Source organism: Vulpes lagopus, chromosome 11, assembly GCF_018345385.1.
Source record: "Vulpes lagopus strain Blue_001 chromosome 11, ASM1834538v1, whole genome shotgun sequence".
NCBI classification, from domain to species: domain Eukaryota; kingdom Metazoa; phylum Chordata; class Mammalia; order Carnivora; family Canidae; genus Vulpes; species Vulpes lagopus.
In genome coordinates, this window is record NC_054834.1 from 67,125,127 (window position 1) to 67,195,905 (window position 70,779).

At 46.9% G+C, this 70,779-nt stretch overlaps 2 protein-coding genes across 3 annotated transcripts in view; both read right to left on the bottom strand.

Annotated features, from left to right (window-relative positions):
* Positions 1 to 210: 210 nt before the first annotated feature.
* Positions 211 to 34,792, bottom strand: CRY2 (cryptochrome circadian regulator 2). Of its 2 annotated transcripts, XM_041722115.1 has the most exons (12): positions 34,542 to 34,792; positions 25,724 to 25,832; positions 23,385 to 23,527; positions 21,593 to 21,777; positions 20,780 to 20,868; positions 15,129 to 15,269; positions 13,773 to 14,084; positions 13,381 to 13,532; positions 13,054 to 13,256; positions 12,640 to 12,732; positions 11,390 to 11,531; positions 211 to 2,506 (listed from the first exon to the last, which is right to left on the bottom strand). In XM_041722115.1, exons 1-11 carry the CDS (start codon positions 34,754 to 34,756, stop codon positions 11,392 to 11,394), a joined length of 1,782 nt encoding a protein of 593 aa, XP_041578049.1. In that variant the 5' UTR covers positions 34,757 to 34,792; the 3' UTR covers positions 211 to 2,506; positions 11,390 to 11,391. The 2 variants fall into 2 exon arrangements, with proteins under 2 accessions (XP_041578049.1, XP_041578050.1); XM_041722116.1 differs by lacking the exons at positions 25,724 to 25,832; positions 34,542 to 34,792 and adding an exon at positions 21,953 to 22,064.
* A 29,189-nt stretch (positions 34,793 to 63,981) lies between these two features.
* Positions 63,982 to 70,779, bottom strand: part of SLC35C1 (solute carrier family 35 member C1) — an 8,012-nt gene continuing 1,214 nt past the window's right edge. The window contains exons 2-3 of the mRNA XM_041723213.1: positions 69,871 to 70,397; positions 63,982 to 66,268 (exon numbers count right to left, since the gene is read on the bottom strand). Coding sequence (XP_041579147.1) covers positions 65,709 to 66,268; positions 69,871 to 70,397 — 1,087 coding nt within the window. The 3' untranslated portion in view covers positions 63,982 to 65,708. The remainder of the gene's footprint in view (positions 66,269 to 69,870; positions 70,398 to 70,779) is intronic.

Consider the following 70,779-nt stretch of genomic DNA (forward strand, 5'->3'; position numbering starts at 1 on the left):
AGTGCTCTGTACCATTCTGGCTGACTGACTCCCCAACTCTGGCCAAGCTCTGGAGCTGCCACTAGTCTGCTCTGGTTGCTCCTAGGGGTCTCCTGCTTCCTCCATCTCTACCCATCCCTCTCCTCCCTGCCAACTCTGAGGAGGGGTGAGAAGCTCGGCCTTACTGACCCCTGGTTCCCAGACCTCCCACAAGATTGATGACAACACAGCTTTGCTCAGACAGGATCAGATGTTTATGAAACAAGTGAATATTCACAAACTGTGGGAGAAACACACCTTCCCAGTAATAAGAAAATCTCTGTATAAAGTGCATTTTGCCTGCGACCATCTCTTCCCCATGCTGGCCCTTGGATCAGGATTTGGGTCAATGCTCTATGGCAGCCCCGAGGACACCTGGGCCAGAAGAGGGGAGGCATGAAGCAATCGTGGAGCTCTGGGCCACGGGATGCACTGTCCTCTTGCCCTGCCCCATCCCAGAGTAGACCCCTCCATTCCACTGGGAATGGGCCAGCTTGCCAGGGATGGTGAAGTAGGGGGAGGTGGTCCTGCCAACTTGTACCTCAAGGAAGAGGGCCATCATCTAATAGGCAGGAAAAGGGAATCATCCTGGTATTTGAAGGTGCTGCTAAACAAATACTGACTCTGGCCCCAAGCCTTCTGGCATTCGCAATTCCTCAAAATAGCCCTTCCAGACTCATTCTACTCCCCTTCTGGCAACAGCCCCCAATTTTCTTTCCTCCTGGCTGGAGCTAAGGGAACAGAGAAGACCCCAACCATCCCACTGCTCTGAGTATATACCATCACCTGTGTCCTGCTTCCCCCACAATATTGTGGGACATTTTTAGTGAGGGTGACATACATACAACAGTTGGACTCTAAAGGCAGCTCTCTGGCTGAGAAAACCTGAGGACATCTCAGGAAGAAGCCTGTCAATGTGCTGGACAGCTGTAGGAGACAGAGGCCTGACCCCAGGGTTCTGGTCTGAGGACAGAGGAGGACAATGAAGGACAGGGCAGGGGCCAAGGGAGTTAACAGCTATGAGGCTGGGAAAGGTCACAGGGGAGGTAGAGAGGAAAAGGCCCAGAGGCCAGCTTAGTGTTACATGTGAGGACAAAAATCCAAAGAGGAATTAGCCTCTCAGTTACGCACACATCTGTACACACACACACACACACACACACACACACACACACTCTTTGTGGCTCAAGTGCAGGCCACAGGGTGGAAGGAAGACTTGCTCTAGCTGACCATACAGTCCTTTTCATTATGTGTTTCTCAACACAGGCGTTCAACAGTGGGAGGACTGAGGTGGGAGGCCAGGCCACTCCTGGAATGCAAGGCCTTGGCTTCTCTGGGTCAAACCTCCCACCTGCTGCTTCTGGAAGGGTTGGCGGGCTGGGTGAGATCTCTACTTAGACATTTCCCTACTGTCCCTGGCAGTTCCCACCCAAGTCTGTCTGCCAGGGTCCTGGTATCCAGCTATTGAGAGAGCTGACACAGCAGCTTGGATGCTGACCAGTCCCAGGCAGGCCCCAGAAGCCTATAGACCACAGGACAGAATGGCTTTCCTGGCTGAGTGTCAGCTGACCTCAGTGGCAGCACTATGGTGTGGCCAGGGGAGCCAGGGGGCTTTCTACCACCAGGAACCTGGCTTCTTCCCAGTGGAGGCACTGAGTCTCCACAGTTTGCACTGAGGCTGGCTCTCAGCTTCTGATGAAGGAACAGTAAAAGCTGGGATTCAGTTCCTAACTTTAGGTTTTCAGTCCCAGAAAGGTGGATGCACTTTTTAGGCTAGCGTCTACAGTACTGTGTATATGGCACACTAGTCAGGTATCGGGGTGTACCTCCCTATGATGGTGGTAAGTTTTCAGATCTTTTTATAGCCTCATGTTCAGTCCCAGATGCCTGAGGAGGGGTCTGGAGGACCCAGTGGCAGGAGATTTTAAAATGAGAAAGAAGCCAGACCTGGTGACTGTGTCTGGACAGCATGTGTCTCCTCCAGCCTACCCAGCCTCCAGGGTCTAAAGCAGGACCTCAGCAGGGCTCCAGCCGCTAGAATCCCACGCTCTGGACAAGAGCCAGCCCTCCTGCTCCTCAGTCTGATGCGATGAGAGAGGGAAGGAGGGGGGCTCAGGGTCAGAGTAGGGTGGAGCAGATGCCAGAAACCCAGCGAGGGCCTACTACTCTTCTATTCAGACAAGGCAGCTAGTCACAGGGACAGGTTTGGCTGAAAGTCACTGCCATGACCTCTAGCCTGGTGTCTGGAGGCTGAGGTGAGCTGCTACATGTGTCCCTCCAGCCCAAACAGTGTTCAGAATCACAAGAGTGTAAACAGATGCATGCACACGCAAACAGGCACACCACTTCTTCCTCCCCACACGCGTACACACATGCACACATGTTCGCTCAGTCTCTGTCGATGACCAGCTTTTCTGCAGGCTGCACTCTGCTGCCATGGTGGCTGTTCGGGCTCCCAGGCTTTGCTCACGGAGCTATAGTGCTGCAGCTGAAAGAGAAAAACAAGTGCAAACAGAAGCGTTCAGAAGGCTGCTTGGTTGCCGAGGGACACAAACTCCTTTGGCTGCTTCCCTGGGGACACTCAGGCTGAAAACTAGGAAGAGCCTCATGTAAACTGCACCAGCCACAGCACCTGGGGAGCCAGCGGGGGCCTGAACACAGTCCCTCTGAGGCAGTGACACAGGACAGGCTGTCCCCTGCACACCTTCTGAGCCTCCTGGCACCAGGCCTCAGGGCAGGAGAGGAGGGAGAGGAGGCCATACAGACTCATCTGGGGCCCTGGGTGATACTCCCTGATAGGACAAGGGCAGTTTTCAAATCAAGGCATAGTGGCTGCTTCCAGAGACACTCAGAAAACAAATGAAAGAAGCCAGCTGGGACGTGAAGATGAAGGCAATGACTGAGTTTAGAATCAGCAGGTGAGCAAATGTCCACATACAGAAAAAAGAACCCTGGCACTGTGTGAGAAGATGTGGGGGGGAGAGCAGTCACGGAGACACAAGGAGAAGTCATTTTAAATATTTATAACATCCTGAATTTGGGGCAGAGGGAAGAAATGGCTCGTGTCTGATAACAAAGGACAGGGTAAGCCAGTCATAATGCTGGGTTGCCTGTTTATAAAGGTCTAGTGTCTCTGAGAGTGTACAGACATGTGGAGTTTCAATTAAGGTTTGTGCAGTTTAAATTATGGTGAGGCAGGTAATAATAAGGCTCAGTATACTTTGTGGGTCAGGCACTATACAGTTGTGTTATGGCTGACTTGTGTCCCTCCCTCGCCAAATTTGTATGTTGAAGGCCACATAATGTGACTGGATCTGGAGAAAGGGTTTTTAATGAGATAATTAAGTTAAAATGAGGTGATTAGGGTAGGCCCCAATCCCATATGACTGGTAGCCTTATAAGAAGAGATTATGACACAGGCACACACAGAAGATCATGTGGGAATATAGGAAGAAGGCAGCCATCTATAAGCCAAGAAGGCCTCAGAGGAGACCAACCTGCCAGCACCTTGATCTCAGATGTTGAACTCCCAGAATTGTGAGAGCATAAATTCCTGTTGCTGAAATTCCCCCAGTGTGTGACACCTTGTTATGGCTGCCCTAGCAAACTAATACAGCTTGTGATTCTGTTAATCTTGAAGATAAGGCCTCTATTTTTACAGATGAGAAAACAGGAGGTAGAGAGGATAAGTTGCGCAGGATGACAGCATCAAAAGTGGCAGAGCCAAGTCAGGAAACCCAGGTCTGAAACCAACACCCATATTTTTACCATTAAGTAATCTATCATAGCATTGCTCATCAAGACTTACAGAATAGAAACGGAAACTCAACGTGGTGGCACGAAGACCAAAACACATCTGAGCAACATAAATGGAGGGAAAATGCTCTGAAGAGTCAAAGACACCGGAGTCACAGATTCAGACAGTGTTCTGACACATGCAACCCTTTAAAGACAAATGTGAAATCTGAAGATTTTATCCAGATTATACTAAGTTATCTAGAAGCTAGGTAAAATAAGGAGCAAATGTAAGAGCGGGTACCGGAATGGGTCAGTACAGTCTTGTTCTTTAAAATACCTATTATTTTCAGTAATTGTTTCCTTTAGGCTTGTACCATAATAACTTAGCCATGCTTTTCCTATAAATAAATATTTTAGTTTCTTTTCTTTTCTTTCTTTCTTTTTTTTAAGATTTATTTGAGAGAGAGAGCACAAGCTGAGGGGTTGGGGCAGAGGGAGAGGTAGAAGTAGACTCCCCGCTAAGCAGGGAGTCTGATGTGGGGCTTGTTCCCAGGACCCTAAGATTACAACCTAAGCTGAAGGCAGATGCTAATCTACTGGGCCACCTGGGCGCCCCAATGTATTAGTTTTTAATACATTCTATACACACACACACACACACACACACACACACGTTATTTGAAACATGCTGTGATATATATTTTACCCACAGGTCTCTCTCTGGCCCCTTTTAAGCCAGAGCTGACTTTTCTTCTGAAACTGAAAATTTCAGTATTGGAGAGCATCCCATAACAGGTCCCCTTACCGAATACCTGTATTTATCATGTTTTCTCCACCTTTAGGGATGAGGGAAGATAAAGAACACATAAAAATTCTTTAGAACACAGAGTATTACTCTGGGGTTCTTGAACTCTTTCGTTCAAGGATAGGTTGAAGGGGGCAATCCATGAGGACCTTGAAGTTTTTACATTTTTCTGTATGTGTGAATAGCTACAACTTCCTGGGGAGGGCTCCACCCTTTATCAGACTCTCCAAAGCATTGGCAACCCCAACAAAGTCTGAGAACCAATACCTAGATATGGCTGGAAAAAATGTATTATGAAATGAATTTCACTTGTTGGAGAAAGGGTTTTTAATGAGGTAATTAAGTTAAAATGAGGTGATTAGGGTAGGCCCCAATCCCATATGCCTTATAAGAAGAGGTTACTAGGTTCCTAGGAATTTAAAATTTTACTTGTGGCATGCATTGTACATCTCACAGGACTGAGGTAGAATTCAAAGCAATGAAACCTTTATACCTGGGGAGAGAGAAAGCTGCCTCTTTTCTAGATTCTCTGATCAAATTCCTGGCAGCCTAATTGTATAAGCAAATTGTTTATTTGTAACCAGTGCTCTTCATAGCTTTTGGCAAACTTGCCTCTAAGTGCTTCTGATTGTTGCTTATAGAGCTAGGGCTTAGCAACAGAAAGTGAGTGGCTCAGAGGATACCGGGTATGCGTTAATGGACGAAAGATTTCCAGGTTCCCTCTCCATCTTGACTCTACAAGGGAAGAGACACACGCTTACTTCATTGGGCCACGGCACTCCACAGTGGCTGTCCAGGGGCTAGGGGGCCTTTATGAAAGAGTGGACGGGTGCTCTGCCTTCACTCCTGAGATCATGGGAATAATGGATCCGTGTACTTGCTAACAACATTGGCTTGCTTTGGGTTCAAAATGCCCTTTTCAGGGACAAGCTTATTTCAGATACTTAGACTGTCTTTTGCTACAAAGATTCAAAATCCTTTTCTTCTCTCTCTTTTCTTTTCTCTCTCTCTTTTTTTTTTTTTTAAGCTGCTCATCTTCATTATGTTTTCTCGGGGGATGGCCTAAGACTTTCCAGGTCACCATATGTAAAGAAAACACTATTTTTCAATCAGGTGACTTTGTGAGCATCTTTAAAAGAATTTCAAAGATGATTTTCTAAAATGCTTTGCCTGTCAACTTTCTTTAGTGATTCGTTTTTTTTTAATTTTTTTTTATTTTTTAATTTTTTTTAATTTATTTATGATAGTCACAGAGAGAGAGAGAGAGAGAGAGAGAGAGAGAGAGAGGCAGAGACACAGGCAGAGGGAGAAACAGGCTCCATGCACCGGGAGCCTGACGTGGGATTCGATCCCGGGTCTCCAGGATCGCGCCCTGGGCCAAAGGCAGGCACCAAACCACTGCGCCACCCAGGGATCCCTTTAGTGATTCTTTTACACCCCACAGTGAAAATGACCCATTATACAATCTGTCAATGGCATTCACTGAATTCAAATTAGGCTATAATAAATCTCATGTACTTTAAAGTATGATAATCAAGAGGCTATGTTCTTTAACGTGTAACAGTTTCTTTTTCCATCTGGCACACACTGGTAATGAGTGGGTATCCCAGTCTACTACAAGAACCTAAGATGTACCCTGTTGCCTCCACCTCTAAAATCCCAGCAATGTATTTGTCAGCTCCTCAATTATTCTACGTTACAATTAAACGTTTTCCAAAGGAAAACAACAACAAAAAGAACCAATGCCTAAACTTAGAGTAGTGTAAGCAGTCAGGTGGCTCTAGGGCTAATACTTCAGACCCATGTTGACTTGGGCATGATTGTGCTATGGGGCAGGCTCAGGAAGGGAGCTGGCAGTGTGTGGGCCACAGATTTGCCCCAGTGACCCAAGTCCATTATGGCAGGTTCAAAGACACAAACATAGAGAACCATGGTTTGGAAGAACCATCTTGTTCTTGTCCACAAAGTTAGTCAGAGGTCCAGTCAACTAGTTCCTAAAGCTGCTAGATCAGCAGATGACTAGATAGTTCCTGTGCTCTTGTTCTTAAGCCAGAGCATAAGTCTTCAGATAAAAAGGGGCTGGGGAGATCAAATTATACCCCACAGAAGTGATGACAGCAGCACTAAAAGAAATAGGAGGAATGGCTTGCAGGAGGCACCAAGGAAAAAATCAACTCCTAAAACATGCACTGCAAAATCAGTCTCTCAGTTGTCCGACTCTTCCAACCTGTCGCTGAACACAAGAACCACAGAGGCAGCTGCTGGAGCACAGAGTGAGTTGACGACTACCTCCTTCAGCGCACCTAGTGTTAGGGTCACCCCTGGGGGTACCTGTGTATTGGATGCTAACAAGAAATCCCCATCTGTGAGTCCACCATTCCCCTGAACCTACCCAGGAGGGTGTATGGATGAAGTATATGCGTGAGCTCCGTCAGCAGAGGATATCTCAATGGCTCAAGGTTGCTAGAAACTTCGTTTGGAGCCCATAACCAAGTCTTAGTGCCCAGGAGCTTGAAAGGGATGGAGGGCTTGCTACCAGCTCCCAGGTTAGGAATGGGGAAGTACAGAGGTACAGCTGGGCTAGGCTGGGTACAAAGCTGGGCTCTCAGCTCCGTCTCATTCCTCGTGTCAATGGAACCCTTTCCCTTCCTGCACTACACAAATCCTACAGCAACAGGAAGAGGATGTCAGTCAGCCAAATGCATCCAAATTCTCATTTCCAGGGTGAGAAGTACAGAGAGGAGACAACTCAGCAGGCAAAGGCTCCCAGGCAGAGTGCAGAAGGACCGCAGCATGCTCACTGGTCGGAGCAGAAAGCCGGAACACCACACTGCATCCACTTCCACTGTGAGGTGTTTGAGATTGCCCACTGCCTATCACACACGTTTCATGCAAGGAGAGATATACAACTGAAGAAGTGCCAAAATAATGATGAGGAGATTCCAGGCATCTGGTTTTCTGCAGTGAAGCCCCAGGGCTAACCCCGCTCTGGTGAACTGTGGGCAGGGGAGGGGAGGAGAGGGGCCATACATGGCCAGAAGCCTTTTGTATTCAATGGGGCTTCTCAACAGATCCCTATGTACCAGCCCAGCGACAGGCAAGTGGATCACGTGAGCTGGTTCCCCATGGTAAAATGATTGGACCAATAAGAAAAATCTGTACACAATTGGAGGCTAATAGAATCCTGAGCAGTCAGCAGCTTTGGGGATTATGGGGAAGCCTCTGAAATGATAGCTATTTGGGGGCTGGCTTATTTTTCAGTTTAGTGAACATTGTACAATAAAACCAGATGCAGAACAGACATGGGTGTGGGTTTTAGGTGAGCATGAAACCTACTGGTATCAGGGCGTGTTTTACACTGTAAGTCACTGCTCTACAAACTGCCACAAGTCTGAGACATTGGAATAACAGAATCACAAAACTATAGAGCTCAGGGCGTAAGGGGGCCTCCAAAGGTACAGGATGGAGCCTTTGGGCTGGTAAAGAATGATTAGTCACACCTTACACATACAAAATCTCAGAAAGGCTAAGTATCCTGTTCCAAGGCACACATCTAAAACTGACCACGGGAAGAGGGGAAAAGGGACAAGTCTGCTTCTCAGTAGAATACTGTGTCAACTTAGGCCACATGATCACAGCGCTGTGGTCCATTTAGCCCAGAGTGCTGCTTCTAACGTAACAACAACACAATCCAAGATGCCTAGAGAAGTGTATGCAAGATGATAACATGACTTCATCTCTGTGGTGCATTTAGCTTGTTCAAAAGCTTTGTGTATACGGTTTTACATTTTCTTCCCTAATGTGTATGCTCAATGGGCAGGGCAGGTGACAAGATGCTAATATTGCTATTTTACTGAAGGAGATGCTGAACGTTGTGAGGGCCAGGCACTACCACCAGACTACAGTAAAAGACAAGTATACTCTCTTCTCTCAGGGTTTCCAAACAATGCCTTCTTCCCCAGTCTGTCTTGTCCTCTGGCCTCCTGGCCTTCACCTCTGAGCAAGTAGCCATGGTGAAGGGCATAGTAAACCCAGAGCCCTTAAGATCCCAAGAGGGCAAGACCAGAGACAGGCTGACTTCTTCACCCTTGTAAGGTTTTCACTTGGGGTCATGGCTATCACCTCTCAGCTGACTCCCCCACACCACCACTTCCTCTGCAGGGCCCCAGCCCAATGCTTCCAAAAATGCCAGTTTGTTTATTTCACTCTCCTGTTCCAAAATGCTTCTTGGCGTCCAGAGTACACCAAGGATTCACCTGCCTGACATTCAAGACTCTTCATGATCCAACTCAACAGCAGCCTTCTGTTCTTCTAAAATTATTATGATAACAGTATCTGTAATAATAATACTGGATATTCATGAACTTATGAGCCAGGCATTGGGCTAATTGCCTTGCATATTACCTAGACACTGTTAATGGTCTACCAGCATCCAACACTTCCTAGCTACCGAGACCTATAATTTGTTCAGGGACTCAATGGCCTGACACAATGAATCATGACTAGTCTAAGTCAGTGATTCTCAAAGTACAGTCCCAGAAAGGCAGAATCATCAGCTGCTGGGAACTTCTTAGAAATGCAAATTCTCAGGACCCACCCCAGGACTGAATCAGAAGCTCTGGGGGTGGGGCCCAGCAAGCTGTGGTTTAACAAATCCTCTAGGGGATTCTACTGCTCACTGAAGTTGGAAAACCAATGGTCTCAACCAATCCTAAGCCAGGATTGGATCCTGGATCCCCACTTCCCATGGCTGGGGGTGGCTTTGTGATTTGGTGTGGGCTCATGAGACCAATGTGAAAAGCTGGGAGAGGGGTATTCTGGGAAAGCTTCTATTTTCTTGATAAAAAGGAAGAGATGCATCCCCTGACAATTTTCTTAATATAAAACTGCAACCTCCCCAATGCCCCAACCTTTACTTTCTATCTTCTTACCAACTTAATTTTTATTTCATACCACTCAGAGCCTCTTGACTCTATTTGTTTATTGTCTGTCTCCCCCAAAGATGCACTCAAGAGGGAAGGGCCTTTGTCAATCTTGTTCAGCACCTCCCAATATTCCAGTGAGCACAACAGTATCCAGCAAACTGTGGCCCAAAACTTGGCGTGTGTTTACTGATAAAGGAGTAATGATGGCTGAGTCTGTGGCAGCCACTTTGACACCATGAAGCAAGAGAGTCTCAGAAAAACTGGCTCTGACATTGCTGAGTCACCAGGCAATGCCCACCCCAGCGCCTCTTGGTAGGTAAGAAAAATAAATCCCTATTTGCTTGAGCCACAGCAGTCAGCTTCCTACTTCTAACAGCTGCACATATTCCTACCTGACAGATGGATTTAATAATAATTTAGTCTTTGCAATAACCAAATTTAGGGGTGAGGAAATGAAGTCCTATACCCGTTAAATAATTTGTACAAGACCATGTAATCCTGAAGCTATTTTTCTTGTCCAAGATGCCCTCCTTGTGGCCTAAATCCAACTCACCTTTCAGCCCCCAGTATAAACGTCTGTGTCACATTCCCTGATCACCCCAGCCCACCAACAGCTGGCTTATGATAAGCATGGGCAGCCTAAATCATCAGTGTAGGATTTACAAATTATTTCTTTTTCTAAGAAGACTGTTAAATGCTTGTGGATGGGCACCACAACACATCTTATATGCTTATGCTCCCCTCCCTCACACACCTGGTGACAACACTTTCATGATGAATTGGATGCCATTAGCTTACTGAGCAACCTTGACCCAGACGTTTAACCTCTCTATTCTTTGATCTTCTCAACTGAAAGTCAAATTATCAGCCTGGCAAACTCCAGATTTGTAAGACAGAATGAACTTTGCTTAGTATCAAAGAACTAAGAGATAACTAAGAGCATAGTATCTAAGGCTTCCAGTGCTTCTAGAATAAGCTAGCCCAAATCTATCAGCAACATTTATGACAATGAGCCTAGTAGGGTAAAGGGCACGAGTATCAAACACTTGCTGTCTCACCCAGTACTGGGCACAGACACTCAAACCAGACGGCCCCGCCTGGCCCCGAAATGGAAGGATTGGGATAAAATCAACTGGCTCCACAGAGGAAAAGAAAATCACTCTCCAGTCTAATGACACAGACATGACACATAAAGAACACCTGAGATAATGACTTAAAGAGAAGAGTAATTTATATTTCCCTAAGAAAGCCATGAAAATCCCTTCCTGCTCTGTGGAAGGAACCACTTTTTATTTTTGTTTCTTTAATGATATTCAAGGGACTTCCAAGAAAGCTGAGTGCTGACAGGGAAGTGCAGAGCCAAGGCCACAAGGAAGGTGAGAATGGAGGAGCAGCTTTAAGAGGCACAGATGACAGGCAGCCAGATTCTACTGGTCCTCAGTGGGGGCTGGGGCTAGCGGCCAGCACACATCCCTGTGCTTTCTTCTGAAGGACAGTGCTGCCCTCCGCTGGCCTGCCTATGGGATATGGCCTGTCCGCAGCGGCAGAGGGTCCTGGAGCCTCCTCATACCTGGCCATGGGGTCATTTCTCCCACAGCTTCACCTCTGGGGCTCTGCTTTATTTTTGTTGGATTTGACTCATTTTGACAAGTAGAAAGAGCCAAAAAAAATTTTTTTTCCCTAGTTGGTAAAGAAAAAAAGGCTTGACTTTTAAATTTCCTTTTAAAATTCAAAAGGTATAGAGATCAGAATAGAAGAAATTTAGAGTTGAAATCCTAAAAAGAATCATGCGATCCCCACCAGGTTTTTATCTAGTTTGTGGAGTTTTAACCTTTGGCTCCAAACCCACTCCCACCTCTCTCAACTTTCTCCCTAAAGATGAATCTAAGTTGCTGTCACTCACTCTCAGACATCCCTGCACGGCAGCTCTGGGGTGGGCAACTCTGCCACCCTGGCCCGTTTGCTGAGTTCTTCACCCGGTGGCTCCTCGGCTGCTTCCAACTTGCGTTTCGGGGATGCTGGGCCACTGGGTAGTGGTCTTGGGCCTGTAGGGAACAGGTCAAAGTATCACACAGACTGTGCAGAAAGCCAAGATGACCCAAAACTGGGCAGTGGCAGCTCTTTAAGGGGTCAGGGAGCCTGCATTAAAGCCATGCAGCACACGCTCCTTAGGCTTGCCCCTCAGCCTTCCTTGCAGCAGTGACTTTGCCTGGAAATGTCTAAGGAGAGCACGACCAGGCCTGCTAGCAGCCCCAAACTCTGGGAGCTCCAGGCCAGAGACTAATTTGATGTGTCTGCTGCTCTTGCTCTGAAGGTCAGGCATTCCCTCCGTGATGCTGGATCAGCCTCCTGAAGCAGGAATAAGCAGCACCCTCCTCTGTGGAGCCAGTCTGGCTGGGCAAGCTAGAAAAACTCCTGGGGTTCTTGCCGGTCTCATCTTACTGCTATTCATCCCATTGCTGAAGGGAGGAGGTCAAGAATTTGGCACCACCACCAGGCTGTGCTGCCTCCTTGCCCTTGCTCCTGTTCACACTGTCCCCTCCACATAGCAGGAAGAGTGAGCTTTTAAAAACACAGACCAGCTCCCACACCTCCCGCCGGTGCCTTCTCAGTGCGCTGGGGACAGAATCCCACTCCCCACCGAGGGTGCGGAGCCTCAGAGGCTACTCCTGCCACAGCTCATCCCCATCTCATTCTAGCTCCTCCCTCAGGATATGCCAGCCACACTGGCTTCCCCTTCTCTGCTCCTTGCGTGAGCTGCACTCACTCATTCTATCTCTGGATCTTTTCTTGCTATTCCCTTTGCCTGGAAGGCTCTTCGGCCAGTTCTCAGAAAGCTGCGTTGTGCTTGTGACTTGGGTCCCTGCCAAGAGGGGCATTCCCTGACTGCTCCAATCTAAAGTATGGGAAGGAATCCCTCTTCCCCAGCCCCTCTCAAATGAGGTCATTCACCTTTATTATCCCCAAAAGCACTTGTTAACTGAAATAATCTTGCACAGTCCCTATTTGAGTCTCCCAAGTGGAACATAAGCTCTAAGTAAGGGGCACAAACTCATTTTGGCCTTTGTCTTCAGCCCTCAATGACTCAAGTGGCAGTAGTTCTGCAGCATCCTCTGGATGGACACAGGCCACAGGAGACCAGCTGCTACTCACCTGCACTGCTCATGCTCCCAGTCTGGCTTGAGCTGGGCTCTGCCACGGGGTTGCTGAGGTCTTCCACGCAGGAAGGGACAGATGCCAGCAGACCTGGGAGAGAGGCAAGGGAGCAACCAGGATGTAATCTCACAGGACTGCAGAGGGCCACAGGGCAGTTAAAGACAAGCCAAAATGACAGGGGCCATAGGGTGCTGGGCCATGACACTGAAGCTTTATCTCTTCCCACTAGCCACAATTAAGAGAGGCGTGATCCAGCCTAGCATGTAGTGCCGTGCCCTGGGAAATCAAGTCAACTTAACAGCTTAGAAGAGAACACTTGGCCTCTCTTTACAAATATCTGAAAATTCCCTCTGAGCCCACAGACGCTGTCCTTCCTGCTAGAGGATGGCGGTGGGAGTAGTGGCTCCTTACAGAGTCCCCGGTAACGGGAGAGCTGCTGGTAAATCTGCTTCATTCGCTCAATGTTGAGCCTGCTCGTCTCAGCATGGTTGACAATGGGCCGGGGGTAGTCCACACCAATGATGCACTTGGCTGCCTTCTGAATGGACTCTGGAGCATTCCAGGGCTCATAGATGTATCGAGAGGGGAATCCTTTCAATATAGGCAGGTATCGCCTGAAACACACACATCGGACAGCCAGTCAGCACACTGTGACTCTCCTTTAAAGGGCCAAGCGTACCTTATCTTAGAAGCAGGCTACAGCAGCCAGGAGCCAGAGAGCCTGGACTGCATCCTTACCTGATATAGTCTCCACTGGGGTCTGTGCGGCGGCCAAACCCCACAGGGCAGTAGCAGTGGAAGAACTGCTGGAAGAAAGCACTGCAGGACAGCCACATCCAGCTGCCCGCATTCACGCTGAAATCCGCATCCAGGAGCAGCTCATCAAATACCTAGATGGGGAGGGGGTGGGACAGTCAGCCTTGATGGGGACCTACTGCCATGGTTCTCCCCAAGTTACCACAGGGCCCATGGAGAAGAGAGAGCCAAAACCCTTCTGCTGAGGGCAAGCCAAGAAGGATTTGGAGGGGATCCCCTGGACCTAGGGACCCTATCCCATCCCCCAGCCCAGAAGGCTGCCCTTGCTGGGCCTGATGAGGGTACAGGCCAGCTTCCCCTGTGTGAGCACTCACCCGGACCCCGCTCTCCCAGCTGACCCAGAGGTCCCCGCGGGTGAGGAAGCAGGCCACAGCATGCCGGGCCAGATGGTGGATCCAGCCCTCCTGCCTCAGCTGGGTCATGATGGCGTCAATCCAAGGGAAGCCTGTCTTGCCCTCGGCCCACTTGGCCAGGGCCTCAGGGTTGCGGTCCCAGGGGATCTGGATGCAGATGGGGTTCCCTTCCATGCGGTCAAACCTGGGGTTGTTGGTGGCTGCCGTGTAGAAGAACTCTCGCCACAGGAGTTGCCCAAACAGGGAGAGTGGGGGTGTGCTGTTCCGCTTCACCTGGGGGTGGGGGAACAGCATGTGGATACATCACCTGCCCAGCTCGCAACACTGTATCACTCAGATCTTTCCTACAAAGGAATCTGGAGCTGCTACCAATGTGGTGGCTCCAAACCCCCTAGATACATAGAAGGACTATGCCCTAGCAGTGGCCCAGTGTACCCGCAGACTGAAACCCCAGGCCAGCCTGGCTCATGATCCTTGTCCTCAAGGGTCCCTGCTTGGCTCCACTTTCTAGAGTCGATGGGAGTCTTCTCATCAGCACACATAGAAAATGCTCAGTCTTGATTCTGGTTAAATAAGTTTTATACGACAGCCTGGATCTGGGACTTTGAGGGAATTAAAAGATCAGACCAGACCTCCAGGCAATTAATGACTTTCTTAAAATCACAAGATTCCCACTGGCAAAGCCACCCTATGCCACAAAAGCCTGCTACTGGCAAGGACAGGGAAACAACATGAAACAACAGAGACATAAGGATGACCTGTGGAATGTGGATAGTTGGATGTGTCGCCCTCTTTCCTTCTGGGGGCAGGTGCACTACAGTAAGGTTATTTGCTCTAGTTCATACGGCACAGCCCTGCATTCAGCCCAAGTCATCTTCTGACTGGTAGGCAACAGCTGTTCCTGGACTCCCCGTTACATGCTCTGGACCAGCCCTCAGAGGGCTGCTGTGCTCTTCCCCTTAGGACTGGTTCCACCCTTGCCCTCTTGAGTACTTGCCTCCATCCACCTGCTGCCAGTGGATCTGCCTCCTCAAGAGTCACACCCCGAGTCAGCCTTTCTGCCCATCCTGCTCTGATAACCTGGATTTTCTTTAGATCAGCAGTTTGGATTGTGCTGGGCTTTGACACCTCCTGGATGTGGACTCCCCCTCCTTTCTCTGGACTGTACACAAACTTAAGGACCACGCTCTACAACCCAGTCCCCGCCCCCAGGGTCGGAGGGAGGGGCCCCTTTTCAGAGTGTCCGACTAGCCCAGAAGGCCTGGTCTGCTCAGCTGTGACTGGGGGTAAGGTGTGCCACCCCCGCTCACCCCTCACCTTTTTATACAGGTCCCACAGACGGTAGTAGAAGAGGCGGCATGAGAGGCAACCAAAGCGCAGGTAGGGGCTAAGGCCTGTGGGGCTGGCCAGCAGGGAGTTGGCGTTCATTCGGGGTCTCTCATAGTTGGCAACCCAGGCCTGCAGTGGGAAAAGAAGGCAAAGAAAGGAAAGGCCTGGATGTTGCAGAGGAAAAACCCTGAGGCACTGGTGTAGGGCTTTCCTTCATGGCTCACTGTCACGTGGATTCTCCTGTGTGGTCTGAGCAATCCTCTGGGGCAGCATCTATCAGTACCTCTTTTTGAAAATGAACAATGAAGCTCAAAGGGTTATGTGGCTCTTCTGGGATTACTGAGGTGGTAAAAGACAGGGCTAGGGGGAGGACTTAGCTTCTGCCTCCAGATTCCATCTATATCTGATAAAGACTTTCTCTTCCTCAACTCCTTGCACCCTCTTTCTCTTTGTGATGTCTCTTTCGCAAACTTTACACCCTCTGTAGAACTCCTCCTCCACACCTCCCCACCACCCCTCAGCAAGTGACTGTCCTTCCTTCTTGTAAGGAAATGGGAGCCCTTGGCTGAAAAATTCTCAACTCTTAGCTACCAAATCTACAAACTCACCTGTGTCTACACCTTCCCCTTACCTCCCCCTGCCCCTCCAGTGACCCTATCCAAAGCCAAGGCCTCCCCTGGCTCTGGAGCCCTCCCCTCTTCCTTCTCCTGCACCTTCCATCTTTGCCTCTCCAGTTTCCACTGCAAGAATATTGGGGACATCATCTCATTTCTCTGCAAACAAAAGGAAAAAAAAAAAAAAAGGACCTCTGGTAAGCCTGTGGACCTTTACCCTCAGGTCCTCTTTCCTCTCTGCATAGCCCATGTCCCCACAGCCTGCACCTCTTGGCCCCAGCATGGCTTCTGCCTTCACTGCTTCACTGCTTTCACTGCTCCCCCCAAGCTGGCTCCCTCCAGAGTCCCTGTGATCTCCATGCCACTGAGTCCCACAGGCATAGCCTGTTATATTTTTGGACCTCTCAGCACACCTCACCCTGCTCCCGTCTCCATACTCTCTGTTCCCTTGGCCTCTGGACTCCATACACTCCTGGCTGCCTCCCATGTGGCTGGCTGTGTCCCCTCCCAACCCCCTCAACGTTGGCATCTCAGGACTCTGTGCTGGGCCCCTACTCAACTGTGTTCCTGGGGAAGTACATTCAGTCCCAAGGCTCCCAACACTACCTCTCTGCAGATGATCAATCCGCGGCTCCAGCTCAGACTGCTCAGCTACCATTTAGCTAGACTCCCAGATTACTCTATCCAAGTCCCAGCCAGGATCTCCACCTGATTGCCATCCAGGCCCCTCAAAGTGTAACAGCTCTTTTCTTCAGACCACCCTTCCATCGGCATTCCTAGCTCAGAAAGTGCCCAGTCATCCACCTGGTTGCCCATGCCAAAGGCCTGGCCATCACCTTTGACTTCCTTGTCACCAAGTTCTGTCAATTCTACTGTTCAAATAATCCTCAAATTTGTTCTTTTCTTCCCATCCCTCTTACTACCAACCTGGTTCAGGCTAAGATGTAGACTAGACAACTGTGACCCACAGGTCAGATGTAGACTCCAAACTGACCTCCCTGCATCTTTTCTCATTCCCCTCTAATCCCATCTCTACACTGGGAGCAGAGTGATTGCTTAAGCACGCCATCCTGCAGAAAAACAAAGGTGCACTGGGCTTCCTGTTGCTCTTAGGATAAAGTCCCAATCTTAAACATGACTTACAAGTACCCCATTGTCTGGGCGAGCCTGTCTTTCTAGCTTCATCTCTAGCCACTTGGCTATAAATGCTATACTCTCGTGGGACTTCGTACACACAGCAACCTTGGCCTGGAGTGTTGTCCCCCTTTTTACTCACCTTCCTTTGGTTAACTTTGACTCTTCCTTCAAATCTCAACCTAACACTCACCTCCTCTGCAGTAACCCCTCAAGCATTAGGTTAAGTGCTTCTGACAAACGCTAAGTATATTTGCCTGCCCATACCCTTACTTATCTCCCTCTGAAAGCCTTTGTATTCTTTTTTTTAAAGATTTTCTTTTTTTTATTTATTTGACAGAGAGCGCACCAGAGAGCACAAGCAGAGGAACTGCAGAGGAGAGGGAGAAGTAGGCCCCCTGCTGAGCAGGGAGCCTGACACAAGGCTCAATCCCAGGACCCCAGGACCCGAAGAGCATGACCCAAACTGAGGGCAGATGCCTAACCAACTGAGCCACCCAGGTGCCCCAAGCCTTTAAATACAGATATAGAAGTAAAAGCAATGTGTGGCTTAATGAATTACTCTAAGGCAAACATTTGTGCAACCATCACTGAAGTTCAAGAACTGAAACTTTGCCAGCCACCCCAGAAACCCATCCCAGTCATAGTTCCCTTCTGGCTCCACAAGTAACCACTCACCCAGCTTTTATAATAATCACCTCTTTGCATTTAAAAATGCTGACATTTTTCTATTTTTGCAAAGCAAATTTGGAGGGAGGGCTTTATCTTTTCAGTCATTTCTTACATTTTTTAGTGGGGGAGGAACAGAGGGAGAGAAAGAATACAAGGCATGGAGCCAGACTTGGGGCTTGATCTCAAGACCCCTAGATCATGATCTGAGTTGAAATCAAGAGTCTGACATTTAACTGATTGAGCCACCCAGGCAACCCTATTCCTTACATTTTTAAGTTTTTTTTTTTTTTTCAACCACATGTGCATCCCAAGGCACTATATAGTTTAGCCCTGGCCATTTACAGGTCTTTGAGATGCTAATTTAAGTTTCCTTTTTTTTTTTTTTTTTTTTAAGATTTTATTTATGTATATCAGAGAGAGAAGGAGAGGCAGAGACACACAGGCATAGGGAGAAGCAAGCTCCATGCTGGGAGCCTGATGTGGGACTCGATCCTGGGACTCCAGGATCGCCCTGGACCAAAGGCAGGTGCCAAACCGCTGAGCCACCCAAGAATCCCCTCCTTTTTTTTTTTTTTTTTAAAGATTTATTTATTTATGAGAAAAAGAAAGAAAGCAGGGAGAGGGGCGAGAGGGAGAGGGAGAGAATCCTGAAGCAGACTCCACGCTGAGCAGGGAGCCTGATGCGGGGCTCGATTTCAGGACTCTAGATCATGACCTGAGCCAAAGGCAGACACTTAACTGACTGGCCACTTAGGCGCCCCTCAGTTTCTTTTAGTCTACGCATTTTCAGTCATTTCTTTTCTTTTCAGTTTTTCTATGGAAGAATCCAGGCCATTTAACTTGTACTGATTCTCACAGCCTGCATTTTGCTTATTGCAGACTCATGGTGTACTTACTGACTGCAAATTAGCAGCTGGTACCAGAGACTGGATTGGACTCAGGTTTGATTTCTTTGGCAAGACTGTGGGGGGACATAATGCCTGCCTATCTCTCTTTATGGGGTTAGCAGTCAGTAATGTACAATACGTCATCACTGAAGGCCACAAAATGGTGGTATTCTAATTCTATCATTCCGTTTTCATTTAAAAATAGGGATACTTTTAAAAAGAGATGGTTGCCCTCATCTACTATTTTGGGTACCTCAGGGGCAAAGATCATACAGTGTGTCTCCCCTTTTTGGTGACAGCACCTAATTTTCTTGTGGTGATCCAGCCTTTCCTAATCTCAGTCCCTGTGGGTGAAGAGGAGCTAAGTTCACTTTTGACTCAGGGAGTAGGCTTAAGATGCAAGTTGGGCCAGGGAGAGTGCCCTTTCTTCAAACATGGTGATTAAGTCAAGGACTGTCACATGACCAAAAACAGGCCAATGAAAATATTCCTTGGGATTTTTGGAAATGAAAACTCCTGGAATTTTTGGAAATGAGGCATGCCACTTCCTCTGGTGTGCTAAGCAACTGAAAATGAGCTGCTGGTGACCACTCCGCCACTGTTCAAGGAAAGCCCACCTGAGAATGAACTAGTAGGGAGGAAAGCAGAGCTCAGAGACAGAGAATGTATTCCTGGTAGCATTGTTTGGACACCTGATTCCAGCTATGCCTAAAGGCTATGCCTTAGACTCTTAGTTACTTGAGTTCAAAGATTCCTTCTCAAAAGCCAGCTTGCAAATACAAGCTAATTAATAAAATTCTCTCGTTCTTTGTTCTAGTAACCTTCTGAACCACTTTTTCCTGATCCTCAGTACAAACAAAATTCCTTGTCTCATGCCTATCTACAATCAACTACTCTTCTGGAGACAGACTCCATACTTGCTTCATTGGGCAGTCTTTCTAGCGCTAAGCCATCTTGACGTGAGTAGACAGATGTTTATTCCAGAGTTAGAAAACTGAAGATTGAAATAAACCTCCTCAGAGCCAGCCCCTTTTCTTCTCCCAGTCATGCAGGACACAGTGTTCCCACTGATCACCATGGAGTCTGAAGGATCCTGACATAAGATCCCATGACAGACCAGACACTCCAGGGGTATGTGGAAAAGGATCCCCTGACTTGGTGACCTAAGGGACAGCCCTGCACAGCATGATTTTAAGGTAATGCTAATCCACAGGCTATAAGTTAGCTCTTCACACTTGTCAGTCTTCTACTCCTGCCATCCCATCTATCATCTCTACCACTCTGCCCCTTGGCCTGGCCTATGTTCCCAAACTGACTCCAAGAATTTTTGGGTAAAGCTCTTGATGCAGACAGGGACAGCTAGTCCTCCCCATAGCCCTTGGACATCAGTTTCATCCTTTTCAGTCAGTGAGTGGCTTCAAGTTAACACCCAGATACAGACATCAAGGCCTCTCTGAGGGAGGTCGGGCCTCTGGCCCATTTTCACTGCTGCTGAGGCATCTTCAGGGCTGGGAAGCATTTTTCCTATGTAGGTCTGCTTGTTCCATAGTTATCACCTGGCTGCTGGGCCCAATGCCTATCCATCTGAGAATACAAAAAGTTCTGAACTGGTCTACAAACCAGCAACAGCGGGCAGAAAACCAGAGGGTGACTCAGTCCTAAGAACTTTCTCTGCTCCTCTAGCTCCAGGGTCATGGAAGCCATGTGACATTGTTAAGGAGTGCCTTTGGGGCCTCAGGGTTTTTCCTTCCCCTGTCCAATTCCTACTTCATTGGAAGATGGGTCATTTGTTCTCTGTGTCCAAACAAATGGAAATTGAAGGCTTGGAGAGGACCCAGCAAAAGGTGAGGAGGGGACACATAAACACAAAGAAATTAATCTCAGGGACTTCATCAACCAGATACCTTCTCAGTAAAGGGAACCTGCATAGTTAGAGATGAAAGAAAAGCAATCGAATATAAGTTTTGAAATCACATAGAACAAAATCTCAGTCTACTACTTCCTAACCGTGTGACCTCAGGCAAGTTACTTATCCTCTCTAAACCTTAATTTCATAATCTGTCAAATGGAGAGCTTAACACCTACTTTGCAGGGATGTTGAAAAGACAATAGGAAATCATGCAAGTAGGTATTTCATCCAGAAATGCTTAGTCCAGTGAGCAGCATGTGGTAAGCATGCTCACTAAATAGCAGCAACTATTACTACTCTTACTGTCATCAGGAAGACTTTTCATTTTCAACCACTCTGAGCTAAGAGGCACGAAAGGACATGAAGGCTGACCCTCATATCCCCTGCTGCTTGCGCTTTGTGACCCAGAAACAGGGACCATACCTTCCGTTCCAAATGCTTATCCAGCCGGGCCAGAGCTTCCGTCTCTCCTCCTTGCCAAACAGCTGGGCCAAGTCCTTCAGTGGGGAACCCTATAAGAGGAGGAGGTCACAGGACCAGAGGTCAGGCCATTTCAGTGATAGCTCAGCAAGTCTTGACACATCGGTGTGTTCTCTGAGCTTCATGGGAACTAAACCATGTTTTTGGTGCTGCTGGGGCTGAGATCATCCAAACATTTCAGCATTTCCCAGGTTGTCCCAGTTCTCTTTCCACTGTGACTTTTTTCTCTCCTTTCCTTTGCCTTCCCTATCCAGCCACTCCTCATTCCAGGCACATGAGAACAATCCTGCACTGCTCACCCTATCGGGTTGGCTGGCAGTGATAGCAGTTTTCAGGTGAGGAAGGCTAACTTTATTCAGGTCAAGAAATGGGGGCTGAGAGAGAAAGGGGAGAGAGAGTATGTCAGTAATCTGAGGGGCTTACCAACCCCTTTTAATGGGAGCAATACTTGTTATCTTGGTATTGAGGAGTCCACAGAGACTGAAAGGCCTATATTGAGGCCTATATCTTCTGAGACAGAGAAGTAGAAAAACGGGAGCAGGAATTAGAAACATAACATTATGTATGTGAGTAAGCACAGAAAAAAGACTGGAAAGACATGCTCCAAAATCAGGAGTGCTTGGGGTCACTGTGATTGTTATTTTTATTCCTGTTTCACTGTGTCTTCTACACTGTCTATAATAACATGTGTCACTTTGACAAAGAAGATAAAGCCACTTATCTTATAAAACATGGGCCCTGGCAGGAAGTACGCACCCAGCTCCTCAAGGGAGGGCACGCCATAGGTGTCGTCATGGTTGTCCTGGATGTCGGCCCTGCAGCTCTCCATCTGCTGGCTTGTCACAGAGCCCACGGGCTTCTTGGGCAGTTCCATGCGGCTGATGATGGCTTGAAAGCGCTTATAGGTAAGGGGTGGCTTCTGCCCATTCAGCTCAATAATCCTGGGAATCCCAAAGCACACCTAACGTCATGCACAAGGCGCTTCATTTTAGGTCCCTGCCCACCCAGAAAAGAACCCAGACTTTGAAGGCTTAGAGGGTGGCTTTCCTCATCCACTCATGGGTCCCACCCCTAAGTGGAAAGGAAGGGGCAAGGGAGGCTACATCTCCATTTTACCGAGAGGGAAAATGAAGCCCAGAGAGCTGGAGCAGGTGCCTCAGGTAATGGAGCAAGGCAGGGCCAAAGCTGGGACTCAATTCCAGGTTCCCTGGTGTCGACGTGGAGCCTCCTAAAGACAGAGACTGACCATATCTCTCTAATCATAGAAAAATCCCCACTAGTCTTCTTGGTACTCTGCCTGTGTCCAAGCTATGGGAATCCTCACAGCGCCTTCCTTTCTCTCCCAACATAAACCTTCATGAAGTTCTTTGATAAGAACGGCAAGCATATTCTTTTGTCAAAAAATCATTCCCTTCTTGGCCCCAATTTATCAGAACAGAGAGGTGGAGAACAGTTTATTCTTCCTAGATCAGAGACTGGGGCTGGGGTTAACAGCAACAACTATTTAAAGGGTGTTTGGCAGTTTACAACTTTTTTTTTTTTTTTTTTTTTATGACCAAAGGAAACAGACCTGCATTCAGGTAAGAAAAGAATATACAGGACTGAAAGGAGAACTGAGGCTGTTTCTATAAAATGCACTGGGGTGGTCAGGAGCCAGATTCCCAGGGTTCTTCCTGTTGGCCAAGAGGCAGTTTACGCAAGACCTGGCTGGCTGGGTGAGTTCATTGTGGGGATATAAGGTTGGCTGCAGCCCCTTGCAGTACCTCGCCCTGTCCTCTGGCACGTGGCAGGAGGAGGAGCTCCACACCCAGGGGCTCCTCCTGAGAGCTAGCTCACGTGCAGAGATGTGTGACCTGGCCTCTTGGCAGCCATCACCATGTTGAGAAAGGGGGGGCAGGGAGCAGGGAAGGCTGCTGGCTTGGCAGCAACAGCAGCAGCAGCAAGAGGTTGACAGCTCTGCCAGGGAAGGGGAAGAAAGGGTTTCCTCCTAGATGCTCTGAAAGCAGAGGCTTGTCCCTAGGGAAGGAGGCTGCTCTGTAGTTATCAGCCCCCTGCAGGGATCTCTAGAGATTCCCACACAACATCTAAATGCATGGCCTGGAAACCCAGATAGCCAGGGGAGCCCAAGGAACTCATATAATTACAGAAATTGGACCTATGAGAACAGAGCTCTGTCAGGAGGGGTAACAGGCAGGGTCCACTGAGGTCAGAGGACAGCCTTTCAGTAGCAGGACAAGTGGGAGTGTTGAAGAGCAATTGGGACAGCAGATTAGAAGCAGATCTATAGAGGTCTTGTGTAGGGATCCTCATTGCTTTTATCCCTCAGCCCTAGTAAGCTTCTTTGCACCCAAACTGGTTAAAGCTCTTTGTGATTTGTTCCACAGGCCCCAACTCTGGCTCATTCCCCTCCAGCTCCTAGAAAATGCCATACTTCATGTGCTTCATACTTCATGGCTCCATTGGTAAACCTCCCAGAGTTCTGCTCAGCAGGGAACCAAAACACTGACTCCCACAATTGGCAACCTGACCCCTGGGACCCATGTCTTACTTGTCCAGGTCATAGAGAGTATGAGAGTTCTCAGTCACCACCTCCACACCGGCCTCCTTGGCCATCTTCATGATGGCTGCATCCCGTTCTTTCCCAAAGGGTTCGGAGTCATATTCAAAGGTCAAGCGGGTCACCCCCCATTCCTGTGGGGAGAGAATCTGTTAAGCTAAACACTAGGGGAGGAGAATGAAGCTGAGGACTCAGCTCCTTCCTGGGAAGAAATGAGCCTAGAGATCTGTGGCTCATGGGCCAAAATGGGCTGCAGAACAAACTAGGGACAAAGATTTAACTGGAAAGCAAATAATCTGAGGTTCCTAAAGTTTGAGAAGAGCAGCAGACCTTTGAGGTGAGGCCATTAGCATGCCAACAGTGGAGCCTAGGCTAGCGGAATCAAGAGAGAGGTGGGTAGTCCTGTACATTTGCTGTGTCCTTGGTAGGAGAATGAAGTAGGAGGCTATAAATACAATGCTCTCAGGGGAGCCCCTAGTTCCAGAAAGAAGCACTGACTCACTGATGGAGACAGTGGAGACAGGATCACTGCCTCCTTCCTGCCCAGCATGCCTTTCCCAGAGCTCTCAGGGCCCTGAAAACTTCTGGCTTAGTTTTCTTGGCAGACTTGTGCTATGTGAATTGTCTTAATGGTATCCACAGCAACACTCCTGGGGCTAGGAGCAAACAGAGCTAACAGGCTCTAGCTCTCAGAAGGCTGGGGAAGGAGGAGCAATCCTTAGTCCAGAGGTCAGAGAAATCAGACCAGAGGGGCCACATGTTAAAAAAGAAGGGAATTCTTTTTCAAGCCTTTAGTCTTCCCTAGTAGAATTTTCTAGATTTCCTTGCAATGCTGGAAGAAAGCTGGCCTAGTGAAAGGTTGTACAGATAACCCACAGAAAGCCCTAAAACAGAACTAGCAAGAAGAAAACCACGTTCCAACCAAAGTCTCTGGTCTTGGTCCCTTAATATTCTAAGCCTCTAGGGCAAATGTCCTGGCTATGCAGGACCTAACTGAGTCCTGCCTGTGGTGAGGATCCTGACAAGGGCTGGCTATCCCTCATCCAGGATAATGGGACTAAACATTTATTGAGCCCTTACTATGAGCTGGGTACCATGCTTAGCAACTCATATAGATGACATTGGTAAAAAAAAAAGCATAACTCTGAATAATATTAAAAATATTGTTAAAAAAAATGAAGAAATAAAAGTATTATTAGATGCCACTTTCTTCAAAAAGCTTTCCTTCTTGAGAAGAAAGATCTCCTCTTTCAATAGGATTTTCCTGTACCTTGCCTTTTACCCATCATCACAGCATTTATCATATGGCAGTGAAATTGTCCAGTACTTGCCTCTTTCCTCCATTAAGAGTGTGAACTCTCAGAGCAGAAACCATGCTATCTCATCATTACCCTAGTACCTCGTCGGGAGCCTGGGACATAGTAGAAGCTCAATAAATATATAGTAGTAAACTCCTATCTGCAGGGAATGTGTTCCAAGACAACCAGTGGATGCCTGCAACTGCAGATAGTACTGAACCCTATGTATAGTATTTTGTTTTTTCCTATACATACTTATGATGAACTTTAATTTATAAATTAGGCACAATAGATTAACAAGAGTAACTAATAATAAAATAGAACAATTATAAAATATAGTGTTATTTTGTGTATATAGAACAATTATAAAATAAAAGTTACATGAATGTGGTCTCTCTCTTAAAATACCTATTACTAAACTTACCTTTCTTCTTGTGATGATGTGAGATGAGTACTTTTGCCTGTTTGGGCCATAAAATGTGCTTTATAAAGAAAGGGGTTGGGTGGGAGGGTGGGGGAAGTGGGCTGGCTACTTGATAGAAGAGACAGAGGTCTACATAGTACCCAAGTGAAGATTTTATCAACCATTTGCCCCAAGAGAAGCAGGGAGCTCCCTCAAAAAGGCTGATTTTTCCCCCCAATAAGCAGCACACAACAAGACAGGAAACGCCCTGTGCTAAAAAAGGAAAACTTGTCTTCAAACTCCTGGCATAGAGAAGAGCCCTAATAAATCTTGTTGGCATGAGCTAAGAAAACATCTGAGGAAGCCAGTGGCATCCAGGGTGGAATAACTTGCTACATCCCTTGTCTGGACTGAGCTGGGAACTTTCCAACAAGACACTGGTTTCACAGAATTTTTTTCCTTAACACAGTTTCCATTCTGTTGGCAAGTTCATAGGGTTAGCTCCCCACTTCCCTACAGGCTAGCGCTGACTGGTTCCATTTTCTTAGTCAGAATATCACCTCATTTAGTTTGCAGGGAAAGTCCAGACAAGAGAATCTCACCGTCTTCTCTAGGATCAGCACACTCACCTTGAATAGCCTTGGGAATACGTCAGCGGGTTGTCCCCGGACAACGAATAGCCGGGAGTTCAGTTTCCTTAAACTTGTATCCAAATCTTCCAGAGACTGAAGTAGGAACCTACAAGAGCCCACACAGGCCTTTTAGTGGTAACATTCAAAAGAGGCACTCTTTTGCCTGACAAAGCAGGGAGACCCTGGTACACTGTTTACGCTAAACAAATAGCATCACTAGTCCTCTGCTCTAGCTATGAGACGGGAGGTGGGGGGGGGGGGGCATGGCCTCCACTGAAATCCTGACTTAGCCACTCACTAGCTCTGTGACTTTAAGCAGTTACCTAATTTGTTTAGCTTTTCTTTTTTTTCCCTCTGATCGGTAACACGGAGTTGATGTTCGTACCCATCTTCTAGAATTGCTACGGAAAGAAAATGAAATAATGCATGAAAAACTTGAGTACAGTGCCCGGCATAGAGAAAACCTAGGACAAATGTGAGCTGCTCCTACTTTGTGGCTTTTCTGTGAGCTGAGGCAAGGCACTTGCTCCTTCTCAGTCACAAGGCTGTTGTGAAAATCAAAAGGGAAAACAGGGGAGAAAGCCATCTGACAAACAAGAGCAAAACTGTAGTCCTACTAGAGAGGAACAAGGCTGCAACTGCCCTGGCAAATCCTACCTACCTGGTCCAACAGACCCCCTGCCTTTCTGTCAGCATGCTTTAGGCTGTACACATGTCTACTGCCACAGCTCCACAGCCTGGGCTGGGGCCCAAGTTCCCAGGGTTTCATCAGGCAGGTGGCTCATTCTCCGGGGCTCTGGCCACCAGATTCTCATCCCGAGAGAGGTCTTAGGAGGTACTTCTCCATAGGATACCCTTACATGCTTTTGGGGCTAGGGGGCTGGGGTAGAGACCCTCAGATACTCAAGAGACCTACCCTTGAGAGCCGGATTACTATGCAGAAGAGCATTTGCTGAGCACCTCACTTATTTTTATTTGACTACAAACATTTATTTACTGTTCAGTTAGGCATAACCACCTTTCTGAGAAATCTATCAATACGTTTTTGTGACATGTGTTTTATTTAAAAATTTTTTTAAGTTTATTCATTTATTTTTTTAGTAATCTCTACACCCAACGTGGGGCTCAGACTTACAACCCTGAGATCGAGAATCACATGTTCTACCGTGATGGCTAGCCAGGTGCCCATGACGTGTTTGTTTATTTATTTTTAAAGATTTTATTTTTAAAGAATCTCTATAACCAATGTGGGCTCGAACTTACAGTCCTGAAATTAAGAGTTGTATGCTCAGGGTGCCTAGGTGGCTCAGTCAAGTGTCTGACTCTTGATTTTGGCTCAGGTCATGATCTCAGGGTGCCCCAAGTCAGGCTCTGCATGCAGCCTGCTTAAGATTCTCTCTCCTCTCTCTCCCTTCCTCTGCCCCTTCCCCAGCTCCTTCCCTCTTAAAAAAGAAAAAGAAAGAAAGAAAGAAAGAAAAAAGAAAAGAAAAGAAAAAGAATTGCATGCTCTATCCACTGAACCAGCCAAGCGCACTAACATGTGTTATATGTTTAAGTTAAATGAAATTAACATTTTTAAAAAAGATTTTATTTATTTATTTGAGAGAGAGAGACAGAGATAGCAACAGAGAAAGCAGGAGCAGGGAGGATAGGAGAAGCAGGCTCCCCACTGAGCAGGGAGTCAGGAGGTGGGGCTCTATCCCAGGACCCTGGGATCATGTCTGGGATCATGACCTGAGCCTGAAGGCAGATGCTTAATCAACTGAGCCACCCAAGTCCTCCCAAAATTAACATTTTAAACAGAAAACTATATATTGTAAAATTCATGTTATAAAAAGGTACATGGTAAAAAGCCTCCACTCGGGATGCCTGGGTGGTTCATTAGTTGAACATCTGCCTTCCTCTCAGGGAGTGATCCTTGGCCAGGGATCAAGTCCCACATCTGGCTCCCTGCAAGAAGCCTACTTTTCCCTCTGTCTATGTCTCTGCCTCTCTCTGTCTCTCTCATGAATAAACAAATAAAATCTTAAAAAAAAAAAAAAAAAGCCTCTCCTTTATCCATCAGGAATTTAATTCCCTTCCCCAGAGGCAAACAATGTCAGTGATGTTACATATCTGTTTATGGTTTTAAAGCATATTTTCTTTTTAATTCTTTCAATACATTTTAAATGGAAATACTGTCTTCATTTTATAGATGAGGAAAATGAAATACAGAGAGGATAATTAATTTGCTTAAGATCATAATTATTAAGCGACAAAGCTGGGATAGGAACTTGTGCCCCATTTCTAAAGCTTTTTAGTGGCACCCCGGGGCTGAGATTCTGCTGGACCTCAAGTGTTTGGAAACATCCCTCTCTCTGACAAACACGAACCTGACTATATAGGTAATCCACTGACATTCTGAACTTCTTGAGGAGCTAAGCCCCAACAGGTCAGCCTGGTTCTACCATCTACATGTTATCATCTCCCACCCATCTCTGTCAATGATGGAAATCACTCGATTTTATTTTGAACACAATGAAGCCCTGTGCCGTCTCTGTAGCACATCACATCCCCCGACGGCTGCAGGCTTACAGGAGCAGCCCCTGTTCCCAGGCTGCCAGCTAGAACCAGTCCCCATTGCTGCCTCTGACGTCTGCATCATGACACTCCCACAGCAGTGGCAGCAAACGCCACAGACCCACATTCCAGCAGAGCTGAGTGAGTCCCAGGCTCAGCCCAGAGCGTTATGCAGGCCTGCAGAGACTCTCCCAGAAGTGGGGATGGGAAACTGCTGCTTTCTGCAAATCCTAAGCTCCGCCTCTGTGAATTTCTGTTTTTGAGAAACTGACACCCTCAGAAAAGGAAAGCTAAACCCAGAGTGACGCACTTGCACTTGTGTCCGCCTCCTCCCAGGCCACGCTGTTCCTCTCAAGAGATGAAGAAGAGAGACTCATGTGAACAGTCTCGGACCACGGAAACCTGGGTCCGGCCGGGGAGAATGCCGGGTGTAACTGGCAACTTAGATTCTATCACCTCTGGGCACAGGGTCCTCCATCTGTGGCTCTCAGGAATGTCCCTGCCATGCACGTTGGTGGCCTCCTCCCTCTCAGTCCACCAGGCTGCACAGGCTTTCAGTTTGAAGCTATAAATAAGGCTGACGTGCACATGAAAGCTAGGCTCCCGCTGCCTCCCCAGAGCTTCATTTCTAGACCTCATTTACTAAAAGGAGAAATTCTGGAGTAAGCATCTCTGAAGTAAGATAAGTAAGATAACCCCACGACAGCCCTTTTCTTTGACAAGAGAAATCTCTACAGTTGAAGCAGGAAGTAGAAGGCCCGACTCTGAACTCAACAACCAAATGATAATAATGATAACACCAACAACTTACATTTAATGAGCATCTGCAGTGAACCCAGCACTAGTCTATTTAGTTTACATACATTATCTCATTTCATTTTCAAACAGATCTGTGAAGCAGGTACCATGATTATTCTCATTTTTACAGATCTGGAAACAGAGCCTAATAAGTGGCCAGAATTCAAACCAGGCAGTGTGGCTCAGCGTCTGCATTCTTAACCACCAGGCTCCACTGCCTCTTGACCAGGACTTCCCGCCTGAGCACTGAGGCTGCGCTGCCCAGGACGCAACTGTCAAGAACTGCAGCCAACTCCTCTGAGGCTCAACAGCTTTAAACCACCCAGAAGCTTGTTGAAATGCAAAATCTCAGAGCTCTAGGATCATAATCTGCATTTTAGCAAGAGCCCCTGGTGATTCCTCTGCAGGATAAAGGTTCGCAAGCACTGTTCTAGAAAACTGAACCTCACTTTAGCTTCTGTTTACAAGTTGCCTTTCTTTGCTTCTAACTTGTTCCTACTAAACTCTCTCTCTTTGAGATCCTGGTTTCTGCTTCCTTTTTGGTGCTCTAGAGATGCTGTTACTTCCAACTTCCCTCCTGAATCTAGCCCTAAAGGGTTTCTCCAGGAAGGAGGCTTAAGGATGGCCCCCATAAAAGGCAACAGGCCCCCAGGAGCCCAAGCCTCCAGGCAGCCAGAGAAAGAGAAGCCACTGCTATGGTACTTTACCTGCCAGGTGACAGTTTTGCATAACACCAAAGAAACGAGGAACAGGAACAACGCTGCTACTGAGCAAATGCTCACTGGGGCAGGTGTGTGCATTCTTTCACTGGAGAGAATTTGGGGCCTTTTGGCATTCTTTAGAGCCCTCCTCTCTACATGGCCAGTTTCTCTTCACTCCAATGGGGTGAACTCTAAAAAAACTGGCCTGGGCATTGGACATGGTGGTGCTTGAGGCTGGCAGTTCACCCTTGGCAGCTCCAAGCTGAGCTCACATGGCCAAAATTCAGAGCACACGGTCCTGTGCAAGCAGTTGAAGCTCACCCTTAGGATTAGACAACATGTGCAATTGAATTACATTATGTAAGTGCTCTGGAGCTAGAGGCAGATGGTACTGGAGAAGACCAAACAGGGATTTCCAAAAATACAGAAAGGATTCTGTAATTCAGGTACTCCATGGCGCTAGCCCTTTAGAATAAGATAGGCAGATCTTTAGAGAAGACCTTCCCTAGAGATGGCAAATTCTGCGTTGAGGAATATTTTATTTGTTATTCATAGGAGGAGGGAGAATGATAGTGAACTCTTTTTTTGGGTCCAGATTGCCCTTGACCAAGTTTTTCTGCTTCAAGCCAAAGTTATCTAACTATATGATGATATCATAGGCTGGCCCAGACTGGTACATACAATATTAATAGAAATTAATTTATCCTAAGTAAGAGAGCATAAGCCCCATGGAAAAAGGTAACTCAAATCTACAATCCATAGCAGGAATTGATTTCTAAGTACTGCTCAGTTAAAAATATATTTATTCTTCCCTAATTTTGAAGACAAAGATGAAGGTTTTCATCCCTTTTTGGCACATGGAAACGTTTCCTCAGTAGCAGAACAGTAAAGTGACTCTCCTGGGTACCAGTGTGAACAGCTCAAAGAAATTCGGGTTTCTACCCCAACAGGCTACAGCTGTCAATGCCCTGCTTGTGGACCAAGTCCTAGGGAAGAACCAACCAAACTGACAGTCTCATAGTGATTAGCTTCCAGCACTGGGATGAGAGACACACTTGGTCTTTACCAGATATCCTGGAGGTCCCAGTTCATGTCATTTATTAATTCTGAGCTATATGGGCTGATATTTTCTTTTTACCAATTCCCCCTGTCCAGCAGCTCCTGGATACAGGTGCAGCACAGGGTCAGGAAGAAAATGAATTAAATAAAGGGTGCAGTGAATTGTTGCCAATATCGATCTAGGTTGCAGGAGCAAGAGGAAGGCAATAAAAACCTATTTTGAGTACCCATTTTTAAATCTAGAAGCCGATCACCCCCTTTCTGGGGTGGCTCTCATTGCAGTACCTCCTTCCACATGTAGCAATTTTGGGGATGGTGGGGCTGGGAAAAAATGGCAAAGGGGTTAGACAAGTAGTGCTTGACCAAAAAAAAAAAAAAAAGTCCTGAGGTTCACTGAGCTACAATTAGCCCATTAGCTTCCCACTACCACTAAGGCAAGGAGTAGGCTAGCCCTTCTGCTATGCTAATATACATATTTCTTGGTTGCTTTTCTTTGTCCTCTTTTACTCATAGAAAGTGCCATTCATAGTTATTTTAATCTGATTCACCTGCTGAAAAATTCTGTGCAAGAGGTAAGAAATGCAAGAGAACAGACATCTCAGATCTTGATTTTTCCCCCCACCTCTTGAAGATGGCCCATGGGCCACCCTTTTTAGGGAGGCTTCTCAGAGGCAGCAACTGAAGTAGCTGCAGAACTAGGACATTATGCTGCAGCAGAGTTGTCTCAGATCACTCCCAGATCCAGAAACAGCCACCGGAAGATTACACAAACTGTAGTTATGCCAAAGTACAGCTGGCTCCATCACTCCTCCAACCCCCACCTGAGTGTGTAAAACAATCTGCTGCTCTGCCTTGGATCTGATCATGGGAGCAAAGAGTATGGTGAGAGTTCCCTAGGTCTGATTATGGGAGCAAAGAGTATGGTGAGGGTGTCCTGGATCTGATCGTGGGAGCAGAGTGTGGTGACGGTTGTCCTGGATCTGATCATGGGAACAAAGAGTGTGGTGAGGGTGCCCTGGATCTGATCATGGGAACAAAGAGTGTGGTGAGGGTGTTCTGGATCTGATCATGGGAGCAAAGAGTATGGTGAGGGTGCCCTGGATCTGACCATAGTAACAAGAGTATGGTGGGAATGGCACCTGCCTATCAGTTTCCAGGCCTGAGAGCAGTTATCATATTCGATCCATTTTGTGTTTTTTCATCTCTTTCTTCTGAATGCCAAAGCTAATTAGCCTCCCTGACAATGCACTGCAACACATTCCTCAAGCTGTGAGGCTCAAGTCTGTGGTTCTCCAGTCCAGTGCTTCTTAGGCCTCACTGCACACGAAAGCTTTAAAAATCCTAATTCCCAGGCCAGAACCTAGAATCATGAAATTGGAACTGGGGGAGGATGGAGTCCAAGCATCTGTTAAAGGCCCTTTAGTGATTCCCATATGCAGCAAGATTGATACTGCTCTAGTCTGTCCCCCTATTTTATTTATTTCATGGCACTTAGTTCTGCTAAAGTATGGTTGTTTACTAGTCTCCCTCCACTAAAATGTAGGCTCCAGGAGCTCTGGACACCACAACTGCTTGTTCACTGCTGTGTCCCTAGCAACATCCAGGTCAGTGCCTGGAAGATACTAGGAACTCATCAATCATTGTTCAATTAATTTCTACATTCCTACACGGCCTCTGACTTCAGGATTTCACTCAGGCATCCGAGCCACCACATTTCCTTTTCTCCTTCACTTGCTCAAAAGCACAATCACACAAGAGTGACCATAAACACCTAGTTCCTGGCAAATCTGAGTTTAATCAGCAACAGAGGTTTTCTTGTTGATTTTTAATCTCTCCTACCACAAAGGAGTAGGCAGCTCTATGCAATGTCCCCCCAAACCTGGTAAAAAACAAAACAAAACAAAACCTCTTTCATGACAATGTATCAAGCAAGTGCTCAGATTCTATTTACTCTGCTCTAATTGGCACACTGCCACAGACAGAGGGCAAAGTCTGAGGCTTGGTTAAATGTCTAGGCTAGGGATGGTCATTTGAGTATGTCTGTCAAACCCAACCTCCTATCTATAGAAACTGGAGCAGAGGCAGAACAATAGAACAGCCTGAAAACTGTGTGGGCAGGCTCTCCACAGGACTATCTTTAGTTGTTCTCTCTATATAAATGGGGCAGGAGGGGGCATTTAATAGACCCACTGCTAGGGGCACTCACTCTCCTAGCAGGGCACACACCTTGAAGATGAAAAGAATGGTGTACTGACAGCCACTGTATCCTGGGAATAACGCTGCCCATCAGTGGCACATGGCCACAAGCAAACATCCCTCAGAACACTGCAAACAAACCAAAGGACAGCTGTGGGGTGTTTGAAAGAGAGATGGGTACAGGATGTTTCAAAACTCCTTGGTTTTAAACACTGATTACAGAGAAAATACATCAGCTACCTATCTGTTAATCCTTTCCCATGATTCTGTCAACCGCAACTCTGGGAATCATCATAGAGGGATCTCCTTGATATCATAGCTATCCTGCTCCCTAACCTCAGCACATCAGTTGATAAAAGTCTAATCTACAGTGTCTCAACTGTCCTTTAAAATCAGTCTCATGAGATGCCCAGGTGGCTCAGCGGTTGACGGTCTCCTTCGGCTCAGGGCCTGATCCTGGATTCCCTGGATCGACTTCCATGTCGGGCTCCCTGAGGGGAGCCTGCTTCTCCCTCTGCCTGTGTCTCTGCCTCTCTGCCTCTCTGTCTCTGTGTGTGTGTGTCTCATGAGTAAATGAATAAAATCTTAAAAAAAATAAAAAACAAAAATCAGTCTCATGAGAAGAGGAGGAAGAAAGTGATACTTTGGTTCCTCTTTCTTTTTTCTTTCTTTGTTGGGTTCCTCTTTCTTTCTCTCTTTCTCTCTTTTCCTAGCAAGCTCACAGATAGTGGCTGAGGGAATTCTTCAAAATAGGTCTAAGTACTCCTCTGTAGCGCAGGACACACAGTGCCTTTAACTGGACAAGCCCTTGGGGTCTTCATGATAAAGGGCGACGGCACCTGCCTTATCTAATGCTAAGCCAGGGTCTCTAGACACCTCCAGAGGCAGGAAGGCCTTGACAGAGGGAAACCAGGATGGGTGAAAGAATGGACTCAACAAGCCAGAAGCTGAGATAGAGATGGCCTTCAGGAGCCCAGTACTAGGCTCTTTACTGGAAGAACGCCAGGAGCACCTGCCGTGCTCACATCACGTACCTCCCTTCTTCCTCTTCCTGAGCACGCCTCTAAAAGCCCTAGGCCAGGAGTCCCTGCTCTGCCACCCTGGCTGCAAGTCCCTTCGGCAGGCCAACTCTGTGTCTCTAGGCCTCAGGAGTCCCACCTGTAAAACCGGGAGCAGGATCCCAGTTCGGCAGGAATGCTGTGAGGCCCCCCAGGGGCTAAGATGCGAACGCGCTCCGTGGAGGTCGAGCCGCCCCCCGCCACCCCCCCCCCCCCGCCCCCGGCCGTACCAAGATGACTAACTGCTTCCCCTGTCCGGCCTCTCCCGCTGGAGGCCCGGCTCCGTCGGCCTGTCCCACCTCCCTCAGGCCCGGGGTCTTCCGGCCGTGGGCGCAGGGGGGCAGAACCTCCCGCCCTGTAGGGCGGCGGGACCGGGCTCTTCGCCGGGCGCCCTGGAGGCCGGCCGCTTGCCCCCGGCCCGCGACCCCGCTCTGGCCTCCTTACCGCCATCGGTTGATCCCCACCGAGGAGGAGGCCGCGAACCAGGGGTCCAGGATGTAAACGCAGCGTACGCAGCGCGCCCCGCGCACGGCCGCCAGCAGCGCAGGGTTGTCGTGGAGCCGCAACCCTTTGCGGAACCAGTGCACCGAGGAGGCGCCATCCACTCCGGCTGTCGGCACCGGGGCCGCCGTTGCCGCCGTCACCACAGCCGCCGCCATCACCGCTCTGACTGCTCCGGCCTCCGCCGCCCCGCCGCTCCGCCCGCGCCGGCGCCGCGGGCCCCGCCCCCGGCCCGCCCAGTGACCTATGACGACGCCGCTCCTCCCCGTGGTCCCGCCCCCCGAGGCCGCGGGGCGCCCCTGCCATTGGCTGGGCGCCTCCCGCCGGGCGATTGGCCCAGCGACGCGGAGCCCGGCTCCGCCCCCTCACGTTCCCACCATGTGTGTGTCTGGGGGAGAGGAGGCGGCGGGCTGGGCTGGTGACGCAAGCCGCGGGTCGCGGCGGAGGCCTGGGCGTGGAGCGAGCCTCCAGGGACGGCGGATCTCTTACAGGCGTCCTGTTCTAAGCCTGTGGCTGGAAGCTGTCTGGGCTTGTGGGGGTTGCTGTGCCTCCAGCCGGTGACTTAACCGGCATCATCCACTTCTGCCTCTACTCTATGACCTCATCTGCAACATTCTGCTACAGCTCCTGTTTATTCAGTGCATTTTATATACCAAGCAACGTGATAATATCCTCACATAGACTGTCTTATTCACTGTTCTTAACCCGGTTATGTTCACTCAACAGATCCCAGTGAAAGAGCTGTTATTATTCTCATCCTAGAGACAGAGAAATCTGAGGCTGCCACAGCTTGACTGACTTGCTCTGTGTCATAAAGCTAATAAAAGGATCCCACCCAGATTATTCTGAGTCTGAAGCTTCTACTTTTATCCACAAAGCTATACTTTTATCTGCGTAGAGCTCCTTGGCATTTGCAAGTGGCAGAGTCTAAGGAGGGAGGAGAAGTGCCCTGATGTGCAGCAGTGAAGGGGTTGGGAGTAGGCTCCGGCAATGCAGAGGATGTGGGTCGAGATAGTAATTATGCCATCAGATCAACTTTTCTTTTTGTTCTCTGTTTAGTAGAATAGTGGTACCTCTGTGTTCCCAAAGCACTGAACTGAATTCTGTGTGGGATTCAAAGATACAGAAGACACTGTCCTCACTACTCCCCTGGGGAGCCAAGTGGAACCCTCTTCTTCTGGAGTCTAGTACTGGCCTTGCTGATAGACTGAATGGCAAGAGAAGCATATGAACACCTGCAATGAAGTGTTGATGGTGGGCTAAGGTAGCCTAATCAGATTGGAGCGCTGTGGTTATCAACCAAAGAGCTTGTTTGAATTTGGCCCTAGCTTGTGCCCATACTCACAACCCTTCCTGAATTCGGGAATGAGCAATGAAGGAATTTAGCAATTTAGTGGCATTAATTGGCATTACTCTATAAACCACAGAATCTTTTTCAATCCTAGGTTCTCTCTCATTTGCATAACTTGTTCCTTCAAACCTGAATCACACTCCTCACCCTGTCGCCTCTTTAACTCCAGTTTGTTCTGTGTCACTGCTCTGTATGGATGTCACTTTCTTGCTGTCTGGTCCCAGCCTGCATAATGTCCATCTCATTCTGTGCTGCTTCTTATCACTGGCTTTGGTACATGGTACTGGAATTTCTTGCTTGTCTATCTGTGCCACTAGACTATAAACCCCTGGAGGGCAGGGGCCATGGCTTATTTATAGTTGAATTTTCAGGGTTTAGCACAGTGCTTGGCACTTACTGACTGAGGATTACTTGAGTACAAGTTGAACGGAGGGGGCATCTGGGTGGCTCAGTCGATTAAGCTTCTTCTGCCTTCTGTTCAGGTCATGATCCTGGGGTCCTGGGATCCATCCCCAAATCAGGCTCCCTGCTCAGCAAGGGAGTCTGTTTCTCCCTCTCCCTCTCCTTCTCCCTCTTCCCCTGCTCGTGATCTTTCTCAAATAAATAAAGAACACATAGTTTTAAAAGCTGAACAGTAACTAGTCTCAGGTTGGCAGGAACCTTAGAAGTCTATCCAGTCCTGACTCTGTCCTTGTTTTTGAATCCCAAATGCTTACTAAATGAATAGATTCCACCTCTCATTTCCTTTCTGAGACTTTGTAATTCCTCTCTCCTATCCCCTTGTCTCTCCACAAGGTGGAGGAGGAATGAAACAGAGTGTAAGGAGATAGTTATTTGCCCTAGCCTCAAAGATGGGTGCTCTTTCTCCTGAATTCCTGTAATGCTTTCTGTGTAGACTATAGGTCCCTGAGGGTGGGGACTGTGCTGATCTTGCTCATCACTTATATTCCCAGCACTAGTTTGGTACTTGACGCGTAGTAGTTGTTCAATAAATATTTGATGAATGATTGAATGTCTTTTATCTCTATCTTATTAAGGTATCATGAGAGGCAGTGTTATATAATGGTTAAAAAGCCTAATGTGCACAACTGGAGTAGCTGGATTCAGATTCTGGTTCTGCTTTTACTCTGTGTGACCTTGGTGAACTAGTTGACCTCCTTGCTCCCCATGTCCTTAAGCTATACAATAGGGATGACAATAGTAGCAAGGATATAGTAAGCATTTAATAAGAGTCAGCTACTGTTATTCTGAACAGCAGGATCTGTGTCTGCCTCTGTCTTCCTTGCAACACCTCGTTCTTGGTCTTACACATAACGAGCACTCAAGGAGTTGCTGAGTGAATAAAAGATTTTAGTCGGTTTTTAAAAGACCTCAAAATTATACCAATAATGAAAAACAACAACAATCCCCCAAACCAACGCAGTGTTGCATGCATTTCTATACAAAATATTAAGTATATTCTATATTGCTGTGTCATTGTGCCTGTTATTTTAATGACTATATAATCTGTCATCATATTGATAAGGATGAATTATTTTATTGAATGATTGCATATAGTTTGAGTATAATAACAGGGTTAACACTCAAGAATGAACCAGGAAGTAAATCTGACACTGGATAGAATACTGGAGTGCAAAGTTCACTTTTGAACTTTACATTTTACAAGGGACCTAGAGAGGGGCGCCTGGGTGGCTCAGTTGGATAAGCAGCCAACTCTTGGTTTTGGTTCAGATTATGATCTCAGGGTCATGAGATCCAGCCTGGCTTGGGATCCAGTTTGCTTCTCTCCCTCTGCCCCAACTCTCTCTCTCAATAAATAAATAAATCTTAAAAAAAATAAAATAAAATAAAAAGGACATAGAGAAATTGAAGAGAGACCAAAGAAACCTATAAATTGCTAGGGAGGTGAAATGTAATCGAGTACTGTTGTATCTTCGAGAGAAATAAAAAGGTTTGACCTCATAGCCATATATCTCGCAATTTACAAGCATCTCTGAAGGGTGGTTGCCATGAGGATGCTAAACAGTTGCTCTTTGTTTCCATTGGGCGTAGAATGAAGGAATCTGGGTTAAAAAAATAATCCAGTTTACGCTAGAAAGAGTAAGAGATTTAAGGAGGGATTTAGTATATAGTGGTTTAGGAATGCGACAAATTAGGTAGTGGAAGGTTTCTTTCTTCGCTGAGGATATTAAGAAGACCTCAGTCCTGCGTTTTTTGTTGTTGTAGTCTTGCATGGAGACTGGATTGGGCAACTTGCATTCCCTTCGAGTTGCGCTTCGGTAAATATTTGATGATTGGTTGAAAGGTAACTAGGGGCGCGAGGAGGGACGTCCCTGGCGAATTTAAGTGACCCGCGCCCTCTAGTGGTGGGACGGGGAAAGAAGCGGCCGGTACGAGTGGGACTGAGCACCCAGCTCTGCTCCATTTATTTATTTATTTATTTATTTATTTATTTATTTATTTATTTATTTATTTATTTATTTATTTATTTATAATATGTAATTTATTTACTCATGAGGGACACACAGAGAGGCAGAGACACAGGCAGAGAGAGGAGAAGCAGGCTCCGTGCAGGAAGCCCAGTGTGGGACTCGATTCCTGGACTCTGGGATCACACCCTGAGCCAAAGGCAGACACTCAAACGCTGAGCCACCCAGGCGTCCCTGCTCTGCTCCCTTTAGCTATGCAGGCCCGCGGTGTGCAGCGGCGGCGTTCCTATCCCCGAGATTTCACACAAAGCCTACTTAGATGTTCTTTGAACTCTTCAGCCTGGGAACCTGTAAAACTTAGAGGGACTTAGAGACCGAGAAGCCAGACTCCTTGTTCCATCTCCAGCTCCGCCACAAACTAGCAAATTACTTGCGCAACTTGCTTAGCTTCTCTGTGTTTCAGTTTCCCCATCTGGAAAATGGGGATGATGATGATGATAATACACGTGCAGCAAGGACTTGGAACAAGATAAACAGACTAACTCTCAGAATTGAGGGCCCAGGAACCGACTCTCACATATCTAGGTATTTATTCAGGGCAAAGATGTCTTTGTACGGAAGTGGGGTAAGGTGGTTTTTCTTGTAATGACAATGAGTCAAACAGATATCTCAATGTAAACAAAAAAATAAATAAGTTTGACCCCTATCTCAGAACATACACATAAATCAATTCTAGGTAGATTATATGCTTAAATGTGAAAGGTAAAACAGTAAAGAAAGTTTTGGGAAGATTATATGGGAGAAAATATGTTTTTTAAAAGATCTTATTTATTTATTCATGAGAGACAGAGAGAAAGAGAGAGAAGCAGAGACACAGGCAGAGGAGAAGCAGGCTCCATGCAGGGAGCCTGATGTGGGACTTGATCCTGGGACTCTAGGATCACGCCCTGGGCCCAAGGCAGGCGCTAAACCACTGAGCCACCCAGGGATTCCCCTGGGAGAAAATCTTTATGACTTTGAGGGGAGACAAAGAATTCTTAAATAAAACATGGGACGTGTTAACCACAAATGAAAAGACTGATAAATTGAACTACATTAAAATTATGACCATTAAAATTTTTTTTGGTTGAAGTATAGTTGACATACAATATTGTATTGGTTTCAGGTGCACGGTATAGTGTTCCAACAATTCTCTACATCATGTGGTGCTCACCCTAGTAAGTGTCATCACCATCTGCTACCATACAAAGTTATTATAATATTATTGACTATATTCCCCCACGCTGTACTTTTCATTTTCATGACTGATTTATTTTATAACTGAAAATGTGTATGTCTTAATTCCCTTCACCTGTTTTGTCCACACACACCCCTCCCCACTCTGGTAACCAGAGTTTGTTCTCTGTATTTAGGAGTCTGTTTCCAGTTTTGTTTGTTTGCTTTATTATGAACTTTTGTTTATCAAAAAACATTATTTAGAAAGTGAAAAAGCAAACCACAGAATGAGACAAGATCACTGTAACACTTACAATTCTTAGAGAGCTCAAAACCATGGGGTGCCTGGGTGGCTCAGTCAGTTAAACAGCTGCCTTTGGCTGGGGTCATGATCTCAGGGTCCTGGGATGGAGCCCCACATTGGGCTCCCTGCTCAGTGGGGGGCCTACTTCTCCCTCTGCCCTTTCCCCTGCTCATGGTCTCTCTCTCTGTCTCAAATAAATAGATAAAATCTTAAAAAAAAAAAAAAGATGGGGATCCCTGGGTGGCTCAGTGGTTTAGCGCCTGCCTTCAGCCCAGGGTATGATCCTGGAGACCAGGGATCAAGTCCCACATCGGGCTTCTTGCATGGAGCCTGCTTCTGCCTTTGCCTGTGTCTCTGCCTCTCTCTCTCTCTCTCTCTCTCTGTGTGTGTGTGTCGATCATGAATAAATAAAATCTTAAAAAAAAAAAAAGAGCTCAGATCCAGAATAAAAAAGAAAAAAGAGACAGGCTACCCAATATGAAACTAAGTCAGGCTTGAACAGGCACCTTCTGCCCCATGAGGGATAGTATACAAGATGCCAATGAGCACAGAAGAAGGTGCCCACCTACATTAGTTCATGGGAGAAATACAAATAAAAACCATAAGCTACCACTATAAACCCACTAATATGGATAAAGTTAAAAGAATGGACAAAACTGAGCTTTGGGGAAAATGTGGGCTTTGAGTCTGGTGTTATATACTAAATTTGAAAAATCCTACAGATGGCAAACAATATACCCTCTCATCTAGGAACTTAATGCCTAGCATATACGTAGCAGAAATTTGTGCACATGTACACCAAAAGACATTGTCAAAAGTTCAAAATAGCCAAAGTAAAATGAATTAATCACTGAAATAGTAATTAGTAAACATTTATTGTGCACCACAAAGGCAGCTTGCAAACCAGAGCAATCAAAACAGAACAGGGAAGGAGGCTTAGGGGTATATTGTTATAAAGCAGTTTATACAGCCAGAAAGCAGTGACTGTTTATTCTTGGTGTTTGGTTATAATATTACAATTTTCAGTGGTTACCCCATATTAACCTTGGAAACAGTCCAAGTTTTGCTTATCATTTCCAGAGGCAGAAGCAAGAAACAATCCAGGTCAAGTTAGTGCAAAAAAGGTAAATTAAGCTTTGTCTGCATAACTAAAACTGGTGCTGTCTGCTCAGGGAGACTTCAAGCCTGTCCTTGACTTTATGTATGGAAATATTCATGGTAATGATGTTCTTAGTAATAATCTTAAGCCAGAAACACCTCAAATGTCTCTAAGCAGTAGAATGGATACATAAATTATGGTGGGTTCAAACAAAGGAATACTATACAAAAATTAAAATGAGGGAAAAAACCCAAAAATGTTTAAAGATTTTATTTTTTTATTCATGAGGGACACAGAAAGAGAGGCAGAGACACAAGCAGAGGGAGAAGCAGGATCCATGCAGGGAGCCCGATGCGGAACTCGATCCCAGGATTCCAGGATCACGCCCTGGGCTGAAGGCAGGTGCCAAACGGCTGAGCCACCCAGGCATCCCCCCAATTTTTTTCAAAGATTTTATTTTTAAGTCATCTCTATACCCAGTGTAAGGCTGGAGTTTATAATTCCGGGATCCAGAGTTGCATGCTCCACTGACTGAGCCAACCAGGGGCCCTCAATCTCACAAATTTAATATTGAACAAAGAAGCTGGACACAAAAGGAAACATTTATATATGTATGTATCCACCATATAAGGTTCACAACCAGGCAAAGCTAATATTTGGTATTAATAGCCAAAGAAGTAGAAACAACCCATGTGTCCATCATCTGATGGATGGATAAACAAAAGTGGTATATCCACACAATGGAATATCACTTGGCGATAAATGAGAAGGGAGTACCAATAGACGCTTCACCATCCACGAACCTTGAAAACCTCTTGCTAAGTGAAAGATGCCAGTTGTGAGGCACCTGAGTGGCTCAGTTGGTTGGACATTTGCCTTCAGCTCAGGTCATGATCCCAGGGTCCTGGGATCAAGCCCCTCATGGAGTTCTCTTCTTAGCAGGGAGCCTGCAGAAGCAGGAGGAGAGGGCCCTCTCCCTCTGCATGCCGTTTTGCCTATTTGCTCTCTCTCTCTCTCTCTCAAATAAATAAATAAATAAAATCTAAAAAAAAAAAAAAAAGAAAAAGAAAGATGCCAGTTGCAAAGTACCACATATGGTAGGATTCCATTTATATGAAATGCCCAGAATAGGCAAATCCATATAGACAGAAAATGGCTTTCTAGGGCAGGGAGGGCTGGGGAGAAAGGGAGAGTAACAGGCAATGGATACTGAATTTGGGGGGCTTGGGTATGAAAATGTCCTAAAACTGATAATGATGGTCGCACCACTCTGAATTCAACATTGGGTGAAATGTATGGCATGTGAAATATATCTCCATAAAGCTTTTATTTATAAAAAGAAGTATAGGGGCAGCCCGGGTGGCTCAGAGGTTTAGCGCTGCCTTTGGCCCAGGGTGTGATCCTGGAGACCCGGGATTGAATCCCATGTCAGGCTTCCTGCATGGAGCCTGCTTCTCCCTCTGCCTCTGTCTGTGCCTCTCTCTCTCTGTGTTTCTCATGAATAAATAAATAAAAATCTTTAAAAAATAAAAAAAATAAAAAGAAGTATAGCACATTGTAAATAAAAAGTAAAATAAGCCTCAGCACCAGAGTGGGACTTTATTTTTTTAATTTTTATATATTTTTAAAGATTTTATTCACTTACTCATTAGAGACACAGAGAGAGTCAGAGACATAGGCAGAGGGAAGAAGCAGGCTCCCTGCGGGGAGCCTGATGTGGGACTTGATCTTAGGACCCCAGGATCACGATCTGAGCCAAAGGCAGATAGATGCTCAACCACTGAGCCACCCAGGTGCCCCCAGAGTGGGACGTTAAAAAAGACAGACATTCCACTCAGAAATGCCAAAGTAAAAAAAGTGGCATTTGTATCGAATTTGTATAGGTAAGTACATATAGTTTTTTATTGATGTTATGGGGTCTTATATGTATCCGAATATATGCATTGGATTAACACATACCGTGTTTTAAGCAGATGAGTGTGTTGGTGAACCTACAGATCTTCAGTTCGTAAATTAGGAACAAAGCCGAAAACTAACCTAATCCATGGTGTTAGACATTTCGTGCCAGGGTGATGGTGACTACTGACCAGGAAGGGGGGCTAGAGATGGGGTCCCCGGGAGTTTCTGGGGTACTGATAACGTTCTATGTCCCTCGGAGCCTTCCCAGACCCTTCTGCTGGTCGAACGAACTGAGGCAACTGGGCAGATGAAATTTGAGTTCTCACAGACACACCTGAGTTTCCCCCTGAGCAGGAAGCAACCAGTATCATTCATTGATTCATTGATTCATTCATTCATTGATTCATTCATTCATTCATTCATTTATTTCCATCCTACTGAGGCCTCACCATTCGTCAACTGCCAAGGGACAAGTTGGGCCTAGCTTCCTGCTAGCTGCCCCAGAAGCTTATAGCCTTGAGCAAAGGACCAAGGAAATGGGCAGGTGAGTGCTTTTCTGATCTTTGCCACAACAGACTGAGAGCACACAGGCTGTTCCTTTCCAGATGAGCTGTGGCCATCAGACCTTGGGCCAGGGGCCCATGGCCCGTGGAGGATGGGCAGGTGGCTCTGCTCAGATCTCCCAGGACTGAGAACTCAGTCACCCCTCAACCCTCAGGACAGCTGCCCTCCATTCTCTCCACCCTGAAAGGCAAGGTCCCAACCTAGATGTCAGACCACTCAGTAAGAAGGAGCAAACTTGAGAAAGAAAAACCAGAAGGAAGGGCTTCCTAAGAGAAGAGGGTATGTAACTTGGTTTAATTTCAAAGTGAAAATTTCAAGGTTCTTGTTTAAGAGAACAGCAGCTACTCACTGGGCTCGAGGGAGGGAAGTGTGGGGTATGTGTCTGCAGATCTGTGTGTGGCAGGGATGAGAGTGACAAAGGGCATGCATGACATGTGCCTCTCGAACCACCAGGGAAAGGCCCTCACTGCTGAGTCTTTTCCTGCTCATCTGTCTCCAAGGCCCAGGGAAAGGTGATGTGTTTGAGGTGACAGGTTGGTGAGAGAGATGCCTCAGTCTGCCTTTGATTATAGGCCTCTGCTGGAGGAGTGGAGCCTCCAAGCACTGCCACCCCCAAGAGTGGGCTTTGGCCGCTAATATACAATCATGGTCTTCTCTGAGATATTAGCACTTGCTCATCCTCCCTTCCATTCTGGTTAGTTCTTTTTTTTAATTTAGAAGAACAAAGTGCTAGAAATGGAACCTTCCTTCCATTCTGGTTAGTCCTTTTTTTTAATTTAGAAGAACAAAGTGCTAGAAATGGAGCATAAGAGATTGACACCTTCTGTGAAGGAAGCTTCTGGTGACTGCTTGCCTTATGCGTGGTGGGATTTACCTTCCAAAGAGGTGGTGGGGGGACGCAGGGTGTGGAAGGAGCCACATAGCTGCCACCTTGTGCCCCAGACTCCTCGGGTCTGTGAGTCAAGGTGGAAACTATGTATATATGACCTTGGTCCAAATCCTTCTGGTGCCAGGTAGCCAAAACCTTCAAGCTAGCTGAAGCAAAAAGCAAACATACATTAGGAGGACACAGGAAAATCTCAGGGGACCCCAGGGCCTAACACACATCTTGCTTTACCAGAACTGAAGGCAGGAATCACTAAAGCCACTGGATACAGGGCGGCCATCCTCCCTCCATTTCTCTCTTTCTCTGATATCCCATGGTCTCCTGTTTGCTTCTTTTTGCAATTTTCTCCATTTTCTATCTCTGAGGACCTGTTCCCTCTGCTGGCTCTGTGTACAAGGCCAAACATAGCTGCCTGGTGACTTCTGGCTACTGCTAGGAGAGTACCAGTATCTTTCAGATCCTGATTCAGGAATGATGAGCAGCCTAGGACATTGGTCCGGTCAGCAGGTGTAAGGGACAGAAGCCTGTGGTCCTAAACATGGAGTGAGGGCACACCCCCATGATCGATGGAGGCGTTGGAGGTGGAGGTTTGTGTGCTGAGCAGACATTAGTTATCATTGCTCTTGCTTATGAGGGTATTAATCATTCACTGGGCAAACTTGACCAAGTGCCTGCTGGGCCAGGCTACAAGAAGGTTCTCGAAGGTACAGGGTTGAGTTCGACCTAATTCTTGCCCTTTGAGAAACTTACAGTGAAGGAAATAAGCGTATTAACATTTTTCTTGTTATATGTTTCATGAGAAGTATAATAATAGAGTTTTGTGCAAATGAAAATCATAAGATCACAGAAGAATATTAATAGTGAACATTTGTTGAACTTTGCTCTAAGCCAGCCACTATTCACTTAACCCTTGACATAACCCTATAAAGCAAGGTCTGTTACTGTCAACCTTTACTTAGCAATGACCTCCATTTGCTGATGAGGACACAGGCTTGGAGTGGCTGAGCATCCTCTAAGTGACAGCTAGGAAGCAGGGAGCAGGGATTCCAGTGCAGGTCTGTAAATCCCAAGGTCTCCCACTCCAGCAGCAGAGATTTTAGAAAATACCAAGGAATTGTATGTCAATTATATTTCAATAAAAAAGTAAAGAGGATGAGGCACCTGGGCAGCTCAGTCAGTTAAGTGGCCTACTCTTGGTTTCAGTTCAGATCATGATCTCAGGGTCCTGGGATTGAGTCCCATGTGGGACTCTGTGCTCAGCTGGGGAATCTGCTTCAAATTCTCTCTCCCTCTCCCTTTGCCCCTCCCCCTGCTTGTGCACACTCTATCTCTAAAATAAATAATCCTAAAAAAGAGGATGAAATTTAATTTAAATTGTATAAAAAAGGGACACCTGGGTGGCTCAGTGGTTGAGCATCTGCCTTTGGCTCAGGGCATGATCCCGGGGTCTTGGGATTGAGTCCTGCATCAGGTTCCTCACAGGGAGCTTCTCCTTTTGCCAGTTATGAAATAGTATGTATAGGATTATCCTATCTAACTTACATGTTTCTTTTGAAAAAAGGTTACATTTGTCTCTAAATTTGTTATAAAAACAGAGAGATAATGATTCAGAAACACATATTAAAATGTAATAGGAGACTGGGGCACCTGGGTGACACAGTTGGTTAAGTGTCTAATTCTGGGTTTCGGCTCAGGTCATGATCTCAGGGTCCTGAGATTAAGCCCCCTGTGGGTCTCTGTGCTCAGCACAGAGTCTACTTGGGCTTCTTTTTCCCTTGCCCCTGCCCCCCTCTTCTCTCTCTCTTTCAAATAGATAAATAATTCTTTACTTATTTATTTTAATTTTATTTAAATTCAATTAAGTAACAAATAATGTATTATTGGTTTTAGAGGTAGAGGTCAATGACTCATTAATCTTATATAACACTTAGTGCTTATCACATCACCTTCCTAATGTCCATCACCTAGTTACCCCATCCCTCTACCCACCCACCCCTCCAGAAGCCCTCGGTTTGTTTCCTTTGATGAAGAGTCTCTTATGGATTACTTCCCTCTCTGATTTCGTCTTACTTTATTTAATAGATCTTTGAAAAAAAAAAAAGGCAAATCGAGTCAACAATGAGGAGGGTGACATAACTGTTTTCAGGGTCAGGTTATTGAGGTGGGGGGACGGATGAGGTAAAGGGAAAATTGACCCTATAGGCTTCATTTGAATTTTTAAAATAAGCATTGTTCGATTTGTGGTTAATTAAAACATTTTTTTCAAAAGATATCAGGCTAACAATTAGCTCAAAAAAAGAAGAAAGAAAATACCAAAGACAATGATCTTGCTTAGTCCTCATGTAAAGTTAACATGTCCCCATCCAGGTGAGTGACTTTTTATCGAAGGACAAGGAATTTGCCTTCCTCTGCTTCCCACTACCTCACTCCCAGGAGCCCTGTGGCCCTGCATCCTTTTCAGAGGGAGAAGAAAGAGGGAGCTGATAAGGCTCTTCCCCTGCCTGCCAGCAACTGAGTGGGGTTGAGGAACAAGATTCCAGCCTCTCTAGTGGAGTTTCTCAAATGCAGGTGTTCCTAGGTGTTCAAAATGCAGGTTTCCTGCAAAGTCTGACTCAGGAGGTCTGGGGCAAGGCCTGGGAATTTGTGCCTACCAGGATGCAGGTGGTTCTGCACGGACCACACTCTGGAAAATACTGCTTTAAGCCACGGGTGGGGCACTCTGGGTCTCCAAGCTCTGAGGCCCCTCAGTCAGGTCAAGGGGGACAAGCAAATCACACTGAGCTGGGACTAGACCTGCCACTATTGTGTTTCTCAGAGTCTCTCTTTATTTTATTTTATTTTAATTTTTTTCAGACTGTCTTTTTTAAAAAAAAAATATTTTATTTATTTGAGAGAGAGAAAGAATGAATATGAGCAGGGCAGAGGAAGAAACAGACTCCCTGCTGAGCAGGAAACCCAGTGTGAGGCCTGATCACAGGACCCTGGGATTATGACCTTAGCCAAAGGCAGACTGAGCCACCCAGGCACCCCTCCTAGAGCCTCTTTAAATCCCACTGCCACCCTTGGCCCCACCACTACCCTGAGACTCAGGCAGAGACACACTGGGACTTTGGAAACACTAACTAGGGGAGGGAGAAGAAGCCAGCACCCAGGGGAGCCCTCTCACTCTGGCTTGGTGCATGGCTGGGGGAGATGACTGTAGTAATGAGAACTCATAATAACATATGGAGCTTGTTCTATGCCAGTTCCTCTACTAAGAAACATATGTGAATATATTTAAGATCTTATTTATTCTTAGAAAACAACAACAAAGTTGGTGTTATTGTCTTTTCCTTACAGAAGAGGAGATTGGGGCTCAGAACAGTTGAATAATTTGCCCAGGGTCACCCCGTGGCAGAGCCAGGATTTGAACCTGAATCTGGCTGACCCAGAGAAATGAACCACAGGTGCTGAGCTGGTCCTCACAGGGGTAGCTCAATGGGTCAATGTGGTTTTCAGAGGTTTGCCAAGCATAAGCATAAGGGAGCATTGGAGAAGCTTGGTTACAAGGCAGAGAGCACTGCAGAAGCCCAGGCTGTAGGGGCTCCCATGGTCTCCCAGCAGCTGGGGTTCCAGGCTTTGATCTATCCATGATAGCAGGATTCTAAACCCTGAGGAAGATGTTATACACATGTTGGTGATCCTTATTATAATCTGTCTTCTCCCAATGCCAGAGAGATCCTAGCCCAACCAGAGTGTGATGTGATCATTTTCTAGCAGTGAAGTCTCATGGGATGGGCCTGCATCCCTCAGGGTCTCTAATGGGGTTTGGAGTCAGGTAGACCTGGATTCAAATCCTGGCTCTGATACTTGCTGTGTGACCTGAAACAAGTTATTTAACTTCTCTGCGCTGTAGTTTTCTTATCTAGAAAACATAATAATCTTCCCTCCCTCTCAGGGAGCTTGCAAGGATTATGTCTGCTAAATCTTGTAATGTATCCTGCACAGTGCCTTGCACTGAGAAGACTCTCACCAAATGATGGTTTGGACTGCTGATTTTATCATTATTGGCTCAGGCACAGGCTTGTCTCAAGCTTGGCATTTGGATCAGATAATTTTTTGAAATGGGAGCCTTTTTGAACATTGTAGGATGTTTAGCACCATCTCTGGCTGCTGCCCTCTAGTTGCTATAACAATCCCTCAGTCGTGACAGCCAAATGCCCCATGAGAGGCAATATCCCCCCCACCAGCTGAGGACCAGTGAACAAGGGGTAAAGGCATGAGAATGTCTTCAAAGGGAGCTATCATGGAAGTTGATACCAAATATCTGGCCCAAATGAAGGGCCTGACGTGGTGGGGGGTGGAAATAGAGGGAAACGATATATGCTCAGGGTTAAGGAGCAGAGCCAAGCTGGGAGACCCCAGCTGAACAGAGAAGGGGTGCGCTCCAAGCAGAAGCAGCCAGAAACCCCTGGAGATGGTACAGCCGACAGCTGCATCTGGGCTTTTATTTCTTTGTTTAATTGAATTTTGTTCGTCCAGGTGCAAAAGTTGTATAAGTTCATTTTAAACAATTCAGAAAGTCTACTTTTTCAGAACATGAAGATTTTGTGTCAATTCTAGCATTTCACAACAGTCTGAAGTACTCATTCATTTTCTTCATTCAGAAACATTTATTGAGCGCTCACAGTATGCAGGCCCTGAGGAGGTGCTGGAGGTTCTGGGATGTCTGTGTGCGCTGATGGGGCCTGCTGGCCTCTTCCAGCGGCATCTGTTTGAGGACCTGTGCAGCATTCTGACACTTGCTCCTTCACCTGGATCTTTCTGGAATCTGCCCATTTCTTTCCATCTTAGAGGCCTGACTTGCATTGCCCCCACCCCTTGCCCTCCTTTTACTATGCTCTTGCTTGCCACCAGCCACTCTAGTGTTCTTTTTTCTGTCCCTGTTTCTTTTGTTTCAAAAAAAAAAAAAATCAGGGTAAAATATACTTAACATAAATATACCATTTTTTAATCTTTAAATATACAATTCAGAGCTAAGTGTACAATTCAGGTACATTCACAATGCTGTGTGACTATCACCATTATCCCTTTCCAGAACTTTTAGAATCATCCCAAACAGAAACCCTGTATCCATAAGCAATAACTCCCATGCCCTGTTACCAGTCCCTGGATACCCGTATTACATTCTCTGTCTCTATAAATTTGCCCTTTCTTTCTTCCTTCCTTCCTTTCTCTCTCTTTTTCTTTCTTTCTTTCTTTCTTTCTTTCTTTCTTTCTTTCTTTCTTTCTTTCTTTCTTCTTTCTTTCTTTCTTTCTTTCTTTCTTTCTTTCTTTCTTTCTTTCTTTCTTTCTTTCTTTCTTTCTTTCTTCTTTTCTTTCTTTTCTTTCTTCCAGACTTTCATTTATTTATTCATGAGAGACACAGAGACATAGGCAGAGGGAGAAGCAGGCTTCCCACAGGGAGTCTGATGTGGGACTCAATCCCAGGACCCCAGGATCATGACCTGACTTGAAGGCAGATGCTCAACCACTGAGTCACTCAGGTGCCCCTAAATTTGTCTTTTCTAACAACCTCATTCCATGCCCCCCAAGAGTCTCACTTAAGTGGAATCATGCGATATTCGTGCTTTTGTGTCTGGTTTATTTCGCTTAGCATAAGGTTTTCAAGGCTCATCCATGTTGAAGCATATATCAGAGTTTTATTCCTGTTTAAGGGTGAATAATATTCTGTTGCATGCATATACACCACATTTGTCTAGCCATTCATTTGTTCATGGACACTTGGGTTGTTTCTTCTACCTTTCGGCTGTTGTGAATGACCCTGCTCTGAACATTGGTATCCTCTTCTTTTCAAACAATTTTATTGAGATAAAATTTACATACCAGAAAATGCGCCCATTTAAGGGTGCGATTCAATGCTTTTTAATACATTCACAGAGCTGCGCAACTACTACCACAGACTAACCATAGAATATTTTTTCTGATTGACTCCAAAAAGAAACCCCAAAACCCATTAGCAGTCACTCCCCATGACCTTACCCTGGACCCAAACCCTAAGCAGCCACTAATCTCTTTTCTATCTCTAGAGGTTTGCCTATTCTGGATATTTCATATAAATGGAATCACATATTATGTGGCCTCTTGTGCCTGACTTCCTTCATTTAGCAAAATTATTTTAAGGATTCATTTATTTGAGAGAGAGAGAGAAAGAAAAAATATGGAGGAGGGGCAGAGGGAAAGAGAGAGAGAGGATCTTAAGCAGACGCAGAGCCTGACTTGGGGCTCAATCTTATGACCCTGAGATCATGACCCAAGCCAAAATCAAGAGTTGGATGCCCAACCGAGTCACCCAGGTGCCCCCCATTCAGCATAATGTGTTTAAGCTTCCTCCATGGCTACCTGTTTTGTAAGTAAAACTTTATTAGAACACAGCCCTGCTCACTTATTTACACATGGTCAATGACTGCTTTGAGCCATAAAGGCAGAGTTGCCAAAGACACAATAACCAGAAAAGCCCCAGTTATTATCCAGCCCTTCATAAAAAAAGTTTGCAGACTCCTGACTTACACCCTTTGAGTTGTGATTTGGCTTTTTGTTGTTGTTGTTTGTTATTTTTTGGCATCTAAACTGATAAAGGCACTAAAAGAGGACGAAGGAGAAATTGATGCCAAGAACCCAGGTCAACAAAAGCTACCACTCTTGGGCCTCACTTAGAGCAGGCTCCCAACCAGCCAGGCAGAGAAACACAACACAGGCAAACCCTTATGGGTTTGGGAGAAGTCATTTTTCTATCAGGTGAGGATCACTTGGGGCCCTGAACAATATGGCAAAAGCTACAAGGGAGAGACTTTTTATGGGAACTGCATTGACCTTTCCCATAGGATAAGAAATGGAAAAGTGAAGGTTCTGTTAGGGGCAAAAGCTTCTGCAGGCCCCGGATGTTGGAACCAGAGAAGCAGTTCTCTGGAGAACCAGCTCAACATCTAGGCAAAACTTGCAACATCCTGAGGCAGCAAACAATTCCCCAAGACTCTGCCTCATGCTCTCTTAGCTTCTTCCTCGATGCTATCAGCTGCTTGCAGGCTGGGGGTCATTACACAATACTTACTAAGGGCCTTCTATGCTGTTGTCGCTTTGCCAGGACTGGGGATTCAGACATGAATAAGAGATGCTCCCTTACTGCTATCAAGGACCTTACAGTCACATGGGGGCGGGGCGGGGGGGGACGCTTTCCTCCCTATGGAGGAAGGGCATAGGGGTTCAGAGATCAGGTCACAATAGCTAACTGTATCCCAGGGATCTGCTCAATTCACTTGATCCTCAAGACAATTTGTGAAATTGATCATTTTATTATCGCTACAGCCAGAGAGACTCCTTTCGGGAATCGTCTCTTGGGGGAGGTGAAGAAAGGAGGATGCTTTAACCAGGACAGGTTAAGGGGCAATTCCATTAGCTCTGGTTCACAGGGATACCGACCACCGTCTAGGCCTGTGCATTCCGTGTCCTATCAACCTGTCACGGTTGTGACAGGCTGCTTAGAGTTATAATCTAAGAAAGAGGTGAGAGACGTGGCCTGAGGCCGAATCCAATCCATGGAACCACAAAGCCACCGTGGTAGTTTATAAATCTGAGCCATTGTTTAAAAATCAGGAGATTGCATACACAGGTTCAGATTTCCAGCTTCTTTGGTACAATCAGACATTCTAGCAAGACAAGCCTACATTCCCAAAGGGCAAAAAGTGTTGGGAACTTGAGTTGTGAATCCCTGTTTATGATTGTCCCGTTCACCAGAGTACCCCCCCCCACACACACACCAGCTCACCTTCCCCATTTATGTTCTTGATTGTCCCTGTTGGTGTTTGCACGAGAAGTTTGCTCCTGTGATTTTAAAAGAAAAAAAAAGTTTTCATCTTCCCTGCAAAAGCTGCTGGAGGGAAGGAGCAGAGATCCACTTAGCAGATGAGGGCCACAAGGATGCAGGAAGCACAGATGTCTGGCCTCTCAGGGATGAATCCACAGGCCCATGTGGCAGAGGGGACAATGTCACACCCTTCTTTCTTCTGGTAGCTTCCTTCTAGCGATCACACCTGCTGCATGTGTACTAGAGAGTGTGCTCAGCATGCACAATGCACTACTCATCCAATTACCATAGTGCCCTTTGGAGTTGCAAGTATTGCTGTCCTCACTCCACAATTTAGGCCAGCAAGACTCAGAGACATCAAGTCATTTGCCTAGAGTCACACAGCAAGGAAGTGGATTGGAAACTGAGACAAGGTAGGTTACTCACTCAGCTGAAGACACCCAGCCAACAGATGGCAGAGCTGGGGTTCTGGCTCAGGTCCAGTTGACTCCAAACCCTAGAAGTTGAAAGCTGATGGCCAACTTCATGCCAGTTGAAAGCATGCTGGTTTGGCCAGCAATATTTTTGGAAATTGGGTATTTTTTGCCCTTTGCTGGGTTTCCAGTTTGCCACAGGTCCCACCAATACCTGGTGATCCACACCCTGGCCTCTTCCCTCATCCCTTGTTACTAGCCTGGCCTCTGGAGAAGGTGACAACCTTCATGTCCCTTCTATGTCCTCTCACCTCCCTGCAGAGGCCACCTCAGATGACTCTGAGCTCTTAGTTCGAGGACAGAGCTGGAAGTTCGTGTTGCCTTTGCTGACTCCACCCCACCAGGCATGGGCAGTCAAGGGCAGAGATCAATGACATATGGTTAGGATTCAGGTTCAGAACCACGACTATGATGCTCCATGCCTCGGTTTTCCCATCTGTGAAATGGGGATGCTAATAGGACCTGTCTCAGATGTTAATACACAGGAAGTGTTTAGAAGAGGACCTGGCACGTGGTGCATATCCAACAAATGTCAGTAATAATAGTATAATAATAGTAATTCTTTTTTTTTTTTTTTTAAGATTTCATTTATTCATTCGTGAGAGACACAGACTGAGAGAGAGAGGCAGAGACACAAGCAGAGGGAGAAGCAGGCTTCTGGCAGGGAGCCAGATGTGGTACTCCATCCCAGATCCCAGGATCACGCCCTGAGCAGAAGGGAGGCGCCCAACCACTGAGCCACCCAGGCATCCCAATTATAATAATTCTTATTGAAAATTATTACCGTGGTGCTCTGTGGAAGGGCTCCTCCCCACTCCATACCTCCCCTCCACCCCCCACCCTGTGCCCAGGGCCTCCCCTCCCCCACACCCACGTAGCCTTCCTCCTAGCACACCTGGGCCAGGTGCTCCAGCACAGGGGATTCCGCTGGCCCCAGTGCAGCAGGTTTCAGACCCTAATTTTGGCCCTTTCACGGAAGCCACTGTTTGTGGTGGGGGCAGGGCTGGAATGAGGGCTGTGTCTGGGGAGGCAGCTTCCCCACCTGACTGGTGCTGTGGGAAACAAGCAGGGTCAAGAGGGCTGAGAGCCCCGCTTCACCTTCTCATTGGTGTGCGCAAGTCATTTGACCCTCAGTTTTCTTTTCTTTTTTTTTTTTTTTAAAGATTTTATTTATTTATTTATTCATGAGAGACACACAGAGAGTGGCAGAGACACAGGGGGAGGGAGAAGCAGACTCCCTGCTGGGAGCCCAATGGGGGCCTCAATCCCTGGACCCCAGGATCACCACTTGAACCAAAGGCAGATGCTCAACCACTGAGCCACCCAGGCATCCCGGGGCCTCAGTTTTCTTACCTAGCAACTACTTTCACGTATATTGACTCCTTAAATCATCACGTTATCTCTAAATTAAAACAGCTTTCTTTTCTATCATATGAGGAGAAAAGCTCAGAGAGGTTAAGTGATTTAGCTGTGCCCACACAACTAGTGTGTGATTTGAGTTGTCATTTAACCCCAAGATCTAGTCTCTTTTTATCTTTATTTTTTTCCCCCTTCTATCTTTAGATGGAAGGCAAAAGCCATGGCTTTATGGTTGAGGGACAGACTGCCTGGGTTTGAACCCTAGTGCTGCTGCTTATTAGCTTTGTGACCTCAGACAAATTGCTTAATCTCTCTGTACCTCAGCTTTTCTCATCTGTGAGATGGGAGATGGTATTTGGATCCACATAGAGTTGTTCTGAGTTTTAAATAAATTAATATGTGTAAAGCACGGTGCCTGACAGATTTATTTGAGTATTGCTGAATTAATAAAATTAGCTCCCTTGCCAATCAGGTGCAAAATCTCAAGCATGTAAAAAAACAAAAACCAAAAAAACAAAAAACAAAAAACCAAAACAAAACAAAAACAACCACTCTGGATCAGGACCAGGAGACTTGTGTTCCACTTTGGGCTCAGCCACTAAATTTACTCTGTGGCCTCAGAGACCTCCTGTAAGCCTTTTTTTTTTTTTTTTTTTTAATTATCCTTTAGGGGATCCCTGGATGGCTCAGTGGTTTAACGCCTGTCTTCGGCCCAGGGCATGGTCCTGGAGTCCCGGGATCGAGTCCCACTTCGGGCTCCCTGCATGGAGCCTGCTTCTCTCTCTGCCTGTGTCTCCGCCTCTCTGTCTCTCTGTGTGTGTCTCTCATGAATAAATAAATAAAATCTTTAAAGTAAATAAATAAACAAACAAACAAATAAATAAATAAACAATCCTTTAAACTTTCTGTGCCTTGGTTTCCTTAGCTATAAAATCAGGGGCTTGGACAAGTTCGTCAATGAGCAGCCTTTTCTGAACAAAGCCCAAGTCAGGAAAAACATCAAAACTTTTTTTGATCACATTTCCTTATCTATTTCAGTCTATCGGGGAGACTATTCCAATGTTGTAGGTGGTGCCTGAGCTGCTGTCTCAGCATCTTGGGGCCCACCTGTGGGTCCCATAGCAATGGTCTGGGTGATGTATGTGATTTTACTAACCCAATCATACCTTCCTCCCAGAAATTGGGAAGTGGACCCCTAAGGGAAACTGAGCCATATTACAGGGAGCGCTCAGGCAGGAGGGGCATGAACTCCTGCTCACATAGCCATAGGTTCTGGTTCCTGCTCTTTCTGAGGCTTGGCTTCTCTCAAATTCCTGAAAATCCTTTAGAAGCTCTAGTTTCCAGGGCACCTGAGTGGCTCAGTGGTTGAGTGTCTGCCTTTGGCTCAGAGCATGATTCCGGGGTCCTGGGATCGAATCCCACAACAGGCTCCCCACAGGGATCCTGCTTCTCCCTCTGCTTGTGTCTCTGCCTCTCTCTCTGTATGTCTCATGAATAAATAAGGAAAATCTTTTAAAAAGAAGAAAAGAGACTCTAATTTCCCCTCCGTCATTTGCTTACGTTAATTTATCAGTTATCTATTGCCACATAGTCAATCACCCCATAATGTAGAGGCTTAAAACATAAATTTCCTGTTTCTCTTGATTCTGTGGGTTGACTGGGTGGCCCTTTGGTTGGCCTTCTTTAGGGTGGCTCTTGTGGTGCACTCACCTGGTTAGTAGGCAGAGACTGTTGGCTGGAGTGCCTTAGTTCTCCTCCCTGTGGCCTTCCTATGTGGCTAGCTTAGGCTTCCTGAGAGTGATCTCAGGATTGCCAGGGGGAGAAACAGAAGTCCAGCTAAGGCCTGGCCTCAGAAGCCCCAGACTATTGCCTTTTCTGTATTCTCTTGGTCAGAGCAAGTCACAAAGTTGACCCTGATTCAGGATTCAATAGACTCCCCCTCTGTTGGGATGCAGTGTGTGCATTGGGAGTGGGAGGAATGGAAGGTGCTGGGTGTTCAGACAAATACAACAACTAGCCGCAGTGGATTTCTTAGTCACAGACAAAAGAAATGCAAGTAATATATCTTATGACTTGCTTATTCCCAACTAGCACACTCTGATTTCATTTCTCACCACCTCTCAGCCACCTGGGCCTTGCCTTTCCTCATTCACACAAACTATACTCCTACCCCAGGGCGTTTGCACTTGCTGATCCCTCTGCCTGTTACATTCTGACCCCAGATCTTCTTCTCACTGCTCCTTTGTTACTTTTAGATCTTTACTCAGAGAGGTCTTTTCTGATCCCTGAACTAGTGACACCCCCAACATTATCGGTGCCCTAATTAGGCCTTATCTTCTTGGTGACCCTTACTATGTATTATTTATTTTTTGTCTTCTTGTTTACTGTTGTTCATTCCTCAGTGGGCTCCAAGAATGCCAGGACTGTGGTCTGTCTGGATCTCTGATGTATGCCTGGCTCATGGTAAATACTCAAACATTTACCGGAAAAAAGAAGGAATTTCATGCCTTTTAGATATTATATTATTAATATTCAAAAAGTTGTGATTAGATGCAGCTTAAATGACATCACAGATGATTCCAGGAGGTGATGCTCATACCAAGGTTGGATAATCTCAATGTCTCTCGCCCTTTCTAGTTCTGCTAGTCCATGACTAGAAGCACTATTCAAAGTGCTTTGAAGATCTAAAGGCACGATATCAACACCGAGTTATTACTACTGAGAGGGCACGTGGGAGTTCTGTGAAGGATGGGGCTTGGGTGTTTGTTATACCTGTGACCAAATGGGGTTCCTCACTGAGCTGCAGGAATAAACCCACATGTGTGTCATCTGTATTCCCTACACCTCATGGGTTACCAAGGGACTGTTCTCAATGGACAGCCATAAGAAGGGCTGCATAGTGGTAATGAATATCCCCAGTGGCCTTGGCCTCTGTCCTCCCATGGGAAGTGTGGACTCAGTCTCCTACCCTCCTTTCTGAGTGGGCTTGTAATTACTTCAATCAATAGAGAAAGGCAGAAGTGACTTTGTGACTTTCAAGGCTTGGTCAGAAAAGGCCAGCTAACATCTACCTTCTCTTCTTTGGGACATGAACTCTGGTGGAAGCCAATGACAGGAAAGGGATCCGACCGCCCTGAGACCACCATGCTGGAGAGGCCATGTGCAGATCAATAGTAAGTGTAAAAGGCTGTTTCTTTAGTGCTTTCTCCTTCACAGAGACTTCTAGAGTCCTAATATCCCGCACTCTACTTGACATCCCCACTGGATGATGTCTTGTTCCAACCAACCATCTGATATATCAGACTTGAAATGCCCCCTAATAAACTTTTGGTCCCGAGCCCACCAACCATCTGATATATCAGACTTGAAATGCCCCCTAATAAACTTTTGGTCCCGAGCCCACCTCTGACCTCTTAGTCTTCTATGTCCCGATAAATGGCACCTCCTTCCCCAGTTCTGTAAGCCAGGGTCTGGGCAGGGTTCTTGAATTCTCCCTTTCTCTAAACTCCACATCCAACCCCTCTGAGAGTTCTATTGGCTTTACCTCCGAAGTGTATCTCAGATCTGTCTCCTCCCACCCTCGAGGGCCACCACCCTGGTCTAAATCAGCATCGTTTCTTGCCTGGCCACCACTGCAGGCTCCCGACTGGTCACCCTCACTGTGCCTGTGAGACCCTTGCCTTCTGTGCCCATCCATTCTCCTCATAACAGCCAGAGGGAATTTTTTAAAGTTTTATTATTTTTTTTGTTGAGTATGTTATTACGTTTTTAATTTTAATTGCAGTATAGTTAGCAACAGTGTTACATTAGTTTCAGGTGTACGATATAGTGATTCAACAATTCTATAGATTGCTCGGTGCTCATCATGATATGTATACTCTTTAATCCCTTCCACGTATTTCTCCCACCCCCTCCCCATCTGGGATTGTTTTAAGATATAAGTCAAGTCATGGCACCCCTAGCGGCTGCCCATGGCCTTGAGAGTAATTCTAACCTCCTGGCTGTCACCAGTATAGATGCTCCTTGGCTGGAACTTGGCCTCTGACTCCTCTATTTCTACTCCTCCCGGTGGTGAGGGGAACCAAAAGGAGCCAGCATTTCCAAGTAATGTCAGGAAGTTGCTAAATCTACCTCTATCCCCCTTTTCTATTTCTGGGATTTTGTCTTCCTCTGTGAGTCCAGTGGGAAGGAATGACCAGCTGGGCTCCCCGGCTCTACTGCCACCCTGGCCTTCACTGTCGTTCTCGACCATGCCCATGGGGCCTTTGCATGGGCTGTAAGCTCTGCCTGAACAGCATTTCTCTAGCCCTTACTATGGCTGGCTCCTTCTTATCATTTCGGTCTGAGGTGAAAAGTTGTATTCACAGTGGGTGCTGGGTGGCGGGGTTGGCTGAAGCAGCCAACTCTTGATTACTGCTCTGGTCATGATCTCAGGGACTCATGAGATGCAGCCCAGCATCGGGCTCCTTGCTTAGCACAGAGTCTGCTTAAGTCTCTCCCTTTACCCCTCTCCATTGCTCTCTCTCTCTCTCTCAAATAAATAAATAAGTCTTTAAAATAAATGTGTTCACAGAGAGGCCTTCTTTGACTATTCTATCTAGAAGTTTCCCCTGTGATATTCTCCATGTTGGCTCTTTGTTTGCATTCTTCATTATTTTTACCACACTGCATGTGTCTGATTGTCCACAGTCTCTTGTCCTCTAGTGAGTGGGGGGCATGGTTAGTACTCAATGAAGAGATGGTCATTTGTCAATGTTGATAATAGTGTTAAAAAAAAAAAAAAGAAAACTGTGGCCCCAAATGGTGTCCCAATCTAACTGCAGTTTCACCCCCCAAGAGATGTAGCCTTGGATGCCTGGGTGGCTCAGTGGTTGAGCGTCTGCCTCAGCTCAGGGCATGATCCTGCAGCGCTGGAATCGAGTCCCACATCAGGCTCCCCACAGGGAACCTGCTTCTCCCTCTGCCTATGTCTCTGCCTCTTTCTCTGTGTCTCTCATGAATAAATAAATAAAATCTAAAAAAAAAAAAAAGGAGAGAGAGAGAGAGAGAGATGTAGCATTAACCTATCATTCAGGAAATTTTTCTTTCCATCCTTGTCAGTTAGTATTTGGGTCTTCTCCATATTCCAGAGAAAGATGAGGTAATCTGCGTGATAGGACACTTTGCTTTTCCCCTAGCAAAGAACTTCCTCTGGAATAATCCTTTTCTTTTGCTAATAACTCTCTTGCCCCCACCCTCCATCTACATAAACTTTTCATTTTGTACAAGTCCTTGGAATGCCTCTCGGCTTGCTGGGGATGGGGTGCTGCCCAATTTATGGATCATTTCATATAGCCAATGAAATCTTCACATTTACTTGACTTAATTTTGTTATTTAACAAGAGCAATAACTCACTGTACCCCCAGGATGATGCTGAGCACTATTTCGCCACCACGTTGCATGGCAAGAAGGATAGGATTATTCTTATATCTCAGATAGGAAAAGGGAGGCCTGGAAGCATCGGGCCAGGTCACTGTTCTTCATTTCTTCATCTTCATCCCCCACTTTTTTACTGGGAGGTCGGATTTCCTCAGCCCAGTCTTCAGAAAGGGAGGAGAGAGAAGGGGGACAGTCTGGGCTCTGGAATAGTGGTGGGGAGAAGCACTATTTCTGCCTCCTTGGAGGGGAAACTTTCCTAGATGCAGTCTTGTTCCCTTTAAATTCTATAGGGCTGGGATGTGTGGGTGGCTCAGTGGTTGAGCATCTGCCTTTGGCTCAGGTCATGGTCCCTGAGTCCTGGGATAGAGTCTCACTTCGGGCTCCCCTCAGGGAGCCTGCTTCTCCCTCTGCCTGTGTCTCTGCCTCTCTCTCTCTGTCTCTCATGAATGAATAAATAAAATATTTTTTAAAAATTCTACAGAGCTGAGCTGGGGGTGTTGATGCTGACTGTGGGAGCAGGCTGGGGTGCTGGTAGGCTGTTCCCTGGGCTTTATCTGCATCCAAAATTGGGGTCTGTGGCAGCGTGTGGATCCAAACCCAACCACACATGCTCCCAGTTGTTTGTGCCTGTGTGTGTGGGATGTGTCACAGTGAGGTAGACTGTCCAATTGTGATCTGAGAGTTGGGGCTCCCCTGAAAATTTTTTTAAGCTTACGAATTAGTGGGGCGCCTGAGTGGCTCAGTTGGTTAAGTGTCTGCCTTCGGCTCAGGTCACAATCCCTGTTCCCGGGATCCAGCCCCACACAGGGCTCCCTGCTCAGCGGGGAGTCGGCTTCTCCCTCTCCCTTGGCTGCTCCCCCTGCTTATGCTCTCTCTCGGACAAATAAATAAATAAAATCTTCAAAAGAAAAGCGACTTATGAATTAGTTTGATATTTGAGATGAAGCTGGAAGCCATACACCTCTTTTTCTGCACTGTAAAATTTCTGGTAAAAGTTAAAACTCTTGATTCTTGTCCAAGAAAGTACAAATAACGTTAAAAATGTCTCAATTTTCTGATCACACAAAGGATGCAGAAATGACTGCAACCATTCTGTTGAAAGAACCTGGCAACAGCTTAAAAACTGATAGGATCAAGTTTAAATTGACCACTGCATTCAAGACCAAAAAGACTTCATTTAGAATATGAGTTAGGGAAGTTTGTCTAAAATATCAAAAGGTTTTGGACACTTGACTAAATAGGATCACAGATTATTATGAACCGATATTTATTTATTTCAACAAAGTAACGATAAAAAATTTTATTTTATTTTTTTTAAAAGATTTTATTTATTTATTCATGATAGACATAGAGGGAGAGAGAGAGAGGCAGAGACACAGGCAGAGGGAGAAACAGGCTCCATTCTGGGAACCCGATGTGGGACTCGATCCTGGGACTCCAGGATTATACCCTGGGCCAAAGGCAGGCACTAAACCACTGAGCCACCCAGGGATCCCCCAATAAAAGATTTTAAAGGCAAGTACAGAAGGTTATAAAGTTGTGAGTAAAATTTAGATCTTTTAATATATATTTTTAAAGATTTTATTTATTTTATTTCTCTCATTCATGAGAGATGCAGAGAGAGAGGCAGAGACACAGGCAGAGGGAGAAGTCTCCCTTCAGGGAGCCTGATGGAGGACTCGATCCCAGGACCCCAGGATCACAACATGAGCCAAAGGCAACTGCTCAGCCACTGAGCCACTCAGGTGCCCTTTGACTCACATTTTTCTTCACCATTAGGAGCCTTGATTTCCAGTGAAAATTAAGAAAAAAGCAATCATGAACTGTTATACCAGTGTTCTTTAGATTATACATTTCATAATTTCTAGAAACCCTCATTTCCCTGTGACACAGGTTTTCAATTTGGCACAAGACATCTTTACTAACAAACCCAAATACCTTCAGTTCCTCTGTAATAATAGGTCAAAAGCAGGTAAACTTAGGCTTGTTTGGGAATTAATAATTAATATGTCAGTATTTTATCTTGTTTGGAAATGATCTAGACATTAAATGAATTTCCATCATTTAATTGAACTTGGCAAAATTCTAAGGGTGAAAGCTACCAAAGATTTGGGAGACATTTTAAATAAACATACCATAATACGTAATTGTTGTTGGTAAGTTTACCTAAAAATTATATCCCACTCACAACGTATCCCACTCGTATCCCTTTCCCAACAACTATGTTTAGATTACGTGCAGAAACTTCATTAGACACCAGACAAAGTCAGACATAATCCCAAGCTACTTTTCTTGCTGACAAATTCTGCAACAGAGATAATGTGAATTTATTTGATCGTTAGTAAACCTTTAGTAAACCTAGTTGGAATACAATTATTGTATTTAATGCTGATCACTCTAAATGTGTGTGTGTGTGTGTGTGTGTATTTTAAGTAGGCTTCATGCGTAGAGTGGAGTCCAATGATCACTCTAAAGACATATCTGTTTTACTTAAATAAAAAAAAACTTGAAAAAACCCTTGAACTAGCTTTTATTTACCAAATATTCTAGATCACAAGAGCTTGAAAAACATTTGGCTTAATTTCTCTTATATTTCTGAGAGTTCAGAATTCTTAATTTATATATGCACTTGTTTTTTAGCCAACTGAACAGAGGTCTTTACAAATTAATTTCAGTAAAACCATGCAGAAGTAGAAATCTCTCACATATACCTATATGTTGCAAATGGAAGATACTGACACACGCAAACATATGGATAGACACAGAGACCTTACAGCTTTTGTTTTAAACTTTTAGCTGTGAGATGGGTATGACACTGCAAAAGTCATGAATTTATAAAAGGGCAGTTGGATCCAAAGTTTGTTTGGCAGTTGGAGTGTGAGAAGTTCACCTGCTCAAATGGCTAAAGGTGTGTGTGTGTTTTAATTTTTTTATGGGGAGTAGGGGCAGAAGGAGAGGGAGAGAGAATCTTAAGCAGGCTCATGCCCAGCATGGAGCATGACATGGGGCTCAACATGGGGCTCGATCTCACGACCCTGAGATCATGACCTGAGCTGAAATCAAGAGTCAGATGCTTAATTGACTGAGCCACCCAGGCTCCCCAGATAGCTACAGATTTTTACTAATATTTGTGGGGAGGACATTTAAGATTTGTATTTGTCCTTGAGAAGTAATCTCTAATTACCTCCCAGGCTCAGGATCTGTGGGGTCTCCTTCAAGGATATAGCCAAGATGGATCTTTAAGAAAGTTAAGGATTTGGGGTTTTTTAGGGATAACAGCCAGTGGACACCTTTTTGGCAGCTCTAATAATTCAGAGCCTATTCCAAAGAAATAAGAAAATAAGAACAATAGCCAAATAGTTCTACTCTCATCTTGTGCATACAATCTTTAGGAAAGGTTTGAATTTTAGTTCAGGTATAGTTTTCAATCTCAGTTTCTGCTTCTTGCTTTTATCCTGTTGTTACTGGGAAATTCTGAATGACATCACAGTGAACCCTCTTGGTACGTGGCCACTTTCTCTTCCAGGGTGTCCCAAGAGACCTCTGCAGGCTTAAGAGCTACCTCCACTAGCACAATATATGCCGGGTCTTTGGGAAAAGCCCCCTGGATCCCCAGAGCCCAATCGCAGAGTCTTGGCTTATTGGTATGCATGGCACCGAAAAACACCTAGATTAACATCTAGCACTCGTGAGAGTCTGCATCTGTCAAGTTGCTGGTGTACCTCCTCAGGGTTCTTAGGAGGCATTGGAACCAGAGGTTGAGGACATTTATAGATATTATTATTATTATTATTATTATTATTATTATTTTAGTAACATCATAGCAGGGATTGGACCCAAAATATCCCATCAGGTCAGGAGATGAAGAGTGACAAGTTGAGTGAACTGGTGACACAGAAAGCATAGATGTCAACTGTATTTTCCCTCTGGTGGCACCACTGATTTTTAACCCTCTTCTGGATTAGAGCACTTGGTGGTCACCCGTCCTCCTCACCTGAGGGAATCTTTTCCTAGTGTCCAGCCCAGAGCCACTCCTTAGGTAGAGACAACAGCCTGGCTATCTAACCCACCCTCCTTAGCTCTCCTTGGCCTTGAGTATACAGGACCCTTATGCAGATTAACAGTCAATTAAAGCCTTTGTAATTAGTGGTCTAATTGTCTCATTAGACCATATGGCCTTGGACATGGTGCTCTGGGGAGATTGTTGGATAATCATGGCAGCTGTGAACTTCTGGGTGGGGATACCTCAGGCAACACCACAGAGGCAGTGTGAGAAAGCACGTGGCAGTGCGACAGACCCCCAGCAAGTCCGTGTTCCTTATCCAGATGGTGTCATCCACCTGACTTAGGTGGTTAGTAAGCAAATCCCAGGTAACAAGGGCATTCCTCTCGGTTCATTGCAAGGGCAATCGTGCAATCCTGCCAACTACACTGATTGTTTTGTGCTGGTCTCAGCCTGTCACCAAGAAATGCTGCAGTGGGACCGAGCCTTGTGGTTCTTAAGATTCCAAGATACCCTCCAGCAATAACCATCAGAAAACATTGAAAAAAATAAAGGTTTATTCCTTACAGGATCTGGAAACTACACAGCACACCTGGGGCCACACAGTGATGCGGGAGTGGGGGTGGGTGTGGGGGAAGGGAGAGAGACTGAGAGAGCACACACCGGCCTGGGGCTCTGCTTTTATTGGGGTTGAGGATTTTGTGGGCTCACACTTTACTGGTGGATTCAGAACATCAGAGTGGAAATTGAAAGTGTAGGAAGAGGAAAACGACGACGACAACAACAACAACAAAACAAATGACCCAACCGATCAGTTACTGAAATCAACCAAGATCTTTAAAACACAGGCCCCCTCCCCACTTGGCTCTCTGTCCTGTCCTGTGGCTGGCAATCTCTGAAGTGGATGCTTTAGCCATCAGAGCTAAGTCAGGCACCTAATTTGCAGAAAAGAACACCAACAGTAAGGGTTTACATTACAATGTCTTACTCCCACCTTTAATGAAATTCACTCACTTCAGGGCATCAGACCCTACTAACCTCATTAGAAACCTCGGTGAATTAGAAGACCATGCCCTCCGGCCTTTCCCCATGAGGGGCTAAAAACATCAGGGATTACCTCCAGGATATGGAACAGAATGTGCAACAGAAGGGATGGGGGCATGAGGGCCATCCTGCGGCCACAGGGGATTGGTGAAGGGAGGAGCAGTTTCTTTCAGTCCTAACTTCATGGATAAAGCAGAATGGTCAGTTGATGGCCTTTGACATAGTCAGTTTACATTACCTGCACAGGGATCAGATTGGGGATGGCACAGCACCACTGAGGTGGGAAGTTCAGAGCCAGGGCCCTGGCTCCACCAGCCCCCAGGGGATGAAGCTCTGAGAAGGCGGAGCTGGGAGGGCTACCTGGCTCCACCCCCCCGAGGGCTTACCTGAGTCACTGCTCAGTATCAGGGATTGGGGTGGGTGTTAACGACCCTGCCCAACCTGTAAAAGCTGTATGGCTCCCCTGTGTTCAAAAGTTGGGAACACAGGGTGCGGATGGTGGGGAGAGGGTGCTTTCCTATGATGTGCCCCATTCCCAGGCCTATTCCCAGAGGTTCCTGGGGTTCCTGGGCCAGGGTTGGGCACGCGTGATCCTTTGTGCCCTTCCATGGGGCCTGTTGGTCTCGACACAGAGAAGAGACAACATGGGTCTGTCTTGTTTCCTCCCTTAGCCCAGCCCACACTCTCCTCTAGAAGGCTGATTTGTGGGGTCAAAGCTTCACTGCATCCTGGGACCCAGAGATATGAGGTTTCCCAAATCCCTTCAGTTGGCCTGTGGTGGGGTCACACCCCCATCTCCCCTGAGTATAAGGGAAGACTTACTGGTGTCCCTTAAAGATTGTGGCCCATCCCAACTCCAAAGGTCACGTGGAGGTAGAAGCCCTTGGAAGGGGAACAGGAGGGGGTGCCGCACTTTCTCTTACTCCCTGAAAGCTAGTGTTTTTCTAGAGAATCTGTCTGTTCCCCTGGGGTCCCTCCTCCCTAAGGGAGGACAAAACCCAGAAACAGGAAAGGGGGTTGAGATAGGTTTGGCAACTTTCTGACATCACTTGAAAACACTGGTTCCGTTTCAACCACCTGATTGTGATCACGTTTGTAAACAGTACAAACAGTACTCCCTCCAGACGACATTCTCAGGGTCCAGAGAGATGCCTTCATGGCTCTTCTGGCCTTACCCTGGGCATTCTCCCTTATTGTGCCATCCCCAGGTCTCTGGAGGAGCTCACACCCCCATGCTGCTCTTCTCATCCTCTTTGGGGCTGGGCTCCTCCTGAATCTTCTTCATCTCCCAGCCCCTGACCCAGGTGTAGGCAGAGGAACCCCCCAGCACCATCATGTTGCTTGTCCACCAGAGGAAGCTCTTGGTCTCCTCGTAGTAGAGCACAGCCAGCACCGTTTGGGCACAGGCTTTGGCCGTGCCAGACACATTATGGGTCAGGGGGCTGGTGAACTTGATCTGTAGACCTGTCACGTAGCCGATGGCAAAGCCAAACAGGCCGCCCAGTGTCATCATGCCCCAGAAGTGGGTGCTGCCCAGCTGGGAAAAGTTGAGGAGGGTTTGAAGCTCCCCCAGCAGCAGGAGCAGGGGCAGGAAGAGGACACAGGCGTTGACATTGTTGTAGAAGGTCAGGCGCCAGATGCTGCCATCCACTGCCGGGAGCACCTTCTTGGTGTAGATGGCGTTGAGAGAGACGCAGAGGCTGGCTAACACGCCAAAGAGGGTGCCCGTCCAAGACAGGGTACCCTCAGCCCCCTCCTGGTCCACACCAAGCCAGAAGCCACCTGCAGTGGGGAGAGGAGTAGGGCAAGGGGCGTGAAGATGGGGAAGAGAAAGAGAATTTTGCTACCAGAGTTCACAGACTAATGCTGCCCTCACCGTCCCATCCTCCAGCCCTCTCTGCAATAAACGCTCTATGATGTGCAGAGCACCACACAAGGGCTGGGAAGTGGCCCCGGACATGAACGCTTTCTCAGGAGCTTACATTCTAGCAGAGGAAGACATTAAAACGATTCATTTCCCAATTATTTCTTTAATTACAGTTGTAATGAGGGTCATAAAAACAGTGCAGTGTGCTCAGAGAACCCATAACCCAAGACTGTGCTGGCCTGAGGCATCTGGAAAGTTGTATCAGAAATGAGCTCCAAAGGGCTGAGTGCTTCATGGTTAAGGTGACCCTGGGTAAGTGATTTAAGGTCTCAGAGCCGTGGCTTCCTTGTCTGTAAAATGGGAGCCTATAATGGGTTAGAATCACCTGTGGCCGGACTCTCTTTGGGACACTCTCATCTTGTGTCACCTCCTGCTCACACAGCTTCCATGGCTCCCCATTGCCCACCATCAAGTCTACGCTCTTCAGCCTGGCACACTGGGCTTCCCGCACCCTTCCTTGCCTGTCTCTGTCCTACGATTGTCCCAAGTTGTCTCTCTCATCTCCCTGTTCCTCATGTGGGGACTCAGTGTCCTCGTTCATTTCCTGCACCAGAAACACCCTCCTCCTCCTTCCTGGGAAATTTTATGCATTCTTCAAGGTCAAAGCTGGCCTCTCAAGGGAGTAAGTCTTTCTTGATACCTCCAGCCACCCCCGCCCCCCCCAACTCCTCCTGGCCTCTCCCTGCCTGGGCTTCCCTGCAAGACTCCTTGCCTGCCCTAGGCTGTTAGGCACCTGCCCATCTCTTTAGTGAGGCACCACCCTCCCAGGAGCCAGGGGCTGAATCTTACATGGGCTGTATCCCCTACCACAGCATCTGGAACATGGGGGAGGACGAAAAGTTTTGGTGTCAGAGAGATTTGGGGTTCGATCTGGTTCTGCCATTTAGAGCCTGGGTGGCCTGAGGAAGTTGGCTTAACTTTTCAGAGCTCCCATTTCCTTCATCTTAGATGATATGATAACTTTCTTGACACCCCCCCCCCCCCCCAAGCAAACTACTTCCCACCTCGTAACCAGGTCTTCCTAAGGTACAGATAGATCTGCTCAGGTCCTGTCCTGGCTTAAAGCCCCTCCTCACCTACTACCCCAGGAAACATACCAACTCCCTTAACTTAGGCAGCCTCCTGTCTGGCGATTCCTGCTCTGGCCCAAACAGGAAGAAATGCACAGGTACTTAATTCTGCCTAGAACATTCTCTCCTCACCCCTTCCTTATACCCCTCCAGTACTTTCAGAAGGCCTGCTTAGATTACCCCATTCCCAACCCCCTCTTCCTCTCTACCCCCACTTGGGTTTCCTCTTCTCCACCCCTCACTTGGGTTCACTCTTCCCCACCAGGTTCCTTTCTACAATCCAATCACAGCCTCACCCCTGCAGCATAACTCACTGCCATACATCACCACCATGCCTTCGGAGCATAGGCACCCCATCTGCCTTTGCCAAATTCGCATCCCCAAAGTTTAGCATGGTCTCTGGCTTGTGCGTGGCCATATTTGTTGAATGAATTAATGAATGATGTGAATGGAGGTTGTTCAGGAGGTGGTTTTAAAGGTTGAAGGAGAAAAGGAGTGTAGGCACTCATGCATGGTATTTTTTTTTCTTGGCAGAACCTTTGCCAACAGGTATCTATAGGCCTGCTCTGGGAGGATTAGCCAGGGCACCCTCTGTCCCCTGGCTCCTTGCTTTCCAAGTCCAGAGGGGACATCCACCATGAGGTTCTGCATCCTAGAGGGGCTTGCACCCAGAAGGAGCTCTGAAAGGTACAATGAAAGGAGCAGTGACCCAGGAATCATCACCAGAGACCCATCTTGAGGGGAAGCACAGCAGAGAGGGGGGCTGGGTCTGGGGCAGGCAGAGAGCACCAGCCTCCCCGGCCCCTGGGCCCCATCAGTAGGGCCAGCGAATGCCCTTTCTCAGAGCTATCACACCATCAGCTACTTTGATTACTTTTAGGACTTGGGCCTAGTTTCCCTAGTAACTTCACTTTTCCGCATGCAAATTCTCCCTGCCCCCCATCCAGGCTCCCCTCTCCCTCTGCCCCCTACTCCCAGGGTCTTCATGGCCAAAGTGGAGATCCAGTGGGCATTTGCTAAGTGAGCCCTGGGACTCTGAGGGACAAGTGAAAATCTGCCAGAGGTCTCAGCTGCTCCTTCTACCCTAACTTCAGCCTTGTCCCCTCTCCCTTCCTGGATCTGGACTGAGTAGTCTGAGATCCAGCAGCTGGTCAATGAGGGTAACATTTTCTAGGACGGGTGGCAGGGAAAGGGCCCCTCTCCTGCCTGCCACCTGTGTGCCTCAGCCTGAGGACTCTGAGACACCAGTGAAGAATATGTAGGTCAATCAACATGAGCTTGACAGCACCAGGAAAAACAGGTTCGAAGAAAGACCACGTTCCTGGATATCAGAGTCCTGGGAGGATTCAGAAGGAAGTGGGTGCACTCTTACCCAGAGTAGAGTGCTGCAAAAAACCATTCTGTGAGGATGGAAATGTTCCGTAATCTGCGCTTCCAAGACAGTAGCCACTGGCCACATGTGGCTACTGAGCACTGGAAATGTGGCCACAGATTCACACTCTAACACCTGCAGCTGAATGTTAAACATGTCACTGAAGTTGAATTAAACTGAAATAGACACATGTGGTCATGTACTGCCTTGGAGGGCACAGCTGCAATCTCTAGGGCACAGGAGCAGAGTCGGGGGCGTTAAAAGCATAGGCCTGGGAGTCTGGCCAATCTGGGTTTGTGCCCCAGCCTGGCTACTTTCTAGCTGTGTGGCCCTGGCCAAGTACCTTAACCTCTCTGATCTTCAGTTTCCTTGTTTGTATGGAGTTAATTAGGGAGATACTACCACCGAGGGGATCTCCAGGGGAACAAAGAAGATGCCATATGTGAATGATTGGCACAATGTCCCCATCAGTAATTCTTCTCTTCTAGGGGTCAACTGTGGAAAGACAGCTAAGACCTCACCAAGCTTATTTCTCTTCACTTTCTTAGCCATGACTATGAGCCTGCAGGCCCAGACGGTGATGTATACTTATTATAAGATGTATTTTCCTCTGGAAATAGCACTGGATAGGGAGTCAGGGCCCTTGAACCCCTGAGAAGCAATAGAGTGGACAAGCATATGGAGCCAGCCTGCTTGAGATCAGACTCCAGCTCTGCCACTTATCAGCTGTGTGATCTTCAACAAATTACTCAACTTCTCTCTATCTTGTTTTTTTTTTTCCCCTTTGTGAAATTTAGATTATAATGCTATCTTGTTATGAGGGGCCCTGGCTAGGCCTCTAACTTGCTGGGCCTCTAACTTATTGTCTCTGGGCCCAGACTCTTCCTCATATGACTCTGTGCAAGGGAGCAGGGACAGACAAAGCCCAAAGATGCTTGGCACGGTCGCTCCCTGAGGTTTTGGCCCCCGTTCCCTCCCCTGCCCCCACTCCCCATGGTCCTGGCTGGCCACTCACCAATGATGATGCCGCAGGTGAGCAAGGCATAGAAGGAGGTGGTCTGCTTGAGCAGCAGGTAGGATAGCAGTACATTGAAGACGGTGGTGAGTGAGCGGCCCACGTTGTAGAAGGCCACCCCGACATACTTGAGGCAGAGGTTATTGAAGGTGATCATGCCGATGAAGACCACTGACAGGGGCAGGACACTGCGGGCCACCCTGAGGTCCAGGCGCAGGGTGGGAAAGTCCATGGCACCAGGGCAGAAGGCAGCCAGTGTGCTGAGGCTCTTGCACAGCAGCGTGGTCACCAGGCACTGGTAGAAGGTGACGAAGATGGGGGTGTCCAGCTGTAGGGAGGGGCTGTCCAGCAGGTACTTATTAAGGAACACCATGGAGATGGAGGTGACCCAGTAGAGGGACACCACCAGTGTGATCTGCAATGCCCGTAGCAAAAAGGGCTTCTCCTTGATGGCTTCTGCCTCTCCCAAGGGGTCGGAAGCCCCCATCAGTGCCATGTGCAGGATCCTGGACCGCTTCAGGGGGGCCCTGTTCATGGTAGCAGAGGAACCGGGTCACCCTACCAGAACTGGAGTACAGGGCTGTCAGCTCCCGTCTGCCTTCTGCAAGCCGCAGCCCTCAACTGTCAGGGGGGGGATGGCCTAGAGGCCTCCCCATCCACAGGCTCTGCTTTGGCGGGAGCCCCACCACCTGCCCCCACCCGGAGGGGCTCATGAGACAAGACACGAGAGGGGGGAGAGGAAGAGGCTCACGTTAGACAGAAGACCTGTCAGGGGAGAGGGGGCCGGAGCCCGGTAGGGACGGGTCTCAGGAAGGAGGGGGAGGGGGAGGGGGAGGAGGAGGGGGCGGAGGAAGGCAGGGCGAAGGTGCCGGGGCGGGCGCAGGGCGGCGTGGGGAAGACGGGGAGGCA

Excerpts from the sequence above, each read along its gene's own strand:
- CRY2 (XM_041722115.1), bottom strand. The coding sequence starts at position 34,756 with ATGGCGGCGGCTGTGGTGACGGCGGCAACGGCGGCCCCGGTGCCGACA. Across the intron at positions 25,833-34,541 it reads GTGGGGATCAACCGATGGCG|GTTCCTACTTCAGTCTCTGG; the intron begins GTAAGGAGGCCA and ends GGGCTCTTGTAG. Across the intron at positions 12,733-13,053 it reads CTCCCGTTACCGGGGACTCT|GTCTGCTGGCATCTGTCCCT; the intron begins GTAAGGAGCCAC and ends CCTCTCTCCCAG.